The following is a 71,009-nucleotide window of genomic DNA, read 5'->3' as shown; positions in this document are numbered from 1 at the left end:
AAACTTGCCAATCACTTTCTCGGGAGACATTAGTTTATATCTAGGACCCCCACGAATTAATTACACTTGAGTAGGATTGCGAAAAATAAGGGATCTTAGAATAACCTTGACCATTTCATGGTCATCCCACTTGGTGCTCCCGAGGTTGCGCATTTGGTTGACCATCATCTTGAGCCGGTTGTACATGGCTTGCGGCTCTTCTCCTTTGTTGAGGACGAATTGACCGAGCTCCCCCTCGATCGTTTCCCACTTGGTGATCTTAGTCACCTCGTCCCCTTCGTGCGCGGTCTTGAGGACGTCCCACATTTCTTTGGCGCTCTTTAACCCTTGCACCTTGTTATACTCCTCTCGACACAAGGAGGCGAGGAGTATAAACGTGGCTTGGGAGTTAAAGTGCCTAATTTGGGCAGCCTCGTCCGAGTCATAGTCTCTGTCCCCCACCTTAGGTACCTGCGCTCCATACTCAACAATATCCCAAATACTTTCGTGGAGTGAGGTTAGATGGTGCCTCAATTTATCACTCCACATGCAATAATCCTCACCATCAAAATATGGTGGTTTGCCTAGGGGTACGAAAAGTAATGGAGCGCGCTTTGAAATATGGGGATAGCGAAGAGGCATCTTACTATACTTCTTGCGCTCATGGCGCTTAGAAGCGACAGATGACTTGGAGCTTGATGTGGAGGGTGACGAAGAGTCGGTCTCGTAGTAGACCACCTTTTTTATCTTCTTCTTCTTGTCACCTTTCCGACGTGACTTGATGGAGGAAGAGGATTCCTCCTTGTGTTTATTACCGGACTCCCTTGATAGAGTCCTCCCCGAGCTTGTGGACTTGTCGCCGATCATGACCTCCCTCTTGGCGTGATCTCCAGACATCACTTCGAGTTGGTTAGACTCTTAATGAAGCACTGGCTCTGATACCAATTGAAAGACACCTAGAGGGGGGTGAATAGGCGAAACCTGAAATTTATAACTTTAAACACACTACAAGCCGGGGGTTAGTGTTATAATTAAATTCAAGTCCGAAAGAGAGGGAAAACAAATCAAACAAGAATCAAAGCGAGTGAACACAGTGATTTGTTTTACCGAGGTTCGATTCCAAAGAACCTAGTCCCCGTTAAGGAGGTCACAAAGACCGGGTCTATTTCAACTCTTTCCCTCTCTCAAACGGTCACTTAGACCGAGTGAGCCTTCTTCCTTAATCTCATGGGTTACTAAGTGAGAGCACCTAGAGGGGGTGAATAGGTGATCCTGTAAAACTTGAACTTAATGCCACAAAAACTTGGTTAAGCGTTAGCACAGTATTGCCAAGTGGCTAGAGAAGAGTCTTAGCGAAACACAATAACCACAAGAGAATCAACACAGGTAGACACATTGGTTTATCCCGTGGTTTGGCCAAGTACAACACTTGCCTACTTCCACGTTGTGGCGTCCCAACGGACGAGGGCTGCAATCAACCCCTCTCAAGCGGTCCAAAGACCCACTTGAATACCACGGTGTTTGATTTTCTTTTCTATATCCCGTTCGTGAGGAATCTCCACAACTTGGAGTCTCTCGGCCTTACAAAGATGTTCACAAAGAAGCACGGAGTAAGGGAGGGATTAGCAACTCACACAAGACACAAAGATCACAGCAAATGCGCACACACAAGACCCAGACTTAAGCTCAAAAGACTAGCACACTAGAACGGAGCTCAAATCACTAGAATGTCGAACAAGTGCGCAAGAATGGAGTGTGAGTGATCAAGAGTGCTCAAGGAATGCTTAGTTTTCTCCTCCATGCACCTAGGGGTCCCTTTTATAGCCCCAAGGCAGCTAGGAGCCGTTGAGAGCAATCCGGGAAGGCAATTCTTGCCTTCTGTCGCCTGGCGCACCGGACAGTCCGGTGCACCACCGGACACTGTCCGGTGCGGATTTCCTTCCTTATTTGGCGAAGTCGACCGTTGGCAGCCTTGGAGCCGTTGGCGCACCGGACAGTCCGGTGCCCCCTCCCGACCGTTGGCTCGGCCACGTGTCCCGCGCGGATCGCGCAGCCGACCGTTGGCCTAGCTGACCGTTGGCTCACCGGACAGTCCGGTGCACACCAGACAGTCCGGTGAATTATAGCCGTACGCCGTTAATTCCTTCCCGAGAGCAGCTAGTTCGCCTGAGCCAGCCTGGCGCACCAGACACTGTCCGGTGCACCCATACCGAGCTGACTTTGGCTGAACAGAGCCATCTCATTTCCAATTCAATCTTTCCTGTTTCCAGCACTTAGACACAATACATTAGTCCATAAAACAATGTACTAAGTCTAGAAACATACCTTTTGACATGATTTGCACTTTGTCCACCACATTGCATAAATCAACACAAAAGCACTTGCGTTGGCACTCAATCACCAAAATACTTAGAAATGGCCCAAGGGCATATTCCCTTTCAATCTTCCCCTTTTTGGTGATTTATGCCAACACAACATAAAGCAACTAGAACAAGTGCAATATCAATGCAAATGAAAACTCAATATAGTTTTGATTCATATTTGGCATATATGGATCACTCTTTGCCACCACTTGGTTTGTTTTTGCAAATCAAACTCAATTTCCTATCTCTAAGTCAAATTCACTTGTAGAGACATAAAGAGAGGTATTCCAAAAGAAATTGATCAAGGATTTCAAAAACTCCCCCCTTTTCCCATAATCAACACTTCTCTCCACAAGAGGCCAACTTTTGACAAAAGAGACAATAAAAGAGTTTTGACAAACCAAAAGCTCTATTCTACTATTTTCAAAATTTCTCAAGTGGTAGCTGATCAGTGGTAGCTGATCCATTTATTGCTTTGGCCTTTATTTTCTCCCCCTTTGGCATCAAGCACCAAAACGGGATCAATCTTGGCCCTTTAACCCCATTGCCTCACCAAAAATCTTCAACTAATAATAAAAAGGCAATAAGAGTACAAAGATGAACTCGGAAAAATTTACTCTTTCATCGGAGTGCAGTGGAAGTCTTGCATTGTCCAAGTCCACCTTTTCCCTTTCAACCCACCTTTGAGACTAAATCAAGCAAACTCAAGCACACAGTTAGTCTCAAAGGGTCAAGTTGTAGCACATCTCCCCCTAAATATGTGCATCACTTTGCAACGGACTTGTGAGGTCCGGGGAGTGCTTGTACAACTTGAGCACCATAAATAAGCAACAAAATGCATAAGGAACATGATCAAGGGCATAAACACATGTATGCTATAATTCAATCCAAGTTCCGCGAATCTAAGACATTTAGCTCACTACGCAACTTGCAAAAGGTCTGCTCGTTTAAAGGCTTGGTAAAGATATCGGCTAGCTGGTTCTCGGAGCTAACATGAAACACTTCGATATCTCCCTTTTGCTGGTGGTCTCTCAAAAAGTGATGCCGAATGTCTATGTGCTTTGTGCGGCTGTGTTCAACAGGATTATCCGCCATGCGGATAGCACTCTCATTATCACATAGGAGTGGGACTTTGCTCAGATTGTAGCCAAAGTCCCAGAGGGTTTGCCTCATCCAAAGTAGTTGCGCGCAACACTGTCCTGCGGCAACGTACTCGGCCTCAGCGGTGGATAGGGCAACGGAGGTTTGTTTCTTAGAACTCCATGACACCAGGGACCTTCCTAAGAATTGGCACGTCCCCGATGTACTCTTTCTATCGACCTTACATCCAGCATAGTCAGAGTCTGAATATCCAATCAAGTCAAAGGTAGACCCCTTTGGATACCAGATACCGAAACAAGGCATAGCGACTAAATATCTAAGAATCCGCTTCACAGCCACTAAGTGACACTCCTTAGGATCGGATTGAAATCTAGCACACATGCATACGCTAAGCATAATATCCGGTCTACTAGCACATAAATAAAGTAAAGACCCTATCATAGACCGGTATGCTTTTTGATCAACAGACTTACCTCCTTTGTTGAGGTTAGTGTGTCCGTCGGTTCCCATCGGAGTCTTTGCGGGCTTGGCGTCCTTCATCCCAAACCTCTTGATCAAATCTTGTGTGTACTTCGTTTGGGAGATGGAGGTTCCATCCTTGAGTTGCCTCACTTGGAACCCAAGGAAGTAGCTTAACTCACCCATCATCGACATCTCGAATTTCTGAGTCATCACCCTGCTAAACTCTTCACAAGACTTTTGGTTAGTAGAACCAAATATTATGTCATCAACATAAATTTGGCACACAAAAAGATCACCATCACAAGTCTTTGTAAAAAGAGTTGGATCGGCTTTCCCAACCTTGAAAGCATTAGCAATTAAAAAGTCTCTAAGGCATTCATACCATGCTCTTGGGGCTTGCTTAAGTCCATAGAGCGCCTTAGAGAGCTTACACACGTGGTCGGGGTACCGTTCATCCTCGAAGCCAGGGGGTTGCTCCACGTACACCTCCTCCTTGATTGGCCCGTTGAGGAAAGCGCTCTTCACATCCATTTGGAACAACCTGAAGGAATGGTGAGCGGCATATGCTAGCAAGATACGAATGGACTCTAGCCTAGCCACAGGAGCGAAAGTCTCCTCAAAGTCCAAACCTACGACTTGGGCATAACCTTTTGCCACAAGTCGTGCCTTGTTCCTTGTCACCACCCCGTGCTCGTCTTGTTTGTTGCGGAACACCCACTTGGTTCCCACAACATTTTGCTTGGGACGAGGTACCCGTGTCCAGACTTCATTTCTTTTGAAGTTGTTGAGCTCCTCCTGCATGGCCAACATCCAGTCCGGATCTAGCAAGACCTCTTCTACCCTGAAAGGCTCAATAGAAGAGACAAAGGAGTAATGCTCACAAAAATTAACTAATCGAGATCGAGTAGTTACTCCCTTGCTAATATCACCCAAAATTTGGTCGACGGGATGATCCCTTTGAATCATTGCTCGAACTTGGGCTGGAGGTGCTGGTTGTGATTCTTCCTCCATTACATGATCATCTTGTGCTCCCCCTTGATCACACGCCTCCTGTTCATCATCTTGAGTTGGGGGTTGCACCATTGTTGAGGAAGAGGGTTGATCTTGCTCATCTTGTTCCTGTGGCCGCACATCTCCAATCGCCATGGTGCGTATTGCGGTCGTTGGAACTTCTTCTTCGTCTACATCATCAAAATCGACAACTTGCTCTCTTGGAGAGCCATTAGTCTCATCAAATACAACGTCGCTAGAGACTTCAACCAAACCCGATGATTTGTTGAAGACTCTATACGCCTTTGTATTTGAGTCGTAACCTAACAAAAACCCTTCTACGGCTTTGGGAGCAAATTTGGAATTCCTACCCTTCTTCACTAGAATGTAGCATTTACTCCCAAAAACTCGAAAATACGAAACATTGGGTTTGTTACCGGTTAGTAGCTCATACGACGTCTTCTTGAGGAGGCGATGAAGGTAGACCCTGTTGATGGCGTGGCAAGCCGTGTTCACGGCTTCCGACCAAAAGCGCTCGGGGGTCTTGAACTCTCCAAGCATCGTCCTCGCCATGTCTATAAGCGTCCTGTTCTTCCTCTCTACCACACCATTTTGCTGTGGTGTGTAGGTAGCGGAGAACTCGTGCTTGATCCCTTCCTCCTCAAGGTACTCCTCCACTTGAAGGTTCTTGAACTCGGACCCATTGTCGCTCCTTATCTTTTTCACCTTGATCTCAAACTCGTTTTGAGCTCTCCTTAGGAAGCGCTTGAGGGTCTCTTGGGTTTCAGATTTATCCTGCAAAAATAATACCCAAATGAAGCTCAAAAAGTCATCAACTATAACAAGACCATACTTACTTCCTCCTATACTTAGATAGGCGACGGGTCCGAAGAGGTCCATGTGAAGCATCTCCAAAGGTCTTGATGTGGTCATCACATTCTTGGTGTGATGAGAGCTTCCCACCTGTTTGCCTGCTTGACAAGCTGCACAAGGTCTATCTTTTTCGAATTGCACATTAGTTAAACCTATCACGTGTTCTCCCTTTAGAAGCTTGTGAAGGTTCTTCATCCCCACATATGCTAAGCGGCGATGCCACAGCCAGCCCATGCTAGTCTTAGCAATTAAGCATACATCTAGACCGGCCTCCTCTTTTGCAAAATCAACTAAGTAAAGTTTGCCGTCTAATACACCCTTAAAAGCTAATGAACCATCACTTCTTCTAAAGACAGACACGTCTACATTTGTGAATAGACAATTATATCCCATATTGCATAATTGACTAACAGATAACAAATTATATCCAAGAGATTCAACTAAAAACACATTAGATATAGAGTGCTCGGATGAAATAGCAATTTTACCTAACCCTTTTACCTTGCCTTGATTCCCATCACCGAATATTATTGAATCTTGGGAATCCTTGTTTTTGACGTAGGAGGTGAACATCTTCTTCTCCCCCATCATATGGTTTGTGCATCCACTGTCGATAATCCAGCTTGAACCCCCGGATGCATAAACCTGCAAGGCAAATTTAGGCTTGGGTCTTAGGTACCCAACTCTTGTTGGGTCCTACAAGGTTAGTCACAATTGTCTTAGGGACCCAAATGCAAGTTTTATCTCCCTTGCATTTTGCCCCTAATTTCTAGCAACTATCTTTCTATCCTTTCTACAAATGGCAAAGGAAGCATTTAAAGCATGATATATGGTAGAAGGTTCATTAATTTTCCTAGGAATATTAACACCATTTCTTCTAGGCACATTTCTACCATGCATACAGGAGGAACTAGAAGCAAACATAGCATATGAATCATAAACATGTGAATCAAAAGCAGCATGTCTCCTATCATGATACATAAAAGCATGGTTCTTTTTAGCACTACTAGCCATAGTGGCCTTCCCTTTCTCCTTGGCGGGGATGGGAGCCTTATGGCTTGTTAAGTTCTTGGCTTCTCTCTTGAAACCAAGTCCATCCTTAATTGAGGGGTGTCTACCAATCGTGTAGGCATCCCTTGCAAATTTTAACTTATCAAATTCGCTTTTGCTAGTCTTAAGTTGGGCATTAAGACTAGCCACTTCATCATTCAATTTAGAAATTGAAACTAGGTGTTCACTACAAGCATCAACATTAAAATCTTTACACCTAGTGCAAACCACAACATGTTCTACACAAGATGTTGATTTATTAGCTATCTCTAACTTAGCATTCAAATCATCTTTTATGCCCCTTAAGCTAGAAATTGTCTCATGGCAAGAAGATAGTTCACAAGAAAGCATTTCATTTCTTTTAACTTCTAAAGCATGAGATTTTTGTGCCTCTACAAATTTGTCATGCTCTTCATATAAAAGGTCCTCTTGTTTCTCTAAAAGTCTATCCTTTTCATTCAAGGCATCAATCAATTCATTAATCTTATCTATTTTAGTTCTATCCAATCCCTTGAACAAACTAGAGTAATCTATTTCTTCATCACTGGATTCATCATCACTAGAAGAATCATATGTGGCATTGTTTCGATTACATACCTTCTTCTCCTTCGCCATGAGCCATGTGTGACGCTCGTTGGGGAAGAGGGATGACTTGTTGAAGGCGGTGGCGGCGAGTCCTTCATTGTCGGAGTCGGATGACGAACAATCCGAGTCCCACTCCTTGCCAAGGTGTGCCTCGCCCTTAGCCTTTTTGTATGCCTTCTTCTTCTCCCTCTTGTTCCCCTGTTCCTGGTCACTATCATTATCGGGGCAGTTAGCGATAAAATGACCAATCTTACCACACTTGAAGCATGAGCGTTTCCCCTTTGTTTTGGTCTTGCTTGGCTGCCCCTTGTGACCCTTTAGCGCCGTCTTGAAGCGTTTGATGATAAGAGCCATTTCTTCATCATTTAGCCCTGCTGCCTCAACTTGTGCCACCTTACTAGGTAGCGCCTCCTTGCTTCTTGTTGCCTTGAGGGCAAAGGGTTGAGGCTCATTGATTGGACCATTCAATGTGTCGTCCATGTATCTCGCCTCCTTGATCATCATTCGCCCGCTCACGAACTTCCCAAGAACTTCTTCGGGCGACATCTTGGTGTACCTAGGATTTTCACGAATATTGTTCACCAGATGTGGATCAAGTACAGTAAAGGACCTGAGCATTAGGCGAACGACGTCGTGATACGTCCATCGCGTGCTTCCGTAGCTCCTTATTTTGTTGATGAGGGTCTTGAGCCGGTTGTATGTTTGGGTTGGCTCCTCTCCCCTTATCATTGCAAATCTCCCGAGCTCGCCCTCTACTAACTCCATCTTGGTGAGCAAGGTGACGTCATTCCCCTCATGAGAGATCTTGAGGGTGTCCCAGATCTGCTTGACATTGTCCAAGCCGCTCACCTTATGGTACTCGTCCCTGCACAAAGAGGCTAAAAACACAGTAGTAGCTTGTGCATTTTTATGAATCTGTTCATTAATAAATATAGGACTATCCGAGCTATCAAATTTCATTCCATTCTCAACAATCTCCCATATACTTGGATGGAGAGAGAACAGGTGACTACGCATTTTGTGACTCCAAAATCCGTAGTCCTCCCCATCAAAGTGTGGAGGTTTGCCAAGAGGGATGGAAAGCAGATGTGCATTTGAGCTATGCGGAATACAAGAGTAATCGAAAGAAAAGTTTGAATTAACCGTCTTTCTTTTATCGTAGTCGTTGTTGTCGTTGTCCTTTTGGGAAGAAGTGGACTCATCGCTGTCGTCGTAGTAGATGATCTCTTTGATGCGTCTTGTCTTCTTCTTCTTCCCATCTTTGCGTTTGTGGCCCGAGCCCGAGTCGGTAGGTTTGTCATCCTTGGGCTCGTTGACGAAGGACTCCTTCTCCTTATCATTGATCACAATCCCCTTGCCCTTAGGATCCATCTCTTCGGGCGGTTAGTCCCTTTCTTAAAGAGAACGGCTCTGATACCAATTGAGAGCACCAGAGGGGGGGTGAATAGGTGATCCTGTAAAAGTTGAACTTAATGCCACAAAAACTTGGTTAAGCGTTAGCACAGTATTGCCAAGTGGCTAGAGAAGAGTCTTAGCGAAACACAATAACCACAAGAGAATCAACACAGGTAGACACAGTGGTTTATCCCATGGTTCGGCCAAGTACAACACTTGCCTACTTCCACGTTGTGGCGTCCCAACGGACGAGGGTTGCAATCAACCCCTCTCAAGCGGTCCAAAGACCCACTTGAATACCACGGTGTTTGCTTTTCTTTTCTATATCTCGTTCGCGAGGAATCTCCACAACTTGGAGTCTCTCGCCCTTACAAAGATGTTCACAAAGAAGCACGGAGTAAGGGAGGGATTAGCAACTCACACAAGACACAAAGATCACAGCAAATGCGCACACACAAGACCCAAACTTAAGCTCAAAAGACTAGCACACTAGAACGGAGCTTAAATCACTAGAATGTCGAACAAGTGCGCAAGAATGGAGTGTGAGTGATCAAGAGTGCTCAAGGAATGCTTGGTTTTCTCCTCCATGCGCCTAGGGGTCCCTTTTATAGCCCCAAGGCAGCTAGGAGCCGTTGAGAGCAATCCAGGAAGGCAATTCTTGCCTTCTGTCGCCTGACGCACCGGACAGTCCGGTGCACCACCGGACACTGTCCGGTGCGGATTTCCTTCCTTATTTGGCGAAGTCGATCGTTGGCAGCCTTGGAGCCGTTGGCGCACCGGACACTGTCCGGTGCACACCGGACAGTCCGGTGCCCCCTCCCGACCGTTGGCTCGGCCACGTGTCCCGCGCGGATCGCGCAGCCGACCGTTGGCTCGGCTGACCGTTGGCTCACCGGACAGTCCGGTGCACACCGGACAGTCCGGTGAATTATAGCCGTACGCCGTTAATTCCTTCCCGAGAGCAGCTAGTTCGCGTGAGCCAGCCTGGCGCACCGGACACTGTCCGGTGCACCATCGGACACTGTCCGGTGCACCCAGACCGAGCTGACTTGGCTGAACAGAGCCATCTCATTTCCAATTCAATCTTTCCTGTTTCCAGCACTTAGACACAATACATTAGTCCATAAAACAATGTACTAAGTCTGGAAACATATCTTTTGACATGACTTGCACTTTGTCCACCACATTGCATAAATCAACACAAAAGCACTTGCGTTGGCACTCAATCACCAAAATACTTAGAAATGGCCCAAGGGCATATTTCCCTTTCACTAAGACCCCGCAAGGATCACCACACACTTGGTGTCTCTTGCTTCGCTTACAAAGCACTTGAGAATTAGAATGAGAAAATAAAAAGGTCAAGCCAAGCAACAAGAGCAACAAAGAACACAAATACATCCTCTCTCAAGTCCCTAATGGAATTGAGTTGATTTGGAGGCTTAGAGAGGATTCAATTTATTTGATGTGTCTTCGAGTGGAGTCTTTTGCTCTTGTATTGAATGAGATGTTTGGAATGCTTGGATGCATATGAATGAGGTGGTTGGGGGGTATTTATAGCCCTCAACCACTTCCATAGCCGTTGGGGAGGCTGCTGGCGATGGGCGCACCGGACAGTCCGGTGCGCCACCGGACAGGCACTGTTCCCTGTCCGGTGTGCCGCCACGTCACCTAACCGTTAGGGTTCGGAGCTGGTCGACCATTGGAGGCTTTGTCCTCTTGCGGCACCGGATAGTCCGGTGCTACACCGGACAGTCCGGTGCCCCTCTGACTTTCTACTCTGACTTCTGTCGCGCACTATTCACCGTGGCAGGTACTTTTGCAGTCGACCGTTGGCGCTGGATAGCTGTTACCCGCTGGCTCACCGGATAGTCCGGTGGCACACCGGACCGTCCGGTGAATTATAGCGGAGGGCACCCTGGAATTCCCGAGAGCGGCTGGTTCAGAAGTGTACGGCGTGGTGCAGCGGACACTGTCCGGTAGCACATCAGACAGTCTGGTGTGCCAATTTTCAGCACACTCAAGTCCTTTTGCTCCAATAATTTTGTGTCCCTAACTTGGTTCTTTTATTGGTTTGTGTTGAACCTTATGCACTCGTAAAAGATGAATTCTAGAGCAAACTAGTTAGTCCATGTGTTTGTGTTGGACGTCAACCACCAAAATTAATTATAGGAAATGGTTAACCCAATTTCCTTTTCAAAATGGAATATGTAAAATAACGATTACTACCAAGCATTCCATTTCCAATGTCTTTTTGGTAGAATCGCTTGGATATAATTTGCTTTATGTTAGTCAGTTATGTCATATGGGTTACAGTTGTTTATTTACAAATGTTGATGTAACTATCTTTAGAAAAAGTGATGGTTCATTAGCATTTAAAGGTGTATCTGACGACAAGCTTTATTTAGTAGATTTTACTAAAGAAAATGTCGTTCTAGACGCATGTTTACTTGTTAAGACCAACATGGGCTGGCTTTGGCATCGCCATCTAGCACGACTCACGTGGTAAGCACTGTGTTGGTAGTTGAGCGGGTAGAAGAAGGGCACGCATATCCAGCTTAGCATCACGTATACTTTATCAGTGAAGTCCTCGGGCCCTCCAAGATAAAATATCCTCAGGTCCAGTAGTTGTTGTACGCTGTACTACTCACTGTGCGAAAGGTGCGTCACTATTTCGATGATCACAAAGTCGTAGTGGTTACAGGCTTCCCGATAGGAGACATACTCCGCAACAGAGAGGAGTGGGGAGGATAACCAAGTGGGCATGCGAACTCAGAGCTAATGATATAGAGTTTCGACCCCGCATGACAATCAAGACCCAAGCTCTGGTAGACTTTATATCATAATGGACTGAGCAGCAGATCCCTGAAAACAGTGAGTCAATGGAAGTCTAGAAGATGTACTTTGATGGGCCACTGAAGCTACAAGGAGCAGTGGCTAGAATCCTCTTCATCGCACTTGAAGGAGATCAGCTCAAGTACGCGCTACAACTTTTATTTCCAGTCTCCAATAATGTGCAGAGTACAAAGCCTTGACACATGGGCTCGATATTGTCGTATCACTCGGGATCAAGAGATTGATGGTATATGGAGATTCCTTAGTTGTCATCATCCAGGTCAACAAGGAATGATATTGCTCCACCGATTCAATGGGTGACTACTGTGTTGCAGTCATGAAGATTGGAGATAAATTTAAAGGTTTAGAGTTCTACCACATAGAAAGAGATCGCAACGCGACAACATGTATTCTATCTAAGTTGGGTTGAAGCCGATCACAAGCTCCACCATGCATCTTCATACAAGAGAAACAACAGCCGAGTATCACATCAGGATCAGGGGGGAATGCGAGGCAATAGAGCAGGCGGAACCTGACCCAAGTGACTGGAGGGCACCGATCATCAGATATATCAAGAATGAGGAAGAACCAGTTGACAAGGCTGTTGCTGAGTGCTTTGCGAGGCAGTCAGCCCACTATGCAGTCATAGGGAAAGCACTGTACAAGAGGGGGTCGTTGGATCTTCATGAAATGCATTGATTCAGGCGTTGGGAGATGTCCGCTGGAGAAAATTCATGCAGGACAATGTGGAGTGCATGCAACATCTAGGGCACTTGTGAGGAAGGCTTTCAGAGCCGGTTTCCATTGGCCAACAGCCAAGAAAGACGTAGCTGACATAGTCCAAAGATGTGAAGCATACCAATTTTTGGCCAAACAGCAACACCTACTAGCGCAACAGTTGCAAACTATTTCAGTCACCTGGCCTTTCACATGCTGGGTACTGGACCTAATTAGGTCATTCAAGAAAGCTCAATGAGGATACACACATGTGCTGGTAGCCATCGATAAATTCACAAAATGGATAGAATACAAGCCGATTACAACCCTGACCTCAGCAAAAGCAGTAGAATTCATCCAAGAAATCATCTTCAGATTCGAGATACCTAGTATCATCATCATAGACCTAGGATCAAACTTCACTAGCACGTAATTCTTTGATTTTTGTGAGCAGAAATGCATCCATCTCAAATATGCCTCAATAGCGTACCCTAGAGCTAATGGGCAAGTGGAGAGAGAGCAAATGGGATGATATTAGAGGCGCTTTGAAAGAAAGTCTAACAAAAATGAAAAGCTTATAGGAAAATGGATCAGGGAGCTGCCTTATGTAGTCTGGAGTTTGCGAACCCAGCCCAGCCGAGCCTTGCAAGGAAATACTCATTTCTTTATGGTGTACAGATCGGAGACAGTGTTGCCAGCAGACTTGGCCTTCGGGGCACCCAGATTAACCTTCAAAAGCATCACATAGGCAGAAGCAACTCGACTTGAGGAGATTGATAGACTAGAAGAGGAATGCTTGAAAGTTGTCACACAGTCGGTTAGATATCAGTAAACCTTGAGGCGCTACCATGAAAAAGTTGTACGACACTGTACATTCACAGTAGGAGACCTGGTGCTCCACCGCATACAGTCACGAGAGGGACGACACAAGTAATCACCACCATGGGAAGGACCTTTCATGATTACAGAAGTAACTCGACCCAGATCATATTGGCTAACCTAGATGGATGGTACTCAGTAGGGAATTCATGGAATATCAAGCACCTCAGGAAGTTCTATCCATAGTAGCACCATAAACTCTAGGTGGTAGGCTACAACTTGTAATCTGGCAATTTGATTCTCAATAAAGCCTTTGTGTTCCTCCACATACAAACATACTCTCATGGAGCAATCGACTTAAGTCAGAAACGACTTAAGTCGGTGCTACATGCTCACACTTACAAAACGAAGGGTGCCTATTATACCATGCTAATGGAGCAATTGGCTTAAGTCGGAAACAACTTAAGTCGATGATGCTACATGCTCACGCTTACAAAACGATGGGTGCCTACAATACTTTGCTAACGGAGCAATCGACTTAAGTCGAAAAAGACTTAAGTCAGTGCTACATGCTCACGCTTACAAAACCAAGGGTGCCTACTATACCCTGCTAACAGAGCAATTGTCTTAAGTCAGGAATGGCTTAAGTCGGTGCCACATACTCATGCTTACAAAACAAAGGGTGTATATTATACCCCACTATCAAAGCAATCAACTTAATTCAGAAACGGCCTAAGTCGGTACTACATGTTCTCGACTACAAAACAAAGGGTGCACTACACGCCCTACAAACAAAGGTATCATCTCGAATTAAGAAATGGTTCAATCGATACTTCACACTCGTGCATAACAAAAGCAAAACGGTTCTAAATCTCATATTCAAATTGTAAAAAAACATCCAGGAGGAAGCACCTCCCTGCTTAACCGACCAATATTCAACTTTCTATGATTACAGAGTGTCATGTAAGAGCATTTTCAGGAGGAACATCATCCGCAGGATCGACAGAAGCTAGAGCCTTGGTTGAAGTACCTGATGCAGCAAGAACATCAACAACGATATCGTCAGGAACCACGATGCCATGCCTCTTCATCAACAACAACATATCGACTATAGTTTTATTGTTGGTGATTGCAATCGACTATATATATATATATTACGAGCCCTGAGCTTCCAATAACTAGAGGAAGCCCTGGCTCAACGGTGCCATCCGGTTCAGCCGAACTAGGTTCGGGCTGCTATAAAAACACCCCACGCCGTCAGGGGTTAGGTTTTAGCGGTGGCGACGGTTCCCTTGGGCGTGTGATCGGTGGTGGTGGTTCCCTCGGGCGTGCGATCAGCGGCGGCAGTTCCCTCTGCCATGCGAGCGGCGGCGATCCTGGGGGGCCAGCGATGATGTTGCGCCCAAGGCGGGTGACCGACGATGGCACTCCACCAGGAACGAGCGATGGCGACGCTCCCGAGGCGGGCAGGCAAGTGGTGACGACGCTCCTGAAGTGGACGAGCGGCGACGATGCACCCTAGGTCATGTGGTAACTGAGAGCACCTAGAGGGGGGGTGAATAGGTGATCCTGTAAAACTTGAAACTTAAGCCACAAAAACTTGGTTAAGCGTTAGCACAATAATCACCAAGTGGCTAGAGAGGAGTCTCAACAAAACACAATAACCACAAGAGATCAATCACAGAGATGGCACGGTGGTTATCCCGTGGTTCGGCCAAGACCAACGCTTGCCTACTCCACGTTGTGGCGTCCCAATGGACGAGGGTTGCAATCAACCCCTCTCAAGTGGTCCAAAGACCCACCTGAATACCACGGTGTTTTGCTTTGCTTTTCTTAATCCCGTTCGCGAGGAATCTCCACAACTTGGAGCCTCTCGCCCTTACATTGAAGTTCACAAAGAAGCACGGAGTAAGAAAAGGATGAGCAACACATACAAGACACGAAATCAGAATGTCAACACGCACACAAGTCGCAACAAGAGCTCGCAACACAACCCGATGAGTTCACAACTCAACAAGAGCTCTAGATGCTATCACGAAGAACCAAATGCGTGGAATCGAAGTCTTGGTGCTTATGAATGCTTTGAGTATGCTTGGTTGCCTCCTTCATGCGCCTAGGGGTCCCTTTTATAGCCCCAAGGCAGCTAGGAGCCGTGGAGAGCAATCTGGGAAGGCAATTCTTGCCTTCTGTCGCCTGGCGCACCGAACAGTCCGGTGCACCACCGGACACTGTCCGGTGCGGATTCCCTTCCTTGTTTGGCGAAGCCGACCGTTGGCAGCCTTGGAGCCGTTGGCGCACCGGACACTGTCTGGTGCACACCGGACAGTCCGATGCCCCCTTCTAGCCATTGGCTCGGCCACGCGTCGCGCCCGGATTAAGCGGCCAACCGTTGGCCCGGCGACCGTTGGCTCACCGGACACTGTCCGGTGCACACCGGACAGTCCGGTGAATTATAGCCGAACGTCGTTAATTTCTTCCCGAGAGCAGCAAGTTCGCCTGAGCCAGCCTGGCGCACCGGACACTATCCGGTGCACCCAGACGAGCTGACTTTGGCTGAAACAGAGCTATCCCTCTCCAATTTGTTTTCTCCTGTTTCCAGCACTTAGACACAGTACATTAGTCCATAAAACAATGTACTAAGTCTAGAAACAAACCTTTTGACTTGATTTGCACTTTGTCCACCACATTGCATAGATCAACACAAAAGCACTTGCGTTGGCACTCAATCACCAAAATACTTAGAAATGGCCCAAGGGCACATTTCCCTTTCAATCTCCCCCTTTTTGGTGATTTATGCCAACACAACATAAAGCAACTAGAACAAGTGCAATATCAATGAAAACTCAATATAGTTTGATTCATATTTGGCATATATGGATCATTCTTTGCCACCACTTGGTTTGTTTTTGCAAATCAAACTCAATTTCCTATCTCTAAGTCAAATTCACTTGTAGAGACATAAAGAGAGGTATTCCAAAAGAAATTGATCAAGGATTTCAAAAACTCCCCCTTTTTCCATAATCAACACTTCTCCCCATAAGAGGCCAACTTTTGACAAAAGAGACAATAGAAGAGTTTTGACAAACCGACAAACCAAAAGCTCTATTCTACTATTTTCGAAATTTCTCAAGTGGTAGCTGATCCATTTATTGCTTTGGCCTTTATTTCCCCCCCTTTGGCATCAAGCAGCAAAACGGGATCAATCTTGGCCCTTTAACCCCATTGCCTCACCAAAATCTTCAACTAAGAGTAAAAAGGCAACAAGAGTACAAAGATGAACTTGGAAAAGTTACTCTTTCATCGGAGTGCAGTGGAAGTCTTGCATGGTCCAAGTCCACCTTTTCCCTTTTAAACCTCCTTTGAGACTAAAATAAGCAGACTCAAGCACACGGTTAGTCTCAAAAGGTCAAGTTGTAGCACATCTCCCCCTAAATTTGTGCATCACTTGCAAAGGACTTGAACGGTCCGGGGAGTGCTTGTACAACTTGAGCACCATAAATAAACAACAAAATGCATAAGGAACATGATCAAAGGCATAAACACATGTATGCTATAAATCAGTCCAAGTTCCGCGAATCTAAGACATTTAGCTCACTACGCAACTTGCAAAAGGTCTGCTCATCTAAAGGCTTGGTAAAGATATCGGCTAGCTAGTTCTCGGAGCTAACATGAAACACTTTGATATCTCCCTTTTGCTGGTGGTCTCTCAAAAAGTGATGCCGGATGTCAATGTGCTTTGTGCGGCTGTGTTCAACAGGATTATCCGCCATGCGGATAGCACTCTCATTATCACATAGGAGTGGGACTTTGCTCGGATTGTAGCCAAAGTCCGTGAGGGTTTGCCTCATCCAAAGTAGTTGCGCGCAACACTATCCTGCGGCAACGTATTCGGCCTCAGCGATGGATAGGGCAACAGAGGTTTGTTTCTTAGAACTCCATGACACCAGGGACCTTCCTAAGAATTGGCACGTCCCCGATGTACTCTTCCTATCGACCTTGCATCCAGCATAGTCAGAATCTGAATATCCAATCAAGTCAAAGGTAGACCCCTTTGGATACCAGATCCCGAAACAAGGCATAGCGACTAAATATCTAAGAATTCGCTTCACAGCCATTAAGTGACACTCCTTAGGATCGGATTGAAATCTAGCACACATGCATACGATAAGCATAATATCCGGTCTACTAGCACATAAATAAAGTAAAGACCCTATCATAGACCGGTATGCTTTTTGATCAACGGGCTTACCTCCTTTGTTGAGGTCGGTGTGTCCGTCGGTTTCCATCGGAGTCTTTGCGGGCTTGGCGTCCTTCATCCCAAACCTCTTGATCAAATCTTGTGTGTACTTCGTTTGGGAGATGAAGGTTCCATCCTTGAGTTGCCTCACTTGGAACCCAAGGAAGTAGCTTAACTCACCCATCATCGACATCTCGAATTTCTGAGTCATCACCGTGCTAAACTCTTCACAAGACTTTTCGTTAGTAGAACCAAAGATTATGTCATCGACATAAATTTGGCACACAAAAAGATCACCATCACAAGTCTTAGTAAAAAGAGTCGGATCGGCTTTCCCAACCTTGAAAGCATTAGCAATTAAAAAGTCTCTAAGGCATTCATACCATGCTCTTGGGGCTTGCTTAAGTCCATAGAGTGCTTTATAGAGCTTACATACGTGGTCGGGGTACCGTTCATCCTCGAAGCCAGGGGGTTGCTCCACGTACACCTCTTCCTTAATTGGCCCGTTGAGGAAAACGCTCTTCACATCTATTTGGAACAACCTGAAAGAATGGTGAGCGGCATATGCTAGCAAAATACGAATGGACTCTAGCCTAGCCACAGGAGCAAAAGTCTCCTCAAAGTCCAAACCTGCGACTTGGGCATAACCTTTTGCCACAAGTCGAGCCTTGTTCCTTGTCACCACCCCGTGCTCGTATTGTTTGTTGCGGAACACCCACTTGATTCCCACAACATTTTGCTTAGGACGAGGCACTAGTGTCCAAACTTCATTCCTCTTGAAGTTGTTGAGCTCCTCCTGCATGGCCAATACCCAGTCCGGATCTAGCAAGGCCTCTTCTACCCTGAAAGGCTCAATAGAAGAGACAAAGGAGTAATGCTCACAAAAATTAACTAATCGAGATCGAGTAGTTACTCCCTTGCTGATGTCACCCAAAATTTGGATGACGGGATGATCCCTTTGAATCATTGCTCGAACTTGGGTTGGAGGTGCCGGTTGTGCTTCTTCCTCCATCACATGATCATCTTGTGCTCCCCCTTGATCACACGCCTCCTCTTGATGAACCTGTTCATCGTCTTGAGTTGGGGGATGCACCATTGTTGAGGTAGAAGGTTGATCTTGCTCCAAATGTTCCTGTGGTCGCACATCTCCAATTGCCATGGTGCGAATTGCGGCCGTTGGAACTTCTTCTTCATCTACATCATCAAAATCAACAACTTGCTCTCTTGGAGAGCCATTAGTCTCATCAAATACAACGTCGCTAGAGACTTCAACCAAACCCGATGATTTGTTGAAGACTCTATACGCCTTTGTATTTGAGTCATAACCTAATAAAAACCCTTCTACGGCTTTGGGAGCAAATTTGGAATTCCTACCCTTCTTCACTAGAATGTAGCATTTACTCCCAAAAACTCAGAAATACGAAACATTGGGTTTGTTACCGGTTAATAGCTCGTATGACGTCTTCTTGAGGAGGCGATGAAGGTAGACCCTGTTGATGGCGTGGCAAGCCGTGTTCGCGGCTTCCGACCAAAAGCGCTCGGGGGTCTTGAACTCTCCAAGCATCGTCCTCGCCATGTCAATAAGCGTCCTGTTCTTCCTCTCTACCACACCATTTTGCTGTGGTGTGTAGGGAGCGGAGAACTCGTGCTTGATCCCTTCCTCCTCAAGGTACTCCTCCACTTGAAGGTTCTTGAACTCGGACCCGTTGTCGCTCCTTATCTTTTTCACCTTGAGCTCAAACTCATTTTGAGCTCTCCTGAGGAAGCGCTTGAGGGTCCCTTGGGTTTCAGACTTATCCTGCAAAAAGAACACCCAAGTGAAGCGGGAAAAGTCATCAACAATAACTAAACCATACTTACTTCCTCCTATGCTTAGATAGGCGACGGGTCCGAAGAGGTCCATATGTAGCAGCTCCAGGGGTCTTGATGTGGTCATCACATTCTTGCTGTGATGCGCTCCTCCCACTTGTTTGTCTGCTTGACAAGCTGCACAAGGTCTATCTTTTTCGAATTGCACATTAGTTAAACCTATCACGTGTTCTCCCTTTAGAAGCTTGTGAAGGTTCTTCATCCCTACATGTGCTAAGCGGCGATGCCACAGCCAGCCCATGCTAGTCTTAGCAATTAAGCATGCGTCTAGACCGGCCTCCTCTTTTGCAAAATCAACTAAGTAAAGTTTGTCGTCTAATACACCCTTAAAAGCTAGTGAACCATCACTTCTTCTAAAGACAGACACATCTACATTTGTGAATAGACAATTATATCCCATATTGCATAATTGACTAACAGATAACAAATTATATCCAAGAGATTCAACTAAAAACACATTAGATATAGAGTGCTCGGATGAAATAGCAATTTTACCTAACCCTTTTACCTTGCCTTGATTCCCATCACCGAATATTATTGAATCTTGGGAATCCTTGTTTTTGATGTAGGAGGTGAACATCTTCTTCTCCCCCGTCATATGGTTTGTGCATCCGCTGTCGATAATCCAGCTTGAACCACCGGATGCATAAACCTGCAAGGCAAATTTAGGCTTGGGTCTTAGGTACCCAACTCTTGTTGGGTCCTACAAGGTTAGTCACAATTGTCTTAGGGACCCAAATGCAAGTTTTATCTCCCTTGCATCTTGCCCCTAACTTCCTAGCAATCACCTTCCTATCCTTTCTACAAATAGCAAATGAAGCATTGCAAGCATGATATATTGTAGAAGATTCATTATCTTTCCTAGGAGCATGAGCAATATTCTTTCTAGGCACATGATGAATAACATTTCTTCTAGACATATTTCTACCATGCATATAGGAAGAACTAGAAGCAAACATGGCATGAGAATCAAAAGCATCATAAGCATTACAACTCCTATGAGCATTTCTAGATTGTCTCCTATCATGGTATATAAAAGCATGGTTCTTTTTAGCACTACTAGCCATAGGGGCCTTCCCTTTCTCCTTGGTGGGGATGGGAGACTTATGGCTTGTTAAGTTCTTGGCTTCCCTCTTGAAACCAAGTCCATCCTTAATTGAGGGGTGTCTACCAATCGTATAGGCATCCCTTGCAAATTTTAACTTATCAAATTCGCTTTTGCTAGTCTTAAGTTGGGCATTAAGACTAGCTACTTCATCATTCAATTTAGAAATTGAAACTAGGTGTTCACTACAAGCATCAACATTAAAATCTTTACACCTAGTGCAAACCACAACATGTTCTACACAAGATGTTGATTTATTAGCTATTTCTAACTTAGCATTCAAGTCATCGTTAATTCTCTTTAAGCTAGAGATAGAGTCATGACATGTAGACACTTCACTAGAAAGAATTTCATTTCTTTTAACTTCTAGAGCAAGTGAATTTTGTGCATTAACAAATTTATCATGCTCTTCATATAAAAGGTCCTCTTGTTTCTCTAAAAGTCTATCCTTTTCATTCAAGGCATCAATCAATTCATTAATCTTATCTATTTTAGCTCTATCCAATCCCTTGAACAAACTAGAGTAATCTATTTCTTCATCACTCGACTCATCATCACTAGAAGAATTATAAGTAGTATTGTCTCGAGTACATACCTTCTTCTCCTTCGCCATGAGGCATGTGTGACGCTCGTTGGGGAAGAGGGATGACTTGTTGAAGGCAGTGGCGTCGAGTCCTTCGTTGTCGGAGTCGGACGACGAACAATCCGAGTCCCACTCCTTGGCAAGATGTGCCTCGCCTTTTGCCTTCTTATAGTTCTTCTTCTTCTCCCTCTTGTTCCCTTGTTCCTGGTCACTATCATTGTCGGGACAGTTAGCAATAAAATGACCAACCTTACCACACTTGAAGCAGGAACGCTTCCCCTTTGTCTTGGTCTTGCTTGGCTGCCCCTTGCGACCCTTTAGCGCCGTCTTGAAGCGCTTGATGATGAGGGCCATCTCTTCATCATTGAGCCCGGCCGCCTCAACTTGTGCCACCTTGCTAGGTAGCATCTCCTTGCTCCTCGTTGCCTTGAGAGCAATGGGTTGAGGCTCATGGATTGGACCGTTCAACGCGTCGTCGACATATCTCGCCTCCTTGATCATCATTCGCCCGCTTACAAATTTCCCAAGAACTTCTTCGGGCGACATCTTGGTGTACCTAGGATTTTCAGGGATATTGTTCACCAAATGTGGATCAAGTACAGTAAAGGACCTTAGCATTAGACGAACGACGTCGTGGTCCGTCCATCGTGTGCTTCCGTATCTCCTTATCTTGTTGATGAGGGTCTTGAGCCGGTTGTATGTTTGGGTTGGCTCCTCTCCCCTGATCATTGCGAATCTTCCAAGCTCACCCTCCACCAACTCCATTTTGGTGAGTAAGGTGACGTCGTTCCCCTCATGTGAGATCCTGAGGGTGTCCCAGATCTGCTTGGCATTGTCCAAGCCGCTCACCTTATGATACTCGTCCCTGCACAAAGAGGCTAACAACACAGTAGTAGCTTGTGCATTTCTATGAATCTGTTCATTGATAAACATAGGACTATCCGAGCTATCAAATTTCATTCCACTTTCCACAATCTCCCATATGCTCGGATGGAGAGAGAACAGGTGACTACGCATTTTGTGACTCCAAAATCCGTAGTCCTCTCCATCAAAGTGAGGAGGTTTGCCAAGTGGAATGGAGAGCAAATGAGCATTTGTACTTTGCGGAATACGAGAGTAGTCAAAAGAAAAGTTCGAATTAACCGGTTTCCTTCTCTCGTAGTCGTTGTCATCGTTGTCCTTTTGGGAGGAAGTGGACTCATCATTGTTGTCGTAGTAGACGATCTCCTTGATGCGTTTTGTCTTCTTCTTCTTCCCATCTTTGCGTTTGTGGCCCGAGCCCAAGTCGGTAGGCTTGTCATCCTTGGGCTCGTTGACGAATGACTCCTTCTCCTTGTCATTGATCACAATCCCCTTGCCCTTAGGATCCATCTCTTCGGGCGGTTAGTCCCTTTCTTGAAGAGAACGACTCTGATACCAATTGAGAGCACCTAGAGGGGGGGGTGAATAGGTGATCCTGTAAAACTTGAAACTTAAGCCACAAAAACTTGGTTAAGCGTTAGCACAATAATCACCAAGTGGCTAGAGAGGAGTCTCAACAAAACACAATAACCACAAGAGATCAATCACAGAGATGGCACGGTGGTTATCCCGTGGTTCGGCCAAGACCAACGCTTGCCTACTCCACGTTGTGGCGTCCCAACGGACGAGGGTTGCAATCAACCCCTCTCAAGTGGTCCAAAGACCCACCTGAATACCACGGTGTTTTGCTTTGCTTTTCTTAATCCCGTTCGTGAGGAATCTCCACAACTTGGAGCCTCTCGCCCTTACACTTGAAGTTCACAAAGAAGCACGGAGTAAGAAAGGGATGAGCAACGCACACAAGACACAAAATCAGAATGTCAACACGCACACAAGTCGCAACACAACCCGATGAGTTCACAACTCAACAAGAGCTCTAGATGCTATCACGAAGAACCAAATGCGTGGAATCGAAATCTTGGTGCTTATGAATGCTTTGAGTATGCTTGGTTGCCTCCTTCATGCGCCTAGGGGTCCCTTTTATAGCCCCAAGGCAGCTAGAAGCCGTTGAGAGCAATCCGGGAAGGCAATTCTTGCCTTCTGTCGCCTGGCGCACCGGACACTGTCCGGTGCGGATTCCCTTCCTTGTTTGGCGAAGCCGACCGTTGGCAGCCTTGGAGCCGTTGGCGCACCGGACACTGTCCGGTGCACACCGGACAGTCCGGTGCCCCCTTTTAGCTGTTGGCTCGGCCACGCGTCGCGCCCGGATTAAGCGGCCGATCGTTGGCCCGGCGACCGTTGGCTCACCGGACACTGTCCGGTGCACACCGGACAGTCCGGTGAATTATAGCCGAACGCCGTTAATTTCTTCCCGAGAGCAGCAAGTTCGCCTGAGCCAGCCTGGCGCACCGGACACTGTCCGGTGCTCCACCGGACAGTCCGTTGCACCCAGACGAGCTGACTTTGGCTGAAACAGAGCTATCTCTCTCCAATTTGTTTTCTCCTGTTTCCAGCACTTAGACACAATACATTAGTCCATAAAACAATATACTAAGTCTAGAAACATACCTTTTGACTTGATTTGCACTTTGTCCACCACATTGCATAGATCAACACAAAAGCACTTGCGTTGGCACTCAATCACCAAAATACTTAGAAATGGCCCAAGGGCATATTTCCCTTTCAGTAACGACGGTTGCACGAGGTGTGGTAGGTGTCGGGGGTGGAGGCGGTGGTCATGAGGGACGCGGGTCGCTCCGACGGTCGCGCGAGGCGCGATCGTCTATAGAGATGGCGGCCATGCGAGGCGTTGGTGGCTCTAGCGTCCTTCGACGACCAACTCCTCTGATCCGGTGTGGCTTCGGCGACGTCCTTTGATCTAGCGGCATCAGGATCGTCCTCCGGCGACGAACTATCCGATTCATGTTTATGCCATCGATGATTATGTTTTATGCCTGCTACTTACACTATTTATGCATTCCAGTGATGATTTTTACAATGATGAACTGATTTTATGTTGCCATAAAATTGTCCCTAATTCCCGCAGGGCTATTTGTTGAACCGATATTAATTGTTTTTATCAATTATGCTACACGGTGTATGTATTTATGCGACTTTGTATAAGAATTTATGCTCTGTGTGAACTATGTCATCCTATTTTTTGCATGCATGCAATAGAAATGAAAATATCATCCAAAATTTTCGCGCATGCAATGGAAACTCCAACGATCTGCCATAATTTTTGGATCTGCATAAAAATAGAAATCGCATGGATGTGACTCCCATATATTTCGGAACTGCCATAAAAATAGGATCGTAAATACAACCCACCAGAGATATCAACATCTCACATTGGCTCGATATTTACGCTTATAACTGAGGGGTTTTATGCTCAAAACTTAAGATTTTTACGCTCGAACCTGGAGATGCGTCGACCAGTGAACCACATGCCAGATTTTTTATGCAGTGTATCACATTGCATAAATACACACATCGTATAACATAATTTGTATAAGTATATATATCATAAACTGGTTCTAACGAGTTTAGTTGCATAAATGTTGGAGCGATCTTATATTTATGGAGGAAATAAAGCATTAAATACGATTTTTTGTTTCTATGTATGCCAATCTATTTCTTTTCATTGTATATTTTGTCATCCCAATTTTGTGCGCATGCAACAGATAACATATTTTTTGCAGTGTACCGAATTGCATAATATCTACACTGTGTACAATAATTAGTATCAGTATATATCATAAACTGACCCTAACGAGCCTAGCTGCATGGCTGTTGGAGCGGTCATATATTTATGGAGGAAATAAAGCATTAAATACGATTTTTTGTTTCCGTACATGTCAATCCATTTTCTTTAATCATACATTTTTGTCATCCTAATTTTTCGCTTGCAACATGTAACCGATTTTTATGTAGTATACCAAATTGCATAAATATCTAAACTATGTAGAATAATTACCATCAGTGTATATCATAAAATGGTCCTCACGAGCCTAACTGCATGCCTGTTGCAGCGATCTTATATTTATGGAGGAAATCAAGCATTAAAAATAGAAACTGACACACATCTCTTTCATAATTTATACACATGCAGGGAAACATGTTTGACTCATGCATGTCTTCTTATTTTTTTGCATGCACAGACTTTAGGTGGGGGACGCACTCTTTAGGTGGGGGACACACTCGACAACCTATCTTGGGGTGTGGATGGGTGCGCTAGCCTGAACCAGATCACAGGTGTGGTCGATCAGGGTTTCCTCTAACTATTTGAAGTCCAATGCTTCTAATATACCTACCCTTTGTATATATAGGTCTGAACCTGTTCCTATATGTTTTCCAACAGCAGCCACGAGTTTAGAGGGATAAACACGTGCGGAAAGGTATTAGTTACGCCTGATCCGCTCCAATTGCGGACTGTCCGCGCCTAAGGGCGGGCCATCCACGGGCCAGACCGTCCGGTCCTTAGGGCCAGACCATATGGCCGTGCCCATTGCCACATATGGTGTTAAACACCTAACTTAGTCAAAATTTATCTAATTTTATGGCTAATTTTGGAGCCACAAAATCGGAGGGGATTGGAGGGGATAAAATTCACTTCTTATTAAATAAATTTTGAATAAGAAGAGAAATTTAGCCCCGCTAATTTTCTCTGGTTTTTGAACTCTCAAAACTATCCTTTAGGTGTGATAAACAGTGATAAATAAGGCGGTAAGCTAAACAGCCCTTTAGTCTACATGCAAAGCAGATGGGGAGTCGGAGAGAGACTCCAATAGTCCAACAATCACTTTATTAGCCGCACGCTATTGTGTACCCAAGTTTGTGTACAATGGCCGTGCATGTGGTCTTTTGGCGTGTGAGTTTGACTTCACATATGCTTTTGTTATGGTTGTATTGTATGCAGAGCCGTGAGTATTTTAACTAGCAATATAAAAATACGATTTTATCAAATAAAACAATATCAAGTAAAATGAAAAGAACGTGGGCACACAACGTTGTTCAGTTATGAAACTATTTTTTTATATTTATTAGAAGCAAGTCAATATAAAACTATTAACTACATGTACAGGTGGTAATGGACTTTAAATTTTAGACTATAAAATTTAAAAATCAAATTAGATTATAATCGAAACTCTATTTCTATTCAATTTTAAATTAAGATTAATTAAAGACTTAAATGAATTTTGAAGAAATATTTAGATCCTGTTTTATCACCCTTAACTATAAGTTGAAGAAAGGGAAGATAAGGTTGTCCGCAACCGCGTCCGCCCGGCCGCCCCCTCCCCTTGATCTGGCGGCTACAGAAGCCCCATACGGCTGCAACGGTGCCCCCTACAAGGCCCCCCACGCGACAGATGTGAACAGCAACACGCTGCAGCCAGCGTAAGTTCGTTGTCCCCCGTCAACTCTGCATTTGTACGGTTGTTTTTTAATAGGTGAAGAAAAAATGGTAATAGATGATGAATAGGGTTGGATAATGATATTTTATAGTTGTAGTGGGTATATGAGGGAATATAGAGAGAAACACTGCGGGAGATGAAAAAGTAGGAGATGAAATGTTTATGATGTGACGCAAAAAATGATATAGGGGGAGAAATTTAGAGGGAACCGCTGCGGAAAGTCTAAGGGTCATGTGGCAGCACGAAAACTCATGCTGAAGAAATTATCAAGTAAAAACTTCTATCTATCTATCTATATATATATATATATATATTATGGATATGGATATAGATATAGAAACTAAGGATAGAATATGGCTTTTGAAATGATTCAGTATTGATAAAATAACATGTAAGGCTAGTTTAATGGCAAGAAAATTGAAGGGGTATATAGAAGAATCTCTTGGTATTCAAAATTTAAATAAAATGCTAAATAAATCAATTAAAATAAATATCATAGACCTGAATATTTACAACATATTGCAAAACTTGTAAATTCCGATAGAATCCTACCGGATTCGATTTCGATCCTTCTCAACTCAATCTCACGTGGCACGCAGTCATCATCCAGCCATCCGCTCCAGGCTCCAGCTCTAGGGGAGTGCCTCCTCCTCCTCCTCCTCCTCCTCCTCCTCGTCCTTCCCCTACCCTCCCCGCGCGCAGATCCCGACGCGGGACGCCTGCATTCCCTTGCGCGGGACGCGACAACTCCACGCTACACAGTTCACACGCCAAGCGAGGGCCGCATCTAGATCCGCGCCGCCGAGCTGACTTGACTATTGCAAGTTTGCAACCCACCGCCACGCCTTCTTCTCCCCCCGCGATCTACCCGGCCCGGGCGCCGTTGCTGCTACTGCTATTACTAATACTACTACCGCGTCGTAGCGGAGGCAGGGACTTGAGGAGCGGGTGGGTTGCGATGGCCGCTGCGGGGAGGAATGCGGGCGTCCTCGCGCTCTTCGACGTCGACGGCACCCTCACAGCGCCGCGCAAGGTGCCACGAGTTCCCCTCCCCTGGATCCGTTTCCCTATCTCAATCTCATCCTCCGGTCTTGTGCTCGGAGGAGCTCAGTAGCCAATAGGGGTAGACCGCATGTAGCTCGAAATTGTCGAGCGTCGCGCTGTTTTGTTCTCGTGAAATGATTTTGTGCTTCTCTGGGGCAGGGGGTGACGCCAGAGATGCTAGAGTTCATGAAGCAGCTGCGCCAGGTAAGAATTGAGACCACTCTTCCTCTTGGTCCTGGTGTATTTTTTTTTTCGTTCTATGACGAGAAATTACATCTTCATATTTTTTTGGGAGCTTCACCTTTTTTTTAATAAAATTTGGGAGCAGCATGTGACAGTGGGCGTGGTTGGCGGATCCGATCTGGTGAAGATTACCGAGCAGCTCGGCAGTACAGGTGACGAACATAGGCGCTCAAGTTTGGACTTGCTATGAGTTCGTTGCTCTGTCACTATGCGTGGTGATGAACTCTGTAACGTTGGAAGTAATTGGTTTGCCCTTCTTCTTTTTGTTTTTGCAGTTATTACTGATTATGATTACGTCTTCTCCGAAAACGGCCTGGTTGCACACAAAAATGGCCAACTAATTGGAACCCAAGTAAGTCTCTGGGCACCTTACATAGTTGCATATACTGTCTTTACATATATGCATTGGTCAACCTCTCCTGATATTTCATTCTGAGAGAGAAATGTTCCACTGGGCACACTGCGCTGAGATCATCAGAAATTTAGATTAAAGGAATGCCCCTCTTTTCCTTTGTTGACATGCAACACTGACCAAACAAACTGGCATACAAAATGCTAGCCTGGCATATCTAGACTCTTTTTATATTACATGCTAAAACCCTGTCATTTTGCACTCTGCAGAGTTTGAAATCATTTATCGGAGAAGACAAGCTGAAGGTAAGCTTAAATTGGGTGTATTCACGTTCTTGCACTGCTTATTTTGATAAAATCCTAAGAGCTTGCTGAAGACGATACGTGCTCTTTCCAGGAATTTATTAACTTCACTCTTCATTACATTGCTGACTTGGATATCCCAATTAAAAGGTCAGTCAATTATCCTGTCCAACAGTTATGATTTGCATTAGCTTGTTAGTTACTATTGACCTTCATAATATTGGCTGATTGCTCAGGGGTACATTCATAGAGTTCCGAAGTGGAATGATTAATGTATCTCCTATAGGAAGAAACTGTAGCCAAGAAGAACGGGATGAATTTGAGAAGTACGATAAGGTATAAATTGTGTACTAAAAGTCAGTACCTTTTCTTAGTAGGAGAGGATGGAATAAAATCTATGGGACTGAAACAGTTGATTTCCTGCAGGTGCATAACATCCGACCTAAAATGGTGTCAGTGCTTCGTGAAAAGTTTGCACACATGAACTTGACATTTTCTATCGGAGGGCAGATTAGTTTTGATGTGAGTCTCCTAGACCACCAGTACATGTATTTATTTTCTTGAAATGATTGAAATCATGACATTTACTAATGCCACTAAAAAATTCCAGGTATTTCCCCAAGGTTGGGACAAAACTTATTGCTTGAGATATCTTGAGGAATTTCAAGAAATCCATTTCTTTGGGGATAAGACCTACAAGGTGATATGACATCTAGCTTATTAGGACCCCCAAATAATTTATGTATATTTTTACATTTTCTGGTTAGTGACCAGCAGCTTAATTATAACACGGCTTTTATTTTGGTAATTTATCTTACTAATTCTTGTTTTCCATCGAACAGGGTGGCAATGACTATGAGATATTTGAATCTGAAAGAACAGTTGGTCATACAGGTATGCTATTGCTGGCTGTATGGAAAAGGCTGATATTCTTATGCCTGTAAATTTGTAATGTCACCTAACAAAAATGACATAGCTTAAGTGAGATATTCTAAGTTCTTCTTAGAAAATAAAAATAAATTGGAAAAGAGAGCATCAGTGCAAAATCACACGTCAGTATTCAACTGGATATGTTATTAACCTTGGATCAAACTTAGACGGCAGGTTCCGACAATTTAATTTTAGTGTTAAACGATACCTCTTTCATCATAGTAGTAGTTGCATATTACAATTGTGACTCACCAAGTCACCATTGCTGTCATTCCCGTACTGATTCCATATCATTTTGATTTGCAGTTACCAGCCCCAGTGACACAGCTCAGCAATGCAGATCTCTCTTTTTGTCGAAGTGATCTCCAGCTTATTTCCAACACATATTTATTAAGTCATCTTTGACTGAATGCCTTTTGGTATTTTTTTCAATACAATACATGCCACCATTTTTTCTTTGAATAATTGGATCTATACCATTAAAAGATTGCAACTTTAGATATATACTATTGGCTCCACATATCATTGACTCATGTGAACCATACATGTAAGTGAGATAACAATGATATATATTTAAAGTTGTAATCCTTTAATGATACTACTGCTCCGTATTCACAAATTTTCAGATTACATGTATACAACTGGCGAAAATAAATCAGATTTACCTGTTTTTACTTTACGCCGTGTTAATTGAGATGCTTCTTGGGACATGGGTGATGTAGTAAAAGATGGTAATTGTGCATAGCCCCTGTTAGCTGTTGTCTGCAAATTCATGAGAAATTTGGGTGCATGCAAGGTGCCCGAAGGCATCATTTCCAGCAGCCGCTTCACTTGCTTTGGTTGGAACCTTATAAGCCAGTTGTTTGTATGGAGCTGGGGAATGAAACCTTAACCCTAACTCAGGGTTGGGAGTTATATTAAATAGACTCACGTTGTTGGGTCTGGTCCATTACACAGGGGTACAACTATAATCACAAGGGGCTAACCCCAAAACCCTAAATGAATACTCTAACATCCCCCTCAGTCTTAATTCTATCTTGTACAAATGTTGAGACCGGATCGAAAATCGGCAAATATAACTGTAGCCTCTTGGTGAAGATATCCGTTAACTGCAGCGTGGTGGGGACGTTGAGAACCCGAACATCACCGGCAGCGACATGCTCGTAGACGAAGTGCGGGTCGATCTTCACATGCTTCGTGTGCTGATGTTGCACGGGATTGGTGGAGAGATAGAAGTCGTTGATATTGTCGCAGTAGATGGGGGTGGCACGCTGAAGGGGGTTGTGGAGCTCCTGGGGAAGCTGGCGTAGCCAAAAGGCCTTTGCCACGCCGTTGGCCACAGCGCGGTACTCGGCCTCTGCGCTGGAGCATGAGACGATTGGCTGTCGCTTGGCGACCCAGGAGACGAGGTTGGTGCTCAGGAATACGGCGTAACCGGAAGTGGACCGGCGCGTGTCGGGACAGTCGGCCCAGTCGACGTCGGTGTAGACCACGAGTTCCGACGTCAGGGAGGGTCGGAGTAGGAGGCCATAGTCGAGGGAGCCGCAGAGGTAGCGTAGGATTCGCTTGAGAGCGGTCAGATGGGGCTCCCTCAGGGTGTGCATGTGCAGGCACACTTGCTGGACACGTAGGCGATGTCGGGCCTGGAGAAGGTTAGGTACTAGAGGGCATCGACCAGGCTTCAGTAGGACGTCGCGTCGACGATTAGGGGCATGTCGTCCTCATAGAGCTTCGTCTGAGTGTCGACAGGCGTGGAGTATGGCTTACAGTTGGACATGCTAGCCCGCTCCAGGATGTTGATGGCGTACTGACACTGGTGGAGGAAGAGACCCTGAGGCCGGTGCTCGGCAGTGATGTCGAAGAAGTGGTGAAGCGGTCCCAGGTCCTTCATCGCAAACTCTCATTGAAGGGCGTCGATCGTGCGATGTAAAAGGTCGCGGTGGAGACCGTGAGCACAATGTCGTCGACGTAGAGCAGGTGGTAGATGGTGTCGTCGTCGCGCCAGTAAATGAACAAAGATGTATCTGACTTGGCCTCGATGAAGCCGATGGAGGCCAAATAGGAGGCGAAGCGACGGTACCATGCTCACAGCGCCTGCTTGAGGCCGTACAGGGAGCGATTCAGCTGGCAGACCAGATTCGGATGCGCGGCGTCAACGAAGTCGATGGCTGGCTATAGTAGACAGTCTCCGTCAGAGTGTCGTGGAAGAAGGCATAGTTGACATCGAGCTGATGGATCACTTAGTCCCGAGAGAGGGCAAGGGAGAGGACGGCCTGAACGGTGGCGAACTTGATGACGGGGCTGAAGGTCTCGTCGTAGTCCACTCTAGGACGGCGCTGGGTGAAGCCCTGCAGGACCCAACGAGCCTTGTAGCGGTCCAGGGAGCCGTCTAAGGTCAGCTTGTGGCGAAAGAGCCACTTGTCGGTGACCATGTTGGTACCTGATGGACGCAGCACTAGGTCCCAGGTGTGGTTGGCCAGCAGGGTCACGTACTCCTCCATAGCGCAACGCCAATGGGGGTTGGCGAGGACAGCGCGAACAGAGGAGGGGACCGGGTAGGCGTCCGGAGGAGTGGTAGCCGTGTCAGCCGCCAGGATCAACCGATCCTCGGGGCGGAGGACGTCGGCTGCGCGGCGAATCACCATCGGGTGTATGTGCCCGGGGTCACGATGGATGGCGACCGGGTGGTACACGGGAGGCTCGGTGCGGGCCGACAGGTCGTCCGGAGCCGAGGGAGTTGCCTGCTCGTGGCGGTGGCAGACGAGGGCGGGAAGGTCGGCAGGGCCGCGCGTGACGGAGGCGGAGTCGATGGGGTCGTGCATGGCGTGGGAAGAGACACGAGCAGAGACGTCAAGGCCACGTGTGGCGCTTGGGGAGGCGTCGGAGCCGCGCATGGCACAGGTAGCGGGGCGTCTGGGCCGCACGTGGTGCGGGTAGATGCACGAGTGGAGGCATGAGCGACCGCGGTGGAGGAGGAAACAGGTCGGACTCAAGGAGAGAGTCGAGATCGGTGGGTGGGGAGGAGCCAGCTAGGGGAAACACATCTTTATCGAAAACAACGTGACGAGATATGAGTATGCGGCGAGTGGCGAGGTCAAGACAACGATACCCCTTGTGGTCAGGGGAGTAACCGAGGAAGAGGCAGTAGGTGGAGCGAGGAGATAGCTTATAGGGAGTGGTGGTGGAAGTGTTGGGATAGCAGGCACAACCGAAAACGCGAAGGTGGTCGTAGGAGGGGGATGTGCCATATAGGGCAGAGTGGGGAGTGGGTAGCTCACTGCCTTCGAGGGAGGCGGTCGAGGAGATTTGTAACCAGAGAGGCTGAGGATAGGAGAAGTCCAGAGATCACAATGGACAATATCAAAGGCCTAAGCAGCCCTAGACGTGGAAGCGGAAAAAGGAAGACGAGAGTGACGACCGAGCTAACAAGCATGAGAGAGGCACTCAGAGGAGCCCTAGGTATAAGAGATATCTAGGGGCCTGGAAAGCTGGGACATCACGTCAGGTCTAGGGTGCCCGAGACGATGATGCCAAACGACAGAGGTGGTGGTAGTAGCAAGAGCATGGGGGAGGCTACACTAGTGAGGAAGTGGAGGGAAAATGAATAGAGTAGAGGGGGCCGGAGCTGTCACAGCGAGCGAGTACAACACACATGGGAAGGTGACGTATGGTGAGCCCCTAGGCCCTAGGGATCGAACTCCATAGAGAAGTGGTTTTCAATAGTGAAGCGACGAACATAGAGAAGGGGATGAGTCAAACCGGGAGCAACAAGGACGTCGTTAAGGTGGAATGGTCCCGGAAGAACCGATGCACCGACTGAGGTGACCAGGAGGGTGGAACCGTTGTCGACAATGATATAGGGAGGATGTGAGGGGTGTGGTGGATGGGAGTGGAATAACGAGCTAGTGGTGGGAGTGGTGTGGAAGGAGGCTCTGGAGTCAACCACCCAATCGATGGGAGAGGGAGAGGGTGGTGAAGCCACAGGGTGCGAGGAGAGAGCCAGGGAGGGACTTCGACAGAGCTACTAGGAGGGGAGGGAGACAACAAGGGCTCGATCGCCAGGGAGGCAATCACAGCATAGGGGACGACAAGTGGTCCAAGTACGTGGCATCTCGCCTCAGGGTGGAGCTCGACACAATCATGAAGAATAGGGTCCATGGTCCGATCAAAGGCCACGAAAAAACCCGAACAAGCTGGTCGTCGTGGAGAAGGATGCGCATGTGCATGGGACCTAGAATGGGAGCCGCGATGGAGGTAGGAGGCCCCTGAAGCGAAACCAAAGATGGTGAGACCCCATAGAAAGAAGTAAGTGGGATGGGAGCGAGCGGTACAGGGTAGGAGATGGGTGCCGCCATGAAGGGAACAACGCAGGGGCCATCGGGTCCACGGTGGGACAATGTCACGAATTTGTATGAGGTCGGGACAACGATGAACACGTCGGAGGCGCATGACAACGACATGTCTGGTGGGACAACCGTTGGTGACGCGACGGATGGCAACCGGAGCACCGCGTGGGGGCGACCAACGACGAGGTCGCGATGGCGAAGGGAGGCGAGCATGAGGAGTTGCACGACGAGGGAGACCAGACCTGCGTGTCCCGTGAGGAAGAACCCGACTAGAGCACCGTGCAGAGGTGCGCGTGACCAACGGCGAGGTCGCGATGGTGAAGGGAGGCAAAGACATCGAGGAAGACTAGACCTACGTGTCCCGTGTGGAAGAACCCCGCCCAGCTTGCGCTGCTCTGCCCTTCGCGCGTGGAGGGTGTGCATCTGGTCGGGGCCCAGCGGCGCGACGACCAGCGCTGACGCGGCGGCCAACGGCGCGAGGGCGGCGATCGGGATCCAGCTTCGCACACTCGTCGGCGAGCGGGAGGGGACAGGGGAGGAGGCGCTCTGTCGGCGGCGCGAGCGTGAAGCCCTGGTGGCGTGGAGTCATGCCGTCGATGCGCAGGCGACGTCAGGGCGGGAGGCATGCGGGCCTGGCCAAAGGGGCCCTAGGCGACCGACGAGGGCAGGAGGCCAGAGAGTGGTCGGAGGTGGGGAAGGTGACGGTGGCTAGGGAGAGGCTGCCGAGTAGGGAGGGTGCAAGCCCGACGGCTGTGGTGTTGGAAAAGGAGATGGTTCTGGTACCAAATTGGAGAATGAAACACTAACCCTAACTCAGGGTTGGGAGTTATATTAAATAGATTTATGTTGTTGGACCTGACCCAATACATAGGGATATAACTATAATTATAAGACTGGCTCCAACAAGGTACTCTAAAAGCTCATGTACCCTAAATAGGATCAAACGGTCCTCTACGCTCTCCAGCAGCGTCCTCTAAACGATCCTCTAAATTTAGAGGACACTGCTGAATTCTCTATATATAGAGTTTCTCTAAACGATCCTCTATCCATTTGAATACTTTAAATAACCGGTTTAGCAAAACTAAAATATGTACAATACATTTGAGAGTATGACAAATACGTATGTACAAAAATAAAAAATAAAAAATAAAAAAATAAAAAATGTCTCTAATATAGGTATTTACGTATAGAGGACGTGATTTAGAGCACGTTGTTGGAGAGAAAGGAGATATAGAAGATGAAATCTTTTAGAGAAGACTGTAAAGGAAGGATATAGAGGACGTTGTTGGAGATAGTCTAAGTGACTAACTCCAAAACACTAAACGGGTACTCTAACATATGGGAGCATGCTGACAATCGTCCCAAATCAAAGTTGGTTTTTACAATCTTTGATTGAGCTATGAGTCTATGATACTTCACATGTAATGGTGTAATGCTGACTAAAATTTTTAACAGCTAAATTGAAACATTTTCCATGAAAACGTAACAGCAAGGGATAAAAACATTACCATGAGAAGATGCCATAGTCTAAGTAGTGAAGTAGTGAAGTTAAACATCAGACTACACTGACAACGTTTTCCAACAGCCATAGTCTAAGTAGTGAAGTGCACCGCCATGGTTAGGACATACAGTTTCTTCCTCAATCGAAAAACTGCATAAGCATCTTCTCCAAAACACACCTATTCCATAAAGAGCCTGCTATGTACATCAAACTACATGTAGACATGGATATTATGTCAGACGAGTGAATTTTTCTCGATCCCACTGACAGCCATATGCAACTTTGAGCAAGCTTTAGGCCCTGTTCATTTTGTGCTCATCCATACTCATCCATAGAGATTGAAGGGGGATTAAATTCCCTACAAGTCAAAATCATCTCCAATCCCCCTCAGTCCCTATAGTTTTAAGATCAGACGAACATGGCCTTAAACGGATTCATAAACGGATTCATCAGTCATCACCGTGGCATCTTTCTTGGCGATGCCATGGGGTTTAAAGGGTTTGTTTTAGCTGCAGGCCGCAAATGAGAATCGCTTATGCGAAAATAATTCAAATCAACATGAATGTTGAATATGTCTAGTCATTGCGACGGGAAATCTATCACTTCCTAAAATTTAAATCGTACAGATCATTTCATCTTTCTCCGCATACAAGCCCCGCGATCCCCGCGATTAGACCTAATCATGGACTACCTGACTCAGACCAACCCGATCTGACCCGCTCAAAAAAATCCAACCCGACCAATAAGATGGACAAGTAAAAGTCATAGTTTTTTACCCTCAACAATCCACGGACAATATATATGCCATGATTTTTGACCTGACTCAACTCCAAAAAATCTGACTCAAAGAAGAAAAAAAAACGAAAACCCGACACGTTTAATAGAGAGACACAGTCCAACCTAATCTGGCACTATGCACAGGTCAAACGTAGACCTTGCCAAACTACCCACAACAAGATCTTAACCCTATGCACAGGTCAAACGTAGACCGTGTCATATGACCCACAATCCGATCTTAACCCAGCGTTTGAATAGATCAACTAGCGATATCTAAATTCTTGTGACAGTTAGATTATCCAAAATTCTAGATTTTTAGAAAAGCTCTTTAAAAAACTGTCCCAAACACACCCAAAAATTGTACTAAACATACCCAAAGCCAGGTCCCAACCGTCCAACTGGCCTGACTGTACCATATGCTCCTTTGAGCAAGCATGGGAAGTATTCAGCATTCTGACATCTATTTTCTTCCCTGCTTACAAGGGTCTCATTTTCACGTGCACTGCTAGAGTGTATTATTTTTCTTTGTGAAGAGTTGTATGCAAACAATTTTTTTGGGGGAGAGAAGAAATATATAAGTACTCTAACATACAAAATTGCACGCCGATTTTTGTGACAGCTCTTGCATTAATTTTTATTCCATTTTTCTACATGCAACAAGCTTATCTACTAACAGTGCAATCGATCTAGTACTATCAAGGGATCCCATTTTATCTAATCGTCTTCAAATTGCTAGTGCGCCATCCACTGTTTCGCTTTCATCATCGGAGCTGATAGACTTCGATTTGGACATAACTCTGGAAAACCCATAGCCAAGAGAATTTCCTGACGTAGCACACAACTGCGAAGGGAACAACAGGAGGTCATCAGGTAGTTACAAAAAAATGATGATATTGCTCAATATTATATTGCATGAATGCAGCACAGATTGTATGAACCCGAAAGAAAAAAAAATGGCCACATGGTGTGATAATACATGGACTTTAAAAAACCACAAAACTCAAGAACCTTAAAAAACATCTAAGACTTGCATATTTAAAAAAAAAAATTGGATGACTATTACACTACATGTATTATTAGAAACGAACTGCACCTATTTTTTCTTTTAGTATATGATATCTACTAATTCGATTTTTGGGCTTTGGCTTCACCGGGCAAATTGCCAGAAGGATCATTATACTGTAGATCATCGCCGTTCCAGTTATCAAATGGCTAGTGTTTAATCATGTAACAATGTAACTAGTTACTAACATGTAACTATCATCACAAGCTTAATTCAACCCATCTACAGATTCTACACCAGCTACCCTTGGATTACTACCATTCGGAAATTTGGTTTGCCATGGTTCATTTCTTATCTCTTCGTTTGTCAGAGGCTTTCTGTTGCAAATATCATCAATAAGTTTAGCAGACCACTGAATGATGACATAATTACACACCTCTGTAAGCTCTGACAGATGACGATTCCGGAACTCGTTGATGCTTTCCTGAATCTCTGACATTGGGAGTTTTGCCTGAAATGAAGCCTATGCATCAAATTCCATACGTTACTAATAAGCACAGTGGATGATAATCAAACAAGAGTTTACTTGTGCAAGAACAGCAGCAGCTAGCTGAAGACTTGGCTCCAAGGTCTCAGGGACAACCTTCAAATTGTTCGCACAGTTCCATTAGAAGATATGTTGTAAGTACTACATGTGAAATAAAGTATCTGATAAGGGAAAACTACCAGTAGTGCATAATAACAGCAACCCAAGTTACACAGTACATTAGATGCATGTGCGGTCCCATTATGATAAAAGTAATAGAACTCTATTTTTGGAAATAAAAATTGCAGGTGTATATGGCCATAAAGGTTGCATCAGTGTAACATCCACGTACCGCTGTTGCACCAGCTTTCTCCAAATTAACACCATGATCAACATCATGTGCTCTAACAAATGTCTTCACATTTGGGAAATATTTGTTCAATGCCCAGACAGCTCTATAGTTTGCACCAGGGGTATCCAAAGTAATTGCAGCAGCACAAGCTCTTTCAGCTCCAACTTTGTGCAGTACCTATCAAAATTCAATTTAGAACAGTACTCTCCACAAGCTATATGTGATATTAAATTATAACCGAACTCTCCCTACCTCTCTGCTTCCAGCATCCCCAAAATATACCGGAAGGTCAAGTGCACGCCCAACTGCAACCCGATCACTGATAAAGAAAATATGCATCAGTAATAAGGAAATTTGTATGACCAGACCACTAACGTGGATAGATTGAACACGGATGATTTGGTTCCAAAGGAAGGTTAAGACATGCAACCAACAGATTGCTGGTCTTGCCAGCATTTTCCTGAATTTCTGGAAGAGTATGCCTGAAAGTTTATTTTATTTTGTGGATTGAATACATTACAACTGCAGACCCACATTAGCCTAAAATGTGATATCAACCATCTCAATGTCATGTGGGGCCGGACGTTTACACGACGCCGGCCAGACCAGCGCCAAAATAGGGGGGGCGGTCAAGATGTAATCGGCCAAGTAGAGTTTGTTGAGAGTTTTTAGCAAATAGATAAGGATAGAATTGTTAGCAAATAAGATAAGGAGAGTTTTTAGGAGGGATTTTAGGAAAGTTTGTTAGATCAAGGACTATATAAGCCGCACGACGCAAGTAATGGAATCAAGCAGTAATTCATCTATCTTCTATTCCTCTTCTCTACCAGCAACATAGCCACATAGGGAGCCGAGGAGAAAAACCTCGCCCCGCCTCTACCAGCGGCTATGCCTTGCACAGCTTGGGCAAGCCGCCACACCACTACCAGCCCTAGACACCCAGCCTCGCCACAACACTCAACTACACAGTGATTTACAGACTTAAGTCTGCATAGGTTCATGCAGCCATACTTCATGGTTAAACATAATTCAGAAAAATGCATTGCTATCTATAGTTTCTTTAGAATTCAGTTTATTGTAAGATCTGTCATACCTTCTAACATCAAGGGCAACAAAAGGAATTAACCGCTCTGACAGGAGTTGCGCAACGATCTAGTAAGGGGGGAAAGTTTTATTAGGATCAGTCAGACATGGAAAAATAGTAGTGTGAGGATTGCAATACAACCTGCCCAACACGTCCAAAGCCTAATATAATAATATGGTCGTGCAAATCGTCAGTCTACATACATAAACAGAAAAACAGAAGACAGCAACATTAGGTGAAAAATCTGCATGTTAAAGGAATAAATGATATTAAACAGAAGACAGCAATATTTCACTGCAAACTTGGTAGATTATAATAACAAGAAGCAATACTATCCCACCACCATCTGTCATAAACTCTTTAGTTAATTGCTCACCTAAAATGGCTAGTGCACTAGCTGATACCTGAACTGATTGGATTTTAGATTTTTTGTTCTCATCTTTGTCATATCTGAGATAGGAGACAAACACTTCAGCTAGAGTTATAACTACCAATAATTCTATCCAAATTCCAAACTTCACATTATTTCTGCATATGCAGTATCCACATTATTCTTGTACAACAAAAAAAATGTAATTCTCACTCATTGTCGACGGAATGTGACACCACGGTACTAAGGGTACCGGAGAAATCATTGGGGGGCATAGGCCTGAGACCTCAATAGAGCTTTAACACGATAGTATGCACAATGTAGAGAGGATCGGACCGCCTAAGCGTAATACACTACATCCTTGGTGTATGTTTACATACAAGTGTGGACGGAGCTTATATAGTCAAATAATGACTGACCTAGCGAGTGGAACTAGAACCTAGAGACTAGGAACTCAGGTGCCAGGATCTGAATGCAGGTGGCAGCAGCTTGACACAGCCCTAGCAACCATAGTTGCGCGATGCAGCCCACTGCTGGTGGGAGCAGTATCAAGAACCCTTGCAACTTCAGTCATCCTAGTGACCGACCCCAACCACGTGACCCGTTTCTATGTTGCTCTACACTTTCCCTTTATAGCACAAAGGATGAGAGAGTTGCAACCCTAGACAGTGGGTCCCACCCAGCAGAAGTCCAACTACTCAAGCCTTGTCGTAGTTGTTGTGTCGTACATGGTGCACAACTCCAGTGTGCCATAGTGGCGAGTGTGGCATGCTCACAATGGCAGGTCTGAGTGTTCACATTGTTGAATATGGTGTAGTTGGTAGCTGTTGTAGCCGTGGGGTACGCATGTGGCCTCATGCATGGCTACAGTGACGCCTCCCATCGTTGAGTCTGACATAGTTGATAGCCGTTGTAGCCACATGCATTCCATAATGCGTGGTGCGCCTATGGCCTCAGACGTGGCTTCATTGACGCCTTTTGACCGCAATGTCGTCCCTCGCAATAAATGCGAGACAGGGGCCTTATATCAACCACCCAGCACCATGCGACTGACCTGGTCGGGGGCGCACGTGGTGTCGGGGCCGTGCCGCTGGGGGCTCTTGAGGAGTGCCTAGGGGCTCTTACGTAAAGCTCCCGGCCTATAGTGACCCGAGCCTAGTTGGCATGAAGTTTGGCCACTAGGAAGCAGGACCAGGGATGCCTGGTTGGCACCAAGTCGGGCCCATTAATCGGTTCTAGAACCGATAAGTCGACAACACATCAGGTAAAACTGAATCTCTTGTTTTTGGCCAAAAAAAAAATGTTTAGGTCTCAACAGTTGAACAAAAAATGTCCCAAATGTTATCACAAATTCAATAACAACAGTTAGCCGTGGTAATTTAAAAAGAATTCAAGTGAAAAGAGAGAAAATCCCCCTAACCCTAGCTCCTATTCGACCGCCGACTAATCAGTTCTACACATCGATTTATGTCCTACACTTCGATTATTTTTAGTTTGAAATCCATCGCGTATTTTGAAATTTGGTTTCAGCAAAAAGTCTTCAAATAGATATAACAAGTCCAATAACACATTTAATTAGTGGTTCAAATGCATCACATGACACGGTTTCATGGTTCAAATACATTACATGTCTCACTTTTATAGTTCAAAAATAACATTGAAGATACATCGTAGCAAGCTTCCATACCAATTTTTTGTTAAATCTATTAACTTTTGTTTGATTTAGGTTGATGACAATGGCTTTAAGAACTAATGTTTTTGGTTAAATCTTAGTATTAGTAGTTAATATTTATACCTATGAGGCTATGACTATCTAGCGAGGACAAAAGTTTTTGCCTTCAAGTCATTATAGGGTGCCCGAAGGGCATCTACTATTACAAGTATTGTTAGCCCATATTGTATGTAGCAGTGATAATTTGAAAAGATTTCTAGTGAAAAGGAGAAAAAAATCCCCCAAACCCTAGCCCCTACTCAGGCGCCAGCTAATCAGTCATATACATGTATTTATCAGCTTCGGGAAGCGGCTAACCGGTAATCCTGGTCGATATATTGGTTTTTTCTCTTTTTTGTATTTTTTCGAAACTCCATGATTTTTAGTTTGAAATTTGGTTTCAACAAAAAATCTTCAAATAATTCATAGTATTTATGCAAAAAATGTCATCAAAAGTTTTAAAAATTTACAAATTTTACCAAATTCAAAATCCAAAACCGGTGATACGGTGGAGCCGGCCACCACCGATAACCGGCTAGCCGGATTTATCGACCGGCTCTGTGACCCTTGGGCATGCCCACAATGGTAGGTCTGATTGTTCACATTGTTGAATATGGTTGTGCTGCTGGGGGGCATCCTACCACGGGGGCCTCTTGAGGAGTGCCTAGGGGCTCCTACGTGAATCCCCCGGCCTAGTCTGGCACCAAGTCGGGCCCATTGTGGGCATCCAAGGGTATGGCTTGGCTTTCTCCAGACGCTAACACTCATCGTTTTACTACCAATTCTTGGGTGGGTCATGGCTGCTAAATTGAAACAGAATACTACACCCACTGTGTTCATAATTGCCCTCAGTATCTCTGTAACCATCTGAAGAAGATAGAATCACCTAGTTTTGAGTTTAAGCCGGTTCATAATTAATTAGAACCTCCTGCTGGATATTACAATTGTCAATCGGCATATATGGAAATAATTTTAGGGCTTAGGGCTGACCACAAGAAACTACTATCATCCAAAGTACTGAGACACGCAAAAAACAGTAAACAAGGCTACTGAATTCTTTGATTTCTTGATTGTCAGACGGACCACTCAATTACACAAATATCAAACGGCAAACGAATCTAACTACATTTGACACAGGGAACACACTTGGCTACACAAATAGGCATTCGATTAAAGCTTATATTCTACAACACATGTAAGACAAAGTGAGATATGACAGACTGATGGTGCTTTTGCATGCATGTGGCCAAAATTACATACAATGCAACCGAAGCAATAAGCAAAAATGAGAACAAACAAATACCTCACTTTCCACAGGCAATAAACTCCTCACATCATGCTGCTCAAATTTTGATGCCAGAAACTGCCCTCCAGCAGCTAACCATGGTGTCAGAGCCATTGAAATGCCAACGACTAAAAACAGTAACGATGATAATTGAGGTGATAGAAGACCCTGTAAAATAGTGTGTTCATTAGGTTTCCCTCTGCTATATAGCATCTGTTCATAGCACAACAATCATATGATTCGTGACATACAACTATAGATGTTCCTATGATCAATTACTGTGCACATGAGAAGTAGGTCTAGACTCTAGAGTACTAGATACCGACGACGTAGAAAGAGTTCTAATTGTAGTTTTTGAAGAGCATATATTGTGGTGTTGGGCTGGAGCTAAGGCTCTGCAACAGCAGCCTATGTCTGCTTAGGCACTTGCTGGGCAGTGGTCGTGTGTGTTTTCCTGGTGTGTGGAGCTAAGAGTCCTGTACTTGGTTACTTGGGGGAGCAAGCTCTGCCTCTCCTCCGTTGTTTTATTCTCTTCTTAATGAAATGACATGCAGCTCTCCTGCGTCGTTCGAGAAAAAGAAAATAAAACAACATATTTTACCTGGTTGACAGCTTCTCCAAAGGCAACAAAAGCAAACTCACCACCAGGCGCAAGCAAGAGACCAACACGAATGGCAGCTATAGTAGAAACCCCAAATACCCTGCCCACAAATGTAACCAACAATGTCTTTCCAATTATCAAGAGACCCAATATCATAGAGATCATTGGGAAGTTTGACAGAAGCAGCTTTGGGTCAATAGACATTCCAACCTGGAAAACAAGACCTCAATGTAAGAATTAAACAAGGAATTCTCATCATCCTAATGAAAGTGATAAAAATACTTAGATGTTGGACAAGATAAATGGACACATAAATAAGCGCTCGAGCATTGATTACTGGCATACATATGATTCTACGTAACAGATGATAATGTACGCACACAAAAAATGTGTTTATTTGACAAGTTGATGAAAGAGGATACTAGAAGATACAAAATACATGTTCCTGTCTAGACTGCAATGTATGATGCTACACTGATAACATTTACTGGCATGATTGTTCCAAGTTCCAACATGAAAAATATTTGTGGTCTCAGGATTCAGGAACTCACCATTCATTAAAATGGTTCCATCTTCAGTTCCCAGCCAAAAAATGGTTAATTATGTTTAATATGAAGTTAAATGTAGTAACTATTAGAGTAGCAAGGTCTGTGATAACTTAATTTGTTTGATGCCCATGATGATGGTACAAAGTTAGGAACACTCGAAACATAGCACTAGCAGCATATCAGTGTTTAAGAAATTTAATGCAATTATATTTACGGTACTCACCGTCATAAAGAAAAGTCCTAACAGAAGACCACGATAAGGAGCTATATCTGACTCAACCTGTAAGGAGAACTCTGTTTCTGCTAGTAACAGACCAGCCAAAAAAGCTCCAAGTGCCATCGATAACCCAGCCTGTGAATAGTAGTACCATAAAATCAAAAGTAGTTTTAACTTTTAAGCAGTGCAAAGGCTAGAAAATAAGCATATAGAATACAAACCCGGGCTGTAAGAAGACTTGTGCCAAAAATAACAAGGAGTGTATTTGCTGAAAATATCTCAGCATTCTGATTTTCAGCAATTTGCTTGTAAATAGGCCGAAGCAACTGTTTGATACAAAATGGAAATTGCTCATTACATAGTTGCAGATTAAATTCAGCTGCAAGGAGAAAAAACTGAAACATGCATGCAAGCAAAGAAACAAGCCCATGTCCAGCTGAGCCTAGAGTCTACATATGGCACACAAAAAAAGTCCCAGAAAGGATAGGGAAAATAATGTAAATGAACAGTAAACTCACCAGACGACCTCCAGCAATTATGGCAGTTATAGCAGCTACTGCTTTGACTGCAGCCATTCCCATGGCTTCTGCTATTGCTTGGAAACCAACCTATAAAAAAACACGTATTGCACAAAGGTCTCAAGGATCAAACAGATCAAAAGGAGGTGTAAACTGGGCATGGTTTTTGAGGCGTTGCGGCGTCCCATGGCACTGGGGGGTATGCCTGGACGCCTACGTGATATGGCATAACTAAAACCTTGTGGCATCCTGGGGTATACCTCAATGCCTAGGTGACACCTCAAAAGCCATGAAACTGTGAAGGCATTGACTGCATCACTCACACGTGGCCCTAGGCCCCATATATCATCCTCAAGTTGGATGCTACTTCCAAAATTTGCATATCGTAGGACTACTGAACATTTTTTCTTACTTAATAACATGCACAAGGATAATCCTGCTGATTAGTCACTAATACTACAAATTTGCATTTCACCTATGCCATCTGAAATATAGAAATGCCTATTGCTACAATCAAACTCTAAGGGTCCTGAATAGCAACAAGAATTCCATGGGAATTTTGATTTAACATGAGTTTTGAAGTGCTTGTAGTCAATAAAAACATACTACTATTGGTCTTCAAGACTAGTTTCTCGTGCTACAGTAGACTCATAATCTCAGTTGGCTATCAAGCACATAAACTATGTGTACCAATAAGCAAAAGGTCCTAGGGCAGACAAGGAAAAGAGCATAAAGATAAAATGGTTACCCCTCCTTTTGAAGAATTAGGTGATATGAGAGGTATTAATATCAACAGGACCACCACAGCCAAATCCTGGGGACAACACGAGAAAATATATTAAAAAGGCAAGCTAGATTAACATTACTAAAGGATTGAAGGCTCGCAATGCTTCAGAATGAGTATGCCATGCAAGTTGATACTATCATGTATGCATCACAGATGTAAACAGCAAATAAAGATATGCAACTGTGAAGTACTGAGGTGTGATCTAAAAGTTGTAAACAGAAGTGATGTGCTGAAGTACATTAGCAAGAAATGAACAAATGGAAAGCTGGAGCATAAGCTGTGTTATTTCAAAAACAGGGAACATATCTGAGCACAGTGAGATTATACCTGGAACAATAACACAGAAAATGTGGCACGTCCATGACGCGACGTACTTTCACCACGCTCTTGCAATACCTAGAAAATCAGAACAGTAAATGCTTAAAGGCCAAGCAACAAATGATCATCACAAAACTTGGAAAGTACAGATAAACATATAATTCCCAGTCATGAGAACATAATGAATCAGGCATGATTCCAATCGAATATTTGAATTGGAAACAGAAAAAACATGGGTTGGAAGAACTTTCATAATATATCAATTTGATTGCATCACAAATAGTAAACAGTGATCAAAGCAACAGAATGGAGAGTTGGGGACATTGGCTTTTGTCCAAAATGTAAAAATGTCTTTGATCGGAGGGACTAGAATTTTGCAATCGCTTAAATGAAACCTAGTTCATGCCTGAACATGGCATTTTGAAGCGTGACAAGAAAACAAATTTCCCTAGTAGCTTCTTAAATACTAAATGGCAAGTCATATTAGCTGAGAATATTTATCAGGGGTACATATTTCTGCCCATATGTTCGATCAGTAACAAAGAAACAAGAGTTTAATAAACAAGTGTGGTTTCAAGGAAGTACTTGCAAGACAACAGCCGTGGATGACAGAGCCAAGCCACTCCCAACAACAATTGCTGCTGGTCCTGGTAGCACAGCAAAACGATGAGCTATCACACCAACAGCTGCAGTAGTAGCTAGCACCTGCCAATTGTACACATTTATCAGGGAGTAATTGAGTAATGATAACTGTTTGATGGTTGCGTTAGCATGAACAGAACCTGAGCAGATCCCAAGCCGAAGACATACTTCTTCATCGAACTTAGCCTTTCCACAGAAAGCTGCAGGTGTAGGATATTAAGCCAGTATTTGCTGAAAGTAGAAATAGTATCCAAAGGCACTTAGTTGTGTACCTCAAGTCCAATGTTAAACAGTAAGAACACGACTCCGAATTCCGCAATTGCCTTTGTCCCATGCACATTACGGATGATGGAGAGCCCATATGGACCAATGAGGACACCAGCAGCAAGATATCCAAGAACAGGACTGCCTAAGATATCAAGGTAAAATTTATTTGCAGAAGGTCACAAAAACTTCCATGAAAACTGATGATCTTAATCACAGATGTTTCTCAACTTTTGTATGCACATGAGTTCATGCATTCTAACTCCTAACTTCAGAAGTCCATGCATTTCAATTCAGGAAAAGCATGGTCCACAGTTGGCAGTTGTGACTAAAACACTAAAAGTTGATGAGACTAGAAGGGGGAACCGTTTAGTTCAATTGCAAACTTGCTTGAGTGACCAAAATAATGCAAAAAACTACAGATGCTGCTGAACTATGCCGTGCACAAACAATATTAGAATGTATCTCACCTCCAGGGATTTTCTGAAATAATGGTACAAAAATAACACTGGCAAGAAGCAAATACAGTATGTCGAAAAGTGAAGCTTCTTCCTCATTTACCTGAATAGGGAAATGACGAGTGTAAGGAAATTTACATGCAAGCTAAGTTTCATCATAACAGTTGAATATCATTCGAAGTACACAAAATGAAATCAGAAGATGAGCAAGTTCAGATGAGGAAATTGTACCTCTTGATGAGGTAAGAGCTCTATTAGCTTCTTTACTCTCTGTGGAATTTGCCGTATCTCACGAACTATGGGCTTTGTCGTGGAGGTTACCTTTCCAATACTTGTGGCAATTTCTTGCTGCTGAAATAGTTGACTCTTCTCAGCTCTATTTAAGAAGAAGGCCCTACGGGACCCATAAAACAAAAAAAAACTTTAAGGTATTGGCTAACTGATATGAATGAAAATGATGCCCAGCAGTTATAATAAGGAAAACACTTCCATTCCCATTTCAAATTTTCAGTGCAAAGAAGAGGTGACTATACACAGGATACAGTATGTTTTTTATCTGTACACAAACAACAGAAAACAAGGTAAATTGATGGAGTGCAGTTATCTGAAATCAAATCTTCACTGCAAAATGCAAAACCTATAAAACACAAAGCAATTGTCATGTGACTCACCCTGCACCAAGAAGCAATATCCCAACAACAAGCTTGGGAGCCTGTTTTTGCACTGATTTCATTAACCCCCGAAAGACAGATGTAGGTGTAAACTCTCCATCAGCTTTGGAGGAGAAGAAAGATGCCGGGAAGAAGCGGGATGATCTCTTCTTCAGTGATTTTTGAGCACTCAGTGGTTCCTTGGTGAACTCCTTTCGTTCCATTTCCTGCTTCTTCCCTTGCTTCAACTTGTCTGAATCAGGCTCAGCTTCTTTCTGAGGCTCAACGGACATCTTATCGCTGCTTGCTTCATCATATATTTCACGGGATGGTTCAAGCTGCTCAATGCCCTCAACAGTCAAGTCACCTACCATTAGACGCTCGATACTTGACACCTCATCCCTCACAGGAACATCATCAGTGCCATTGCTGCTATACTCATACCCTTCAGAAACGCTATCCTCTTCAGCGCTTTTCTGCTCTTCAGCAAGTGATGTTAGCTCCACCACGGTGTCAACCGAGGATATGACCTTCTCCGCTTTCAGCAGCACCGCCTCCGCGTCGTTGACACGCTGCGTGGCTTTCATCTCAAGAGCCACCGCCTGCTCAGCCAACACCATTATATTGGTGACATCTTCTTCGGCCTTGGATGCATCCAACTGGGCCTTCTCAGCGAGCTCGGTGAGCCTATCAACCTCCTTCTGCAGGTTCATTTTCTGTTCCTGGATGCGTTCCAGCTCCTCCTCACACCGCAACAAGGCTGCCCGGCAATCCTTGATCTCTTCCTGAGCAGACACAAGGGCCTCCTCCTCCACGCCTTCGATGCTAACCTCCATGGGCCCGACCGACCCCCGCTTGGCATCCAGCGCCTCGGACGCCAGCTGCAGCCTGGCCTCGGCCATCGACAGCGCCATGGTAGCCTTCTGGACGGCCTCCTTGGCGTCCGCCTCCTTGACGATGACCTCCTGCACGGTGGCGACGGCCGCGGACACGTCCCTCTGGGCGCCTTCGGCGCGGTCCTTGAGCGCGATGGCCGACTCGGATATCCGCTGAGCCTTCTCCTCGAACATGGTGCTGTTGAGCCTGGCCACCTCGAGCTCGTTCCTGCACCTCTGCAGCATCTCCCGGAGACCGTCCACGTCGGCGGGGCCCTTGTCATTGTCGTCGTCGTCGGGCCCCGAGCTGGTGGCATCGTCGTCGTAGACCTCGCCGGAGCCCTTGGCGGCCTCCAAGGGGCCGTCGACGTAGGCCAACGAGTCGCTGCCCTGGCACCGCGGCCGCCCTCTGGCGCGGAGACGGGGAGGGCCCCCGCGCGCGGGAGCCAGGTAGAAGAGCCCGCTGCTGCCGCGGAGGAGGGCGGCGGCGGACGTGAGGCGCCCGTTCCCGGCGCCGCGGTGCCGCAGGGAGCAGACGCGGAAGCCATTCCCGGCGGCGCCGATCTGCAGGCCCGCCCGCGGGGCCGCGCGGCTGGGCCCGGCGACGGAGGCGAGCCTGGACAAATCCATCCTCCCCTGTCCTGTATCGTAGCGGGCGGAGCACGAGTACAATCGGAAACAGCGCAAATCAAAGCCTGGGAAAAGGAGAGGTCGGGACGAGAGAAACAAAAGCGGATTACAGAGACAGAGACGGAGACGGAGGAGTGAGTGCTCACGTACTGGTTGGTGGATGTATGCGGATTGGGTCAGAGGGCGACCGGACCGGAGGAAGGGAGGCCTGTCACGGGAGAAGCACCGACGACGACGACGACGACGAGGAGGAGGAGGAGGGGCCTCGGCCTCATTCCATTCCTACGACGGGACGGCGCGAGGGGGGAGTGCGACTGTGGGAGCTGGTAGGTGACCTCACCTCGCTCGCTCGCCCTGGCGTTGGCGTTTTGTCCGAAGAGCGAGTTTTGTTTCGGCAACGGGGCGGCGGAGGGGACGAGGCAAAAGCCAACTGCGCCCAACTTGTCAAGCCAAACTTGCTCCTTCCCGCACCGCAACAACCCTGGGCTGGGCTTTGAACCGCAGATTTTTTTAAAAAAAAATGTTGTTCGGGTTTCTGCTCCTCGGATAGTGGTATATTCCTCGCTAGTGCTACTTCTACCCCACTGATTCAGCCACGGGACCGCCACGATAGGGAGATTAAAATAAAATTAAAAAGGAGATAGAGAGACAGCTCGTTTTTAAGCTGTCGTTAATCAGAAAAAAAAAAGGAAAAGTGAAAAAAAAGCTATTACCAACCCTGTCCGGATGGCCAAGAAAGAATTTTGGTGTGGATCTTTATAAAAAAATCTTGACAAACAACATGGACTCGGAGATTACTCCAAGCTAGTACAATATCGGTGCATTGCAACGGTCCTAACAAGAAAATACCGATAAAAATATACTCTCTCAGTTCCAATTTATAATTTGTTTCTCATTTTCTCATGAATTTTTTAAATAAGGCAAGTGGTCAAACTTGAGATAGAAAAAGTCAAACGAATTGTATTTTTGAAACGGGTGGAGTATTTAATATTGAAGTTGACATAGATTCATATACCAGATATTAAATTGATAATAACAAATATTATACTCTATCTTAACCAAAATCCGAAAAAATATGAGTTAAAAAGGAGCAAAAGCCATTTTTATAGCCGGTTCGGTCACTCGCACTCCTTCAGTGAGTGAAGTGGTACTGTGTGAGAACGCTGCGTTTTTTGTGGTTTCTCATGACTCATGTGTAGGGCAACAGTTCAATGATAGACGACTAGCAAGAGGGAAAAATAAATCTTCGTGCTTCACATGTACGAAACTGATGAAGAGAGTCCTTTCTTTTCCTAAACTCGAGCATTGTTTGGTTACCCCATTCAAATGAGATTGAAAGAAATTATAAAATAATCAACTTGTCAGGAATTTAAACACACTCAATCTTGCTCAATCCGCATGGATTAAAATTAAAACGAACAAACTCTAAAAAGATTGTTTTAGCCTTTACGCCCGAGGGCGCCAGACCCGGTTCAAAACATAACACTTGTTCTTTAGGTGGTGTCTTTTAATATGCTTGGAAAGTTGGAAGGCAGTAACTCATATGTTTTTTGGTTCATAAAATGTAACGTAAATAGCAACGGTAATGATTTACAATCGATTATTAGTGGTAACAAGTTTGAATAGACCAGTATTAATTTCTAGTGTGGTACTGATTACGGATAGAACTAAACAAACATGATGTAACGTTATCAATTACACATCAAGTTATAAATATGTGAACCAGACAGCACCTCAATATTTACAACATGACTTTGACAACAATTCCGATGTTTGGTTGCATGCCTAAAGTGCCACAAATTGCTACATGTTTTTTATCACACTTGCCTAAGGTTAGAACCTCAAACTCTCTACCACAACTTGACACGTCTAAGAGAATCTTGATATCTTGCCACACACTGAGTTATTGACGAGTGACACTCATGCTGCAGCAGAAAAATCTCGCAACAACTATGACTACGAACCAAACACACACCTAAAGTCAGTTAAACCTGTTAGTCGCAGCCCATAAACAGGCCCTTTGTAGCCAAAATCTGGTTTGTTTGTTTGTTTTTTGGGTAAAAATGCTTTGTTGAGAATGTTCTTTAGCTCTCTTGTGGAGTACTTGGAAAATGCGGAGCGCACTTCATTCTCAAGGGGAAACATGGCAATATGGGAAGAGGATGATGAAAATAACGAGCTCAAATGCAACTGGAACAGTTAAGAACTCCAACGGGTAAGATGCAGCATCATCTGAAGAACTTGTTCCTCTAGAAACTTTAAGTTCAGACCATGTGGCTATTCACATATAAGATGCAACAACATATGCTTGGATGACGTAATCAATGGCATGCCAGTACTAGAACACACCTTCGGATAAAATATTTGAGACTGCATTTAACATCTACGCAAGGTTGACCTGCAACCCCTTTTCGACAATAGTACACATGGCATCTAGCTTGTGCAATTAATGCAATAAATAACCCAACCTAGAGCAATCTACCTGAAAACGGATCTGATCCGGTTACATGCATACTACAGTACGATCTATACACACACTACCTTCGGTTTTCTTTTCTTTTTTTTAACTAAGTTATCAGGTGTACATATCCTAGACTGGATCTGCCCATGGGATGCGACATAACAGGATAATTCAACAACAATACAATCAGAAATGCATGTCTAGATAGTAGTAGTCTATATAAAAAAATCCAGCACAATGAAATAAAATCAGTCAGGGTACGTTGATCAGCTAGCTCAGCAACCGAAGAGCTGCCTTGGCCACATTGGTTTTCTTGTATCATCACCCTAAGAGCTAACCATGTTGAACTGGAACCTAGAAAGCTGCTGCGGGATGGTAGAGATGACAGGCCCGTACCTCTGCACATCAATGTACAGGAAACAAGTTTCAGAAACAAATCTTGACAAATTCCTGAAACTTGAAAGCACAGCACAATATACAAAATTAACACCCGTTGGCTATGGCCAAACAAAAGAAGGAAAACCATGTACCACAGTTATGGCTGGAAAGGCTCACGAGAATAGAGTAAGTCCGAATATCAATAAACTATGCATTTCAATCATCGTACTAGCAATGCAGATTTCTTATATATAAATGGTTACGTAAAAAAGTAAACTTCTGTTGCTGGAACCAGAGTGATGTAGTAGATTAAAGAACTGACAGCGCAAAGAGAGTCCCTACGGTCCAGTTTATAGGTCACTTTAGCTTTATACCAAGTCAAAATTCTCTAGCTTTGACCAAACCTTTAGATACACACACACACACACACACTAACATATACAAGTTGAAATAAATGTACTATCAACACATCTCATGGAGAATTTAGTGAAACTAATTATGTTGTAGATGTTTGTGAATTTTTCTACAAACTTAGTCAAAGTTAGAGTTTGAGTTTCAAAAAAAAGTAACATATATTTGGAACGGAAGTAGTAGAAAACAAACGAGGTTAATCAGAACAAAAATAGGTAAAACAATAATGCCCTGTAGAATCTCTACTTTAAAAAATAAAAATTTGCTGCCCTTCCCTAGAACTGAGAACTCAATGGATGAGTGAAGGTTCCCAAAATTTCTGCCAGACATCATCGACAACCAGGCTATGAATGTAACATTACCTGAACATTGTCGTAGAGTTCAAACAGTGGAACAGCAAGCAGTTTCAGATTCCTTGGAACAGCAAAATACTCTCTTTCGGATAGGTGAACAATGAAAAGTTTCTTGCACTCCTGTTCAACAAATTGGTCATTCCAGTTATGATCCTAACAGCATAGGTAAAAAATGCTCCCAAAGCAACAATGTACCTTGGGCTTAGTGATATGTGGAGGACAGTAAGGATACATCACAGTCTCAAAGTTCGGCCTCCACCACACAGCAACGCACTCTCCAACCTGGAAGTGACAAGCATGTTACACCTTTTTAAACTAAGGGACGATATTTATGCTGCCCTAGATAAACCTTTTGAAGGCATCATATGATATTTTTTAACAACATGTAGGGCAGGAAACAGAAACAGTAGCCAGATATTTACTGTGGCCAGTCAGGCATAAGTCTAGGTATTTGAGCATTCTTGAGGTCGAGCTGATGGATCGCCCAATCCCTGAAGAGCGAGGGTAGGGAAGGCAACAGGTCGGGTTCGGATCGGGTATAGCAAATACCCGCCCGCGACTATACCCACGGGATTACTTATACCCGCCCGTGACTACCCGCGGGTAAAATTTTGTGCTCGTGCCCGTACCCGTCGGGTATCGGGTACCCGTGGGTATAGTGATAGGAACAGATTATGTAACTTAGATGACGCTTCACAGTTCACGCAAACACAAACTGCAAAGTCCGCAACACTTAGTAACACAAACTTAGATGACACTTCACAGTTCACATAAATAGATAAACACAAACTGCAAGTCTACACTGAGGCACACAGCAACTGACAACAGCACAGTTCAAAGTTCAGTCTTCAAAGTTCAAAGTCTTGAACAGACAACAGAACAGTAACTAGGCAAGTAGGCATACGCCAGCCACACCGTCACAGGTAGTCATGCACTGAGGCACACAACAACTGAGCAACACGCTTACACGTCAACAATAGTGATTTGGTAACACGCCAACACAGCGCCAGCCGGCCAGGGCAACAGAAACATGGTAAACAGCTGACAGCTCCCACACTGGCACCAACAGCACGGAATTGAGGATTGGAGGCGTGGCGCAAAGAGACTCACCGCTGCGGCGGACGACGCTGTGTAGCCGGAATGGAGGCAAGGGCAAGTGGACGCGGGCACGGGGCTTAGCCAGGAGCCCGGGAGACGACGCAGGACACAGGTGCCAGCGCGGCACGCCGGCGCCCAATCCTAGTTGCGGAGCCACGACGCGGTGGTGGCGAGGTGTGGGCATGCGTCCGGCGCGGGCGGCCACTTGAGAAAAGGAGGATAGGCCGATCCGCCGATAAGGAATTAGGTAGGGATTGAGAGACCAGAGTATCGAATGACAAAGGGGTAAGCATTAAGGTCGGAAATTAGATGGGCCGAGAGGGAGGAGTTTACTGGGCCTTACTCCTTACGGATATCCACGGGTAACCCGTGGGCAATAAATAAAACCCGTACCCAACCCGATATATCACGGGTCGGTTGCAGGCGATACCCACGAGTCAAAATTCGTGCCCAAACCAGCGAGTAAAATTGTCATCCCTAGGTGAGGGAAAGGACGGCACGAATGGTGGCGAACTTGACAACAGGGCTGAAGGTCTCGTCGTAGTCCACTACGGGGCGATGGGTGAAGCCGTGAAGGAGCCAACGGGGCTTTTAGCGGTCGAGGGAGTCGTCCAAGGTCGGCTTGTGGCGAAAGAGCCACTTGACGGTGACCACGTCGGTGCCTGGTGGACACGGCACCAGGGCCTAGGTGTGGTTGGCCAGTAGGGTCGCGTACTCCTCCATAGCGCAACGCCGATAGGGGTCGGTGAGGGCGGTGCAAACGGAGGAGGGGACCAGGTTGGCGTCCGGAGGAGTGGCAGTCGTATCAGCTGCCAGGATCAGCAAGTCGACAGGGCGGAGAACACCGACGGCGCACCGAGTCACCATTGGGTGGACGTGCCCGGGGTCGCAGTGGATGGCGACCCGGTGGTAAGAGGCTCAGGAGCCACGGGCATGACTGCTTGCGGCAGTGATAGACAACGACGGAGTCAGCAAAGCGACCCACGCTTGTCGACGAGCCCGGGTCAGTGGGCAACGAGGTAGTGGCGCGCCCGCGACGGTGGTAGACGAAAGCAGGGTCGGCAAAGCGGGTCGCGCTCGTCGACGGGGCCGCATGTGGCGCAGGCAGGGTCGACAGGACCGCGTGAGGCGCAGGCGGGTCAACGGGGCCGCGTGTGGCGCAGGCGGGGGCGACAGGGCCGCGCGTGGCACAGGCGGGGTCGACAGGGCCACACGCAGTGCGGGAAGCGGCGCGAGCGGAGGCATCAAGGCCGCGCGTGGCGCGGGCAACGGCGCAAGGCGGGGCACTTGGTCTGGAGGGGTAACCGGATCAGACTCAAGGAGGGAGTCAAGATCGGTGGGTGAGGAGGAGCCAACAAGGGGAAACACATCTTCGTCGAAAATAACGTGATGAGAGATGATGATGCGGTGTGAGACAAGGTCAAGACAGCCAGGGGAGTAGCCAAGGAAGAGGCAGCGAGTGGAGCGAGGAGATAGCTTATAGGAAGCGGTGGCAGAAGTATTGGGATAGAAGGCACAGTTGAACATGCGAAGGTGGTCGTAGGAGGGGGTTGTGTCGTACAAGACTAGTGGTGAGTATGGGTGGCTCACCGCCTTCAAGGGAAGGCGGTTGAGGACGTGTGTGGCTGTGTGCATGTAGGGGGTGACAATGGACCCTAAATTTTAGACTATAAAATTTAAGGATCAGACTCTATTTCTATTCATTTTTGAACTACAAATAATTTAGGGCCCTAACAAATTGTGAAGAAGCATTTGGATCGTGATCCATTACCACCCCTATGTGTAGGGCCTCTGACCAGTAGCTGGCAGAGAGAGTGCGAGACGCCCGAAAGAAAAGACAGTGGATCATATTGGTGGTGGTGCGAATCATGTGTCCGTCCCGACCGTTCTGGGAAGAGGTTTAGGGACACGAGAGACGCAACTGGACGCCATGAGTGAGAAAGAAAGAACGGGAGGCGTGGTTGTCGAACTCGCGGCCATTGTCACACTACAGGGCACGGACCGGTCGACGAAACTGGGTGGATACCCAGGCGAAGAAGTGTATGAGGGTGGTGAACGTGTCAGACTTCAAACGAAGAGGAAAAATCCAAAGAAAATGGGGAAAATCATCCAAAATCACCAGATAGTATTTATAACAAGAGAAACTGAGTACAGGGGAGGTCCAGAGATCACAATGAACCAGATCAAAAGCCTACTCAGCCCTAGAAGTAGTAAATAGGAGACGAGTATGTAGGCCTAACTGACAAGCATGACAGAGACCCTCAAAATGTCCCCTACTACATGAAAGATCTAAACTACTGATAAACTTGGTCATGAAGTCGGGTCCTGGATGGCTGAGACGACGATGCCAAGTGGTGGAGGAGGTGGTGGAGACCAGGACGGGAGGCAAAGACACGCCGGTGGAGGAAGGCCGAAGCATGTAGAGTGGCCCCGAGCTGTCACAGCGGTCGAGAGGGATCCTAGTGGCCAGATCCTTCATAGAAAAACCAGAGGTCAAACTCAGTGGAACAAGAGTTATCGGTGGTGAACCGACGAACAAAAATAAGATTATGAGTGATATGAGGGGCTACGAGAACGTCGTTGAGACATAATGGCCCAGGGAGAACCGAGGCACCTACTGAGGTGACCGACAGACTGGAACCGTTTCCAACGACGATCGAGGAGGGATGGGAGGAATGGAGGGGATGGGAGCGAGAGAGCGTGCCTGCAGTGGGGGTGGTGTGGTAGGAAGCACCAGAGTCGACTACCCAGTTAGAGGAGGGTGGGCCATCGACATGGTGCTAAAAGCGGTGGCGAGGGAGGCGGGGTACCATCCTCTAGCCAGCGGGGACCAAGGACTCGAGGTGGGGGTCCCCGGGGGCGGAAGCTAGGGCGGAGCCGGAGTCATCGGTGGCACGCCATAGGGAGGCGACAGAGGCACGTCGTAGGGAGGCACTGTCAGCAGGGCCGGCGCCGAAGGACGGGAGGCACTCGGGGCCTGGCCTGGCCACATGGAGATGGTCCCGGTCTAGGGGTTGTAGAATGATGGCCACGCATGGCCGTCACCCCGGCCGGAGGGACCAACCCGGGGGAGCCGCCATCCCCGCGACCGCCCTTGCAGGAGCGACGACCTTTGTCGGCGGTGGAAGCTGAACGAGGGGCCGCGGGGACCGAGGGCGGGCAGGAGCCCCGGTCAACGGAGGGCGAGGGGCTTGCCCCCCCCGAAGGCGCCTGACCGCTGGGAGGAGCGATGTAGAGGATCGAGGCCGGGGTCGGAGCGGGTGCCTCGGTCACCATGGTGAGCTCCTCGAGGATAAGCTCGTTCCGCACAGCATGGAAGGTGGGAAAGGGCACGGTCCTCTTGATGAGAGCCTTCAGGTGGCCGTAGCGGGGGCTGAGGCCACGCAGAGGGTTCAGCACCAAGGTACGGTCGGCGACCGGCTCGCCGAGGTCGCGGAGGGAGTCTGCCATTCCCTTCATCTAGCGACAGTACTCCCCCACGGAGAGATCCCCCTGAGATAACTGGTGAAACTGGACGTCGAGGTGGAGTGCTCGAGCATCCCGGTTCCCGAGGAACTATCCCTCGAGAGCGAGCCGCACCTATCGAGCAGTGTCCGCCTGGTCGAGGATGATGTCCTGTAGCTCAACGGTGATGGTGTCGTGGAGCCACAAGAGGACAACCATGTCCATCAGGCACCATGATGGAACGGCGGGCGACGAGATCGTCGAGGACGTGGTCGGCGAGAGCGTATCGCCGAAGCGTGAGGACCTAGCCCCGCCAATGAGGGTAGTGGGAGTACGTCTGGTCCAACACAATAGACATGAGGGACCGGATGTTGTGCATTCCAGCGTCCTGAGCGTGGAGAGCGGCGATGTGGTCAGCGTCGAGTCCAGGGGCGAGGGGGCCTCGGGTGTGAGCGGAGGAGCCTCATGGTCTACCGGAGGATGGGCGAGGATGAGACGTTGCGCGGTGGCCATCTGGGCAGTCAAGGCTACGCCCATGGCACGCTCGTGCTCCAGGGCGAGGGACGCGGCTCGCTGGCGCTCCTGCGAGGCAGCCACGACGGCCTGGATGGTGGCGATGGCGGCGACCAGCGGGGAGTCGGTGGCGAACGCCGTGTAGGACGCGACGATGTCGTTCTAGGCGGGTACAGCGAGGGCGGGAAAGCCCGGAGGGGAGCCTCGGCACCATTGCTGCGCTGCGGCAGACGTAGGAGGTGCGTCGGGGAGGGGCCCGAGGCCGACGATGTAGGGGGGGCCTCCAACAACGAGCTCGCTGCGGGGGACGAAGCCGGCCAGGGAGGGGCCGACGCTCAGGGGGGCAGCCAGGAGTCTGGCAAAGAGGTGCTGGTCGGGGATGACGTCCAGGGGCGGTCAGGTCGACCGCATTGAGGGAGGCCACCAGCACAGCGGCACACGCGGGCAGGGCCGCGGCGGCGATGGCCACGCCCGGGTCGATCGACGTGGCGACCAGGTCGGCGACGCCCGCGGTCAGGGCCACGTCAGCGGCCGCGCCTAGGCCGTTCATGCCAGTGAGGGGTGGGAGGAAGGCCACCATGCGCCGAGGAGCAGGGCTCGCCGACGGGGAGGGCGGCGGCCGGAGCGAAGGGAGCCAGGGACGGCTGGGTTGGGGCGATGGCTAGAAGAGGCAGCCGACGGCTGGGTGGGAGGGAGATAGAGAAGTGGGCGGAAAATAACCTAGCTCTACACCATGTGGGAAACCCTAACCCTGTGGTAGGGTTGGGTGTTGTATTAATAGACTGATTTAACTGGATTTGGCCCATTAAACAAGGTGAGAGAGTAACTACACGGGGAAAACCCCAAACCCTAAACGGGTTCTAATAGAAAGTTCACCATATTTACCTAAATACATGATACTTCTACACAAAATTTTCTATGTGAAGTAGAAGATATGAAAAAAGATAGCATCGCATTAAGCAAGGAGGATATGCCAGTTCGTATGTCATATCTTGAAGCCTATGATGCTGGTAATATGCAAAAAAAAACAACCATACCAATGTTTGCACTTATGCATACCCCAATAAAGAACAGCCAAAGCTATAAGTTTGGTATGATATGCTCTAAATATTGAAGGGCAACGGGGAGGAAGACAAATAGCGAGCTCATGACGATTTGAGGAAACAGGAAAGCAAAAAGTCTGGATATGTGATGCATTTTCTCCTTCTCTAGATTAGCATTAAATCACCCTATATGAATCAGATATGTTGGGGTGGAAAGGTTTTGATCTTCTAGGCAACACTGTAGATAATTATCATTCAGCATGATAGAAACTAGAAAACGGTCAGATACAACTAAATTATGGCATATTCGAATATGCCATGACTAAATGACCAACAGATAACAAACTCTCTCATATCTCTTGCTTCAATGCATTACCTGCCAGTTAGGTGGAAAGGAAGGCGAGTTCACAGCAAGTTTGCTGCATAACTTTCTTTTCAAACCCTCGATTTCTGCAAGCAACAGTCCAGTCACATGAGTCAGTAAACCTATACATAACTAGATAGAATTAGCATTGGGATGGATCAGACAGAAATTGGGCACAGATATTCACCATTTTCTCCAGGCTTCAACCGTCCACCAGGAAGTTTGCAGAATGTATTACCGATTTGCAGGAGCAGTATGTGAGGATGGTTGTGCTCTTGCACCTATATAAGGATAGTGCCAAGTGAAGGTATTAGGTTTTCTTTTCAAGTTAGAAAATTTATTAATTGGCTAACTATCATAAATTACTTTGGCAACGACTAATATGAAAGCAGTCATTAGGTGCAAGCATGCAAACAGAAATCTTGGTACGTTAGATCTAGATCCAACCGTGTGTCATATTTAGAACTTAAACCCTTCCACCATCACCTCGTCTAGCTTTATAAAAAAACTAACAAACCAAGATTGCATCTGCAGATGGATCTAGATCTAACGGACCAAAATACATGCTTGCACTCTTGAACCTAATGGTTGCTTGCATATTAGTCGTTGCCAATTACTTTAGATTCACAAGACAATTGACATCTCATTAAAAAAAGTCTTTTAAGGAAATGCTGATGAAGAAGATATGTACCAATAGGATTGCTTCAACACTTGTACGCATTCCTTCTTTCATGTAGCTGTCATACACAGAAGTGAGTAGCGATTAACTTACGATGCATTGGATGGAACAAGCTTACAAGAACTTAACTACCAAGTGAGCCTGACTTTTGAAAATTTGAATGTTTTATTAAAGAGAGATAAATATAGAGCCCACTGTTTAAGAGTTAAGACACAGGAGTATGAACCCCTATCAGAAGAATTACCATGCTGTTTGTTACAAACAAATGAATGAAAAAACATTTTAAAATTTTGACTTCCTTTCTGGTGTACTTGACCTGATGAAACTCTACACCATTGCCTTTACAGATACAGTCGTGTGGTAAAGCTATTTGTGGCGTGCTCAGATAATTAAAGAATTGCCTCATGATAATAAAATGATTGACTAGAAAGATTCGTCCTAGAACAACTAAAACATGAAAGGCTGGAGCAATTAACCAGGTTTTAGCAATTTATGCTGGTACAATTAACCCACTGCAGACAACAAAACAGCCATCCAATGATGCCTACTTGAAATAAACACAGCCAAAAGCAAGCAGGGGAATGTCCTAATTTCAAAATTAAAACATTCTAAATGTCTGCCTCTGCTATTATCCAAAAGTAGTGTAAAACCCTGCTACTCACCACCTAATACACTTTCCACTCAACTGAAAACTTCAACAAAGAAGATAAATAAAGCAACAAAGTGCAACCTCAAAACTATGTTGTCATATATCAGCAAGTTTTTTCCCTTCAAGGAGGTATGACACACAAATGCACAATATGCAAGAAACCCTATCTAACATGACATTTCACATTCATGTAATTTACAGAAATGACCCTATCTAACATGACATATCACATTCAAGTAATTTACAGAATTGATTCGGGAACGTGCAACAACGTAGCTGCCAGCAGTGCATAGACTCAGCAACGTTGCCTACTACTCTCCAGTCCAAGCAACTCCCTGGGCCAGCTTGGGGATAAGGCCATGTTTGAATGCGCTTAAGATAATAGTTAGCTACTAAAATTAGCTCAAGACATCTAAACAGTCTAGCTAATAGTTTAGTTACTAAGTCTAGCTAATAGTTTAGTTACTAGATATTTTTAGCAAATTAGCTAATAGTTAGCTACCAGTACTACTCCATCCGATTTTTTATATGACGCCATTTAGTTCAAAATTGAACTGACCAACGACGTATATAAACGAACAGAGGTAATATTTGTTAGTTAGTTAATTATATTTTAGCCAACTAACATTAGCTCTAGTGCATTCAAACACCCCCTAAGCCAAGCAAGTAGTTTTGTGGTCTGAAGCGCTAGGGTTTAGGGTTTCCGGCGAGAGAACAAAACCTAACGTCTGGGGTGCGGGCGGCGGAGGGGGTACGAACCGAGCACGGGCGGAGCGCACTTACTTGACCTTCATACGGGCGAGGCGGTCGGCGACGGAGGTGTCCTTCTCCATCTTGGGCTCCTTGGTGCCGAACGTGTAGTTGGCGAGCGGGTACACGTTGACCACCGGCGACGAGGAGCTCACCATCTTGTACTCACCTCCTTGGATCGAGCGAGATCTTCCCTCCTCCTCCTCCTCGGGCTCCGGCGGTCGCCAGAGGCAGCGGAGCAGAGGCTGCTGGGGCGCTGCTCGAATCGGCCGGCGGTTGCGAGGGGTCTCGATCACAACTGGACAGGGCTCCGTTTATAGAGGGATGGACAGGATGGTCCGGGACACCGGCAGCTGTTATCGTGTGCCGTCCGATCCGTCTAGAACCCGTTCCTGTCAGCTTGTTGGACTAGCGAAGTGTGAATTTCACTGATCAAAACAGTACATAAAAATTTTTGGATTCCAATAACCAGGTAGTGCTTCTTCTGGTGAGATCTGAAATCAGATCATCCTAGAGGGAAAAACATTTTCAAATCAGGTAGCACTTGACAATTCGATTGGATATTCTATTTCTTATGGGGAAAAACAAAACGGACACGGCGGCGGCGCGGCATTTCGGCGAGCAGCTCCAGCGCGCGCTCGTGCGGCCCCATGGTAAGCGCAACCCCGGATCATGCCGTTGTAGAGCGCGACCGCGGATCTCACGGAACAAGGAGAAGAGTAGGGTCCGCGTGGGCCGTGTCGCTGACCTTGATGGCGCGACGGACCAATCTATTTTTGTTTTCACAGGGTGCCCTAGCATCCTTCTTGTTGTTACTGTATTTTACTGGACCGACAGCAGCAGAACCCTTGCCATCATCGACATGCCGTGGAATGAACAAGGCTACCTCTATTAATTAATTTCAGTTTTTTTTTATTTTCGTCTCCGTAGATCTATTTTAAGAGGTGAGAGATTTTGGACTAAAATATCTATCACCAAAAATTCTCAAATATTTGAGGAGACAGTTAAATGGAGTGTCACTCGACTTAGTACCGGAGTCCAGCACACATTTAGATTGGTGTATCATATAAAACTAGTCAGTTGTACGTGCGTTGCGACGGCTTACAACAATACCTACGTAAACTATCCATTAAAAAAAATTTAAGATTTTTTATTAATTGTCTCCACTCTCTGTATAATATATTTTTTGATTTGGTTAACTGATGTTATTGTTTACTCCATGTAAATATGTCTTGGTACAACACGGCCAATGAAGTGAGCGATTAGAAGAGAGTTCACAATGATTGATTGAATGAACAGAGATTATAAAATGACATAATTACATCATACAGAGACCAAATAAGAGAAAGTTTGTGACATCAAGTTTCTAAAATAAGTCCCATAAGTCAAACTTATAAAAAAGATAGATCAAAATATGGAATGATTGCTAAAATCAGGCATCAATAAAAACTGGATGTGCTCCATATAAATTATGTTACCTCGTAGCAATTACTAACGTTTAAAACCAACAAATAACCTTTCATTTTGCTGTTAGTATGACAAATCATTGTTGCTCCATCCAATTCAGCAACCTCAAACACCATGTACCTCATTGCGCCAATGTGGTCTCAGAAACGATCTAATGCTTGCAAGAGCCAAGAATGTCGTGTCGTGCTTGGGCTGTAGCCTCGGCCCGTAGTGCTGGCCCGGTCCGACACGATTATTTTTTTATTTTACAAAAACGTATATACCTATATACAATTTATTTTTATATTCAATATTAAAAACATCTTAGTGTGATGTTATACTGGTTAGACAGTTTCACTCAGTGTCTCCCGCCCTTCTTCCATCAGGGCATGTGTTCGAACCCCACCTCCTGCACGGTTTTTTAATATTTTACGCTGATTTAATTAAATGGATCGACGGGCTAACGGGCTGGCCCGACACAGTTAGCAGGCCGGCATGACGTGTCTGTGCCATAGTTGTGGCCCGCGTGCATCTAGCCCGTGTCGGACGTCGTTTGACATCTATAGACGTACATCTGATTAATTTTAAATAATTGTGAGGGGTTATTTGTAAAAAATGACGCATGACGACCGTTGAAACTGGTGCTTTAAGTATAGTATAGATATGCGACACGGGATCATATAAAATAGGGCACACAGAATTATATTTTGATAGTACAGGAGTTCAGCACACCTTCAGCTAGTACGGAAGTCCACCATACCCTTACTAATGTTCGCTATGTTCATAGGATGAAGAGAGATTTTATTTCTTTGGGCACCTTGCATGCAGTGAGATTCAAATTTTCTACTCATAATGATGTTCTGAAGGTTTCTCAAGAAAACTATGTTGTTTTAAAGTCCGAACGTATAGTTAATCTTTATTATTTACAAGGTTCCACAGTTACACGTACTGCAGTTGTATATATTACATCCAACACTTCAAATACTAAGCTTTGGCATATGCGCTTAGGACATATGAATGAAAAAGGTATGCATCTCTTGCACCGAAAGAGCTTTGCTAATAAACGGAATGCAAATACAACAGTATACTAGTTCAGAATGTCTGATGAACCAACCACGAGTGGTTTCAGAAGACAATTTAATTCCAGACTTTAAGCCGTGCATCATCTATCTATGTACGACTGCCTGCTATTTTCTATTTTCTCCTACTAATTGTCCTTGCTAGTCCTAGCTAGCTAGCTGCTTTTCCCCCTCCTCTCCATTAAACTAGCTGCTGCTGCGTGCTAGGACTTTCCAAAAGCAACGGCGCTTGAAAGCCCGACTTGCCGTCAGCTGTACATAGATCATCGTTAATGACACTTCTCTTCGGTTGTAATTAAACTACAAAACTTGGAGCTGCTACTACAATCTAGGGGGTGTTTGGTTGCTCCTGCTAAAGTTTAGCCCGAGTCACATCAAGCGTTTGACTTTTAAATAGAAGTATGAAATATAAACCCAACCAACTGGACTAGATTCGTCTTGTCTTTTAATCTTCGGCTGACAAATTAGTTTTATAATCCGACTACATTTAATACCCGGAACGGAGGTTCAAACATTCGATGGGACATGGGCTAAATTTTAGCGGGGTGTAACCAAACACCCCCCTAATCACGCTACCACTACATCGACTGACCTGGTGAGCTAAAAGTTTTTCAGCTGGTAGCCTAGTACAAGTCAGGATGCATCCGAGCCTCTGAATTTTCAGTTTGACGCAAGACGGCAGCAGTTCGTTTGGCTTTAATATGTATCGATTTTTACTGATGTTTTTGTCTCTATAAATATGATTGCAGCTGGTTTTAATCAAAGGGAACGGTCCCAAGCAGCAAAGAAAATGGAAGGTGTCCATCAAGAGGGTCGGCTGGCTGGTTGTTGAGGCTATCTGTAACAGCTCTAAATTTTTCTCCATATATACTCTATGCAGCTATGTTAGCAAGATTCTTTCTCCTATATTCACTTTTTATGTAACGGTTCCCCTAAAAATTCCTCTATCTCTCACTCTATATATATAATACACATTTCTTTCCAACTAACTTTGACTACCTCATTTTTTTCTTTTCATTTCTTTCAAACACGTTGCCGGTTAAGCATAGAGTTTAGATTTTTTTAATTAATGTCTTCAACAATTTGTTTTCGGAAATTTTAAACCCACGATAAGGAGGAATATATAAATAACAAATTTGAACCGTAAATGTAGGCTTTAGTAAAAACCATCCAACTTCACAAGGTAGTAACTAACTAAACAATCTCTACATTTACAAGTCAAGTTAGACCACACTCTCCATTTGATTGCAAATAAAGAAGATACTTTTAGTACAAAGGTAGAAGATGCTACTGGTACAACTAATTGCCTAGCTCATTTGTGTACTGCTAGGTGAACATATAAGACCATTTTTCTCTCAACTACCATCCTTCTCATTTTTCTGAGATTGATTATACCTGCAAAACAAGATAATCAATAATGCCACTGATGATGTCCAAACGTCCAGGCAGGGGTGGAGGGCCCATTATGGCCCGGTAAAAGATTAGGATAGATGCCCGGCTGCTCCATCTCTGCGCGCGATCGAGCAGCAGCTAGTTTCCCACCCCTGCGCGACTGCGCCGCTGTGTGCGAGCGCGAGGTTGCGAGCAGCTGCAAGCTGCAGCCCGCAGAGGCAGAGCCGTTGCGTGCCTATCTGATGCATCGTGCGCGCCTCGGCGCCTGTGTAGCTTATTAAGGTGACTATTAAATAAGGTATTATAATCAAGGTGACTATTAAATAATGTATTTTTCGACATCTATTACTTATTTTGTAACTACAAGTTGCTTTAAACTGTGTCGTGAATTTGTATTCGTCGTTACGTTAGCAACACCTAGATTTTCCGGCGTCATCCGCCACTGCGTCAAGGTGCCCTTGCTTGCTACATATATTTTTGTGTATCTTAGATTGTCCATTATTGAAGTACATACAGACAAGGTACAGAAACAAATGAAGGATCATAGTTATCAGAACTGAAGTTACATGTATCCATGGAGAGGTTAGCGCAAGAAACATGGTCACCGAAAACAAAATGGTTCTGAACTTTATACAAAGGATTACGGTTCACTAGAAGAAAGGTTCACTAAAAGAAAATAGAGTAGTATTGAATCTAAGTGAAAAAATCGAATTGCATTGATAGGTGAAAGGGAAATGTGCCCTTGGGCCATTTCTATGTATTTTGGTGATTAAGTGCAAACACAAGTGCTTTAATGTGAATCTATGCCCATGGATGAACAAAGTGCAAATCACAAGTAAAGGTATGTTTCTAAGCCTTAGTACATTGGTTTTGTGTACTAATATACTTGTCTAAGTAATAGAAACAGAGAGAAGAAGAAAGAAGAAGAGTTGGCTGTGTACAGCCAAAAGACTGCTTCGGTCTGGGGCACCGGACTGTCCGGTGGTGCACCGGACAGTGTCCGGTGCGCCAGGCTGCCTCGGGCGAAGACGCTGCTCTCGGGAATTTGCCGACGGCGTACGGCTAAAATTCACCGGACTGTCCGGTGTGCACCGGACTGTCCGGTGAGCCAACGGTCGGCCCGAGCCAACAGTCGGCCGCGGATTCTGCGCGCGACACGTGGTCTGGCCAACGGTCGGAAAGTGGCACCGGACTGTCCGGTGTGCACCGGACTGTCCGGTGCGCCAGATCTGCAACGGTCGGCAACGGTCGGCTGCGCTGTTTAAGGAAGGAAATCGGGCACCGGACAGTGTCCGGTGTGCACCGGACTGTCCGGTGCGCCCGACGACAGAAGGCAAGGATGGCCTTCCAGATTTGTTCTCAACGGCTCCTAGCTGCCTTGGGGCTATAAAAGGGACCCCTAGGCGCATGGAGGAGAACACCAAGCATTCCTACAACCTTTCTAAGCACCAAGACATCGATTCCGCGCATTTGATTCATTGTGATAGCATATAGAGCTCTTGTGAAGTTGTGAACTCTTTGAGTTGTGTTGCGAGCTCTTGTTGCTGCTTGTGTGCGTGTTGCTCTGATCTTTTGAAGTCTTGTGTGCGTTGCTCATTCCCTCCCTTACTCCGTATTTCTTTGTGAATCTTAAGTGTAAGGGCGAGAGACTCCAAGTTGTGGAGATTCCTCGCAAACGGGATATTGAAAGGCAAAACAAAACACCGTGGTATTCAAGTTGGTCTTTGGATCGCTTGAGAGGGGTTGAGTGCAACCCTCGTCCGTTGGGACGCCACAACGTGGAGTAGGCAAGCGTTGGTCTTGGCCGAACCACGGGATAAACCACTGTGTCTCTCTGTGTTTGATCTCTTGTGGTACTATGTTTTGTTGAGACTCCTCTCTAGCCACTTGGCAATAATTGTGCTAACACTTAACAAGTTTTTGTGGCTATAAGTTTAAGTTTTACAGGATCACCTATTCACCCCCCCTCTAGGTGCTCTCAATTGGTATCGGAGCCGTTCTCTTCAAGGAAGGGGCTAACCGCCCGAAGAGATGGATCCTAAGGGGAAGGGAATCGTGATCAACGACAAGGAGAAGGAGTCCTTCGTCAACGAGCCCAAAGATGACAAGCCTACCGACTCCGGCTCGGGCCATAGACGGAAGGAAGGGAAGAAGAAGAAGACAAGGCGCATCAAGGAGATCGTTTACTACGACGACAGCGATGAGTCCACTTCTTCCCAAAAGGACGACGACAACGACTACAGGAAGACGGTCAATTCGAACTTTTCATTTGATTATTCTCGTATTCCACATAGTTCGAATTCGCATTTGCTTTCCATTCCTCTTGGCAAACCTCCACACTTCGATGGGGAGGACTACGGATTTTGGAGTCACAAAATGCGTAGTCACTTATTCTCTCTCCATCCAAGCATATGGGAGATTGTAGAGAATGGAATGAAATTTGATAGCTCGGATAGCCCTATGCTTATAAATGAACAAATCCATAGAAATGCACAAGCTACTACTGTTCTCTTAGCATCTTTGTGCAGGGAAGAGTACAATAAGGTGAGTGGCTTGGACAATGCCAAACAGATATGGGACACCCTCAAGATCTCTCACGAGGGCAACGACGTCACCATGCTCACCAAGATGGAATTGGTGGAGGGCGAACTTGGAAGATTTGCTATGATAAGGGGGGAGGAGCCAACCCAAACATACAACCGGCTCAAGACCCTTGTCAACAAGATAAGGAGCTATGGAAGCACGCGATGGACGGACCACGACGTCGTCCGCCTAATGCTAAGGTCCTTTACCATTCTTGATCCTCATTTGGTGAATAATATTCGTGAGAATCCCAGGTACACCAAAATGTCGCCCGAAGAAGTTCTAGGAAAATTCGTCAGCGGGCGAATGATGATTAAGGAAGCAAGGTACGTGGACGACGCCTTGAATGGACCGATCAACGAGCCGCAACCTCTTGCTCTCAAAGCAACAAGAAGCATGGAGGCGCTACCTAGCAAGGTGGCACAAATTGAGGCGGCCGGACTAAATGATGAAGAGATGGCTCTCATCATCAAACGCTTCAAGACGGTGTTGAAGGGTCACAAGGGGCAGCCAAGCAAGACCAAGACAAAAGGGAAGCGCTCATGCTTCAAGTGCGGTAAGATTGGTCATTTTATCGCTAACTGCCCCGATAATGATAGTGACCAGGAACAGGGAAACAAGAGGGAAAAGAAGAAGAATTACAAGAAGGCAAAGGGCGAGGCACATATTGGAAAGGAGTGGGATTCGGATTGCTCCTCGTCCGACTCCGACAACGAAGGACTCGCCGCCACCGCCTTCAACAAGTCATCCCTCTTCCCAAACGAGCATCACACTTGCCTTATGGCAAGGGAAAAGAAGGTAATCACTCGTAACGCTAGTACTTATGATTCTTCTAGTGATGAGTCGAGTGATGATGATGACATAGACTATTCTAGTTTGTTCAAGGGATTGGATAGAAATAAAATTGATAAAATCAATGAATTGATTGATGCATTGAATGAGAAGGATAAACTCTTAGAGAAACAAGATGATTTATTGTATGAAGAACATGATAAATTTGTAGAAGCTCAACGATCTCATGCTCTAGAAGTTAAAAGAAATGAAATGCTTTCTTGTGAATTATCTTCTTGCCATGAGACAATTTCTAAATTAAAGAGCATTAATGATGATTTAAATGCTAAGTTAGAGATTGCTAGTAAATCTACCTCTTGTGTAGAAAATGTAGTAGGGTGCACTAGGTGTAAAGATATTAACATTGATGCTTATAGTGAACACCTTGCTTGCATTTCTAAATTAGATGAAGAAGTAGCTAGTCTTAATGCCCAACTTAAGACTAGCAAAAGTGATTTTGAGAAACTAAAATTTGCTAGGGATGCCTACACTATTGGTAGACACCCCTCAATTAAGGATGGGCTTGGCTTCAAGAGGGAAGCCAAGAACTTAACAAGCCATAAGACTCCCATATCCACCAAGGAGAAAGGGAAGGCTCCTATGGCTAATAGTGTTAAGAAGAATCATGCTTTCATGTACTATGATAGGAGATATTCTAGAAATGCTTTTAGAGGTCATGATGTTTTTGGTTCACATGCTTATGACTCTTATGCTATGACTGCTTCTAGTTCTCATGTTATGCATGGTAGAAATGTGCTTAGAAGAAATATTGTTCATCAAATGCCCAGGAGAAATGTTGTTCATAATGCTCCTAGGAAAATAGTGAATGAACCTTCTACAATTTACTGTGCTTTAAATGCTTCCTTTGCTATTTATAGAAAGGATAAGAAAATTGTTGCTAGGAAGTTAGGGGCAAAATGCAAGGGAGACAAAACTTGCATTTGGGTCCCTAAGGATATTTGCACTAACCTTGTAGGACCCAACATGAGTTGGGTACCTAAGACCCAAGCCTAAATTTGCCTTGCAGGTTTATGCATCCGGGGGTTCAAGCTGGATTATCGACAGCGGATGCACAAACCATATGACGGGGGAGAAGAAGATGTTCACCTCCTACGTCAAGAATAAGGATTCCCAAGATTCAATTGTATTCGGTGATGGGAATCAAGGCAAGGTAAAAGGGTTAGGTAAAATTGCAATTTCGAATGAGCACTCAATTTCTAATGTGTTTTTAGTTGAGTCTTTGGGATATAATTTATTATCTGTAAGTCAATTATGCAATATGGGATATAATTGACTTTTTACAAATGTAGATGTGTCTGTCTTTAGAAGAAGTGATGGTTCACTAGCTTTTAAGGGTGTATTAGACGACAAACTTTATTTAGTTGATTTTGCAAAAGAAGAGGCCGGTCTAGATGCATGCTTAATAGCTAAGACTAGCATGGGCTGGCTGTGGCATCGCCGCTTAGCACATGTGGGGATGAAGAACCTTCACAAGCTTCTAAAGGGAGAACATGTGATAGGTTTGACTAACGTGAAATTCGAAAAGGATAGACCTTGTGCAGCTTGTCAAGCAGGTAAACAAGTGGGAGGAGCGCATCACAGCAAGAATGTGATGACCACTTCAAGACCCCTGGAGTTGCTGCATATGGATCTCTTCGGACCCGTCGCCTATCTGAGCATAGGAGGAAGTAAGTATGGTCTAGTTATTGTTGATGACTTTTCCCGCTTCACTTGGGTGTTCTTTTTGCAGGATAAGTCTGAAACCCAAGGGACCCTCAAGCGCTTCCTCAGGAGAGCTCAAAATGAGTTTGAGCTCAAAGTAAAGAAGATAAGGAGCGACAATGGGTCCGAGTTCAAGAACCTTCAAGTGGAGGAGTTCCTTGAAGAGGAAGGGATCAAGCACGAGTTCTCCGCTCCCTACACACCACAGCAAAATGGTGTGGTAGAGAGGAAGAACAGGACGCTCATCGACATGGCAAGGACGATGCTAGGAGAGTTCAAGACCCCCGAGTGCTTTTGGACGGAAGCCGTGAACACGGCTTGCCACGCCATCAACAGGGTCTACCTTCATCGCCTCCTCAAGAAGACGTCATATGAGCTACTAACCGGTAACAAACCCAATGTATCTTACGTTCGTGTATTTGGGAGCAAGTGCTACATTCTAGTGAAGAAAGGTAGAAATTCCAAATTTGCTCCCAAAGCTGTAGAAGGGTTTTTGTTAGGTTATGACTCAAATACAAAGGCGTATAGAGTCTTCAACAAATCATCGGGTTTGGTTGAAGTTTCTAGCGACGTTGTATTTGATGAGACTAATGACTCTCCAAGAGAGCAAGTTGTTAATTGTGATGATGTAGATGAAGAAGATGTTCCGACGGCCGCTATACGAACCATGGCAATTGGAGAAGTGCGGCCACAGGAACAAGATAAACGAGATCAACCTTCTTCCTCAACAACGGTGCATTCCCCAACTCAAGATGATGAACAGGTTCATCAACAGGAGGCGTGTGATCAAGGGGGAGCACAAGATGATCATGTGATGGAGGAAGAAGCGGAACCGGCACCTCCAACCCAAGTTCGAGCGATGATTCAAAGGGATCATCCCGTCGACCAAATTCTGGGTGACATTAGCAAGGGAGTAACTACTCGGTCTCGATTAGTTAATTTTTGTGAACATTACTCTTTTGTCTCTTCTATTGAGCCTTTCAGGGTAGACGAGGCCTTGCTAGATCCGGACTGGGTGTTGGCCATGCAAGAGGAGCTCAATAACTTCAAGAGGAATGAAGTTTGGACGCTGGTGCCTCGTCCTAAGCAAAATGTTGTGGGAACCAAGTGGGTGTTCCGCAACAAACAAGACAAGCACGGAGTG

The 71,009-nt window shown here is 45.6% G+C and overlaps 3 protein-coding genes across 11 annotated transcripts; 1 reads left to right on the top strand and 2 right to left on the bottom strand.

The window, feature by feature from the left end:
- Positions 1–26,912: 26,912 nt before the first annotated feature.
- Positions 26,913–29,885, top strand: LOC100272867 (uncharacterized). Of its 4 annotated transcripts, none has more exons than XM_008669273.3 (12): positions 26,913–27,159; positions 27,260–27,368; positions 27,539–27,583; positions 27,708–27,774; positions 27,898–27,974; positions 28,244–28,279; positions 28,371–28,426; positions 28,513–28,612; positions 28,703–28,798; positions 28,887–28,976; positions 29,119–29,170; positions 29,513–29,885. In XM_008669273.3, the coding sequence occupies exons 2-12, from the start codon at positions 27,294–27,296 to the stop codon at positions 29,566–29,568; spliced, it is 750 nt and encodes a 249-aa protein (XP_008667495.1). In that variant the 5' UTR covers positions 26,913–27,159; positions 27,260–27,293; the 3' UTR covers positions 29,569–29,885. The 4 variants fall into 4 exon arrangements, with proteins under 4 accessions (XP_008667495.1, XP_008667496.1, NP_001140792.1 ...); XM_008669274.3 differs by having other exon boundaries at positions 26,924–27,159; positions 27,269–27,368; NM_001147320.1 differs by having other exon boundaries at positions 26,949–27,155; positions 27,269–27,368; positions 29,513–29,841.
- Positions 29,886–36,219: 6,334 nt separating this feature from the next.
- LOC103645748 (K(+) efflux antiporter 2, chloroplastic) lies at positions 36,220–49,192 on the bottom strand. Of its 4 annotated transcripts, none has more exons than XM_008670449.3 (21): positions 48,820–49,192; positions 47,186–48,680; positions 46,746–46,908; positions 46,527–46,617; positions 46,065–46,201; positions 45,933–45,992; positions 45,736–45,855; positions 45,160–45,228; positions 44,794–44,859; positions 44,046–44,135; positions 43,749–43,853; positions 43,534–43,662; positions 42,763–42,972; positions 42,180–42,329; positions 38,937–38,990; positions 38,805–38,863; positions 37,964–38,030; positions 37,712–37,888; positions 37,420–37,476; positions 37,270–37,344; positions 36,220–36,671 (listed from the first exon to the last, which is right to left on the bottom strand). In XM_008670449.3, exons 2-21 carry the CDS (start codon positions 48,667–48,669, stop codon positions 36,555–36,557), a joined length of 3,480 nt encoding a protein of 1,159 aa, XP_008668671.1. In that variant the 5' UTR covers positions 48,670–48,680; positions 48,820–49,192; the 3' UTR covers positions 36,220–36,554. The 4 variants fall into 4 exon arrangements, 2 of the variants coding, with proteins under 2 accessions (XP_008668671.1, XP_008668670.1); XM_008670448.4 differs by having other exon boundaries at positions 47,186–48,734; positions 48,820–49,121; XR_002267005.2 differs by lacking the exons at positions 38,805–38,863; positions 38,937–38,990 and having other exon boundaries at positions 36,321–36,671.
- Positions 49,193–50,982: 1,790 nt separating this feature from the next.
- Positions 50,983–61,725, bottom strand: LOC100273812 (uncharacterized). 3 transcript variants are annotated; one of them, XM_020547549.2, is made up of 8 exons: positions 61,561–61,725; positions 60,846–61,204; positions 59,426–59,471; positions 58,922–59,015; positions 58,747–58,820; positions 52,468–52,554; positions 52,282–52,392; positions 50,983–51,528 (listed from the first exon to the last, which is right to left on the bottom strand). In XM_020547549.2, exons 2-8 carry the CDS (start codon positions 60,968–60,970, stop codon positions 51,457–51,459), a joined length of 609 nt encoding a protein of 202 aa, XP_020403138.1. In that variant the 5' UTR covers positions 60,971–61,204; positions 61,561–61,725; the 3' UTR covers positions 50,983–51,456. The 3 variants fall into 3 exon arrangements, with proteins under 3 accessions (XP_020403138.1, XP_020403139.1, NP_001141685.1); XM_020547550.3 differs by having other exon boundaries at positions 50,983–51,580; positions 60,846–61,660; NM_001148213.1 differs by having other exon boundaries at positions 51,105–51,528; positions 60,846–61,665.
- Between the last annotated feature and the right edge of the window lie 9,284 nt (positions 61,726–71,009).

Source organism: Zea mays, chromosome 2 (assembly GCF_902167145.1).
Source record: "Zea mays cultivar B73 chromosome 2, Zm-B73-REFERENCE-NAM-5.0, whole genome shotgun sequence".
Classification (NCBI taxonomy): Eukaryota; Viridiplantae; Streptophyta; class Magnoliopsida; order Poales; family Poaceae; genus Zea; species Zea mays.
This window is presented reverse-complemented; position numbering and strand designations above follow the sequence as displayed.

Excerpts from the sequence above, each read along its gene's own strand:
- LOC100272867 (XM_008669273.3), top strand. The coding sequence starts at position 27,294 with ATGGCCGCTGCGGGGAGGAATGCGGGCGTCCTCGCGCTCTTCGACGTC. Across the intron at positions 27,975-28,243 it reads GCCAACTAATTGGAACCCAA|AGTTTGAAATCATTTATCGG; the intron begins GTAAGTCTCTGG and ends TGCACTCTGCAG. Across the intron at positions 28,613-28,702 it reads AATTTGAGAAGTACGATAAG|GTGCATAACATCCGACCTAA; the intron begins GTATAAATTGTG and ends GATTTCCTGCAG.
- LOC103645748 (XM_008670449.3), bottom strand. The coding sequence starts at position 48,669 with ATGGATTTGTCCAGGCTCGCCTCCGTCGCCGGGCCCAGCCGCGCGGCC. Across the intron at positions 46,909-47,185 it reads ATATTGCTTCTTGGTGCAGG|GGCCTTCTTCTTAAATAGAG; the intron begins GTGAGTCACATG and ends TGGGTCCCGTAG. Across the intron at positions 43,663-43,748 it reads CAAGTCTTCTTACAGCCCGG|GCTGGGTTATCGATGGCACT; the intron begins GTTTGTATTCTA and ends TACTATTCACAG.
- LOC100273812 (XM_020547549.2), bottom strand. The coding sequence starts at position 60,970 with ATGGTGAGCTCCTCGTCGCCGGTGGTCAACGTGTACCCGCTCGCCAAC. Across the intron at positions 58,821-58,921 it reads GTTGAAGCCTGGAGAAAATG|AAATCGAGGGTTTGAAAAGA; the intron begins GTGAATATCTGT and ends TGTTGCTTGCAG. Across the intron at positions 52,555-58,746 it reads CCTTTCCACCTAACTGGCAG|GTTGGAGAGTGCGTTGCTGT; the intron begins GTAATGCATTGA and ends TGTCACTTCCAG.